The 72,089-nt window shown below is 44.6% G+C and overlaps 2 protein-coding genes and 1 long non-coding RNA gene across 3 annotated transcripts; 2 read left to right on the top strand and 1 right to left on the bottom strand.

Moving 5' to 3' along the window:
* The first annotated feature begins 33,509 nt into the window (after positions 1-33,509).
* On the top strand, positions 33,510-36,884 carry LOC119301012 (circumsporozoite protein-like). The gene is made up of 3 exons (XM_037577916.1): positions 33,510-34,388; positions 36,196-36,266; positions 36,373-36,884. Exons 1-3 carry the CDS (start codon positions 33,627-33,629, stop codon positions 36,455-36,457), a joined length of 918 nt encoding a protein of 305 aa, XP_037433813.1. The 5' UTR covers positions 33,510-33,626; the 3' UTR covers positions 36,458-36,884.
* Positions 36,885-37,430: 546 nt separating this feature from the next.
* Positions 37,431-40,615, bottom strand: LOC119301011 (asparagine synthetase [glutamine-hydrolyzing]-like). Its single transcript, XM_037577915.1, has 12 exons — positions 40,397-40,615; positions 40,224-40,319; positions 39,745-39,886; positions 39,413-39,603; positions 39,171-39,332; positions 39,010-39,090; positions 38,707-38,928; positions 38,504-38,638; positions 38,308-38,388; positions 38,135-38,221; positions 37,911-38,018; positions 37,431-37,814 (listed from the first exon to the last, which is right to left on the bottom strand). Exons 1-12 carry the CDS (start codon positions 40,613-40,615, stop codon positions 37,581-37,583), a joined length of 1,758 nt encoding a protein of 585 aa, XP_037433812.1. The 3' UTR covers positions 37,431-37,580.
* Positions 39,757-40,962, top strand: LOC119301013. The gene is made up of 2 exons (XR_005146842.1): positions 39,757-39,896; positions 40,215-40,962. It is a non-coding gene; the product is annotated as an uncharacterized LOC119301013 (long non-coding RNA).
* Positions 40,963-72,089: the final 31,127 nt, after the last annotated feature.

Below are 72,089 nucleotides of genomic sequence, written 5' to 3'. Positions count from 1 at the left end.
AAGTTACCGATGGACGAACACGAAAGAGGGGATGCCTTCCGGGGCATCCCCAAGCTTTGCCTTTTTGGTGTCCTTATATTACCTTGGGGTGCCATGGGCATCCCCAAGCTTAGGCTCTTGCCACTCCTTATTCCATAATCCATCAAATCTTTACCCAAAACTTGAAAACTTCACAACACAAAACTCAAAATAGAAAATCTCGTGAGCTCCATTAGCGAAAGAAAACAAAACACCACTTCAAGGTACTGTGTTGAACTCATTATTTATTTATATTTGTGTTAAACCTATTGTATTCCAACTTCTCTATGGTTTATAAACTCTTTTACTAGCCATATATTCATCAAAATAAGCAAACAACACACAAAAAACAGAATGTGTCAAAAACAGAACAGTCTGTAGTAATCTGTAAAAACTTCTGGAACCCCAAAAATTCTAAAATAAATTGCTAGACGTGAGGAATTAATCTATTAATCATCTGCAAAAATAATTAACTAAATATCACTCTCCAGATAAAAATGGCAGCAATTCTCGTGAGCGCTAAAGTTTCTGTTTTTTACAGCAAGATCAAAAAGACTTTCCCCAAGTCTTCCCAACGGTTCTACTTGGCACAAACACTAATTAAACACAAAAAACACAAATAAAACAGAGGCTAGATAAATTATGTATTACTAAACAGGATCAAAAAGCAAGTAATAAAAATAAAATTGGGTTGCCTCCCAACAAGCGCTATCGTTTAACGCCCCTAGCTAGGCATAAAAGCAAGGATAGATCTAGATATTGCCATCTTTGGTATGCAATCCATAAGTGGCTCTCATAATAGATTCATATGGTAATTTAATTTTATTTCTAGGGAAGTGTTACGTGCCTTTCCTTAATGGAAATTGGAATCTAATATTCCCTTCCTTCATATCAATAATTGCACCAATCGTTCTAAGGAAAGGTCTACCAAGAATAATAGGACATGAAGGATTGCAATCTTTGTCAAGAACAATGAAATCTATGGGCACATAGTTCCTATTTGCAGCAATAAGAACATAATTAATTCTTCCCATAGGTTTCTTAATAGTGGAATCCGCAAGGTGCAAGTTTAAAGAACAATCATCAAATTCACGGAATCCTAGCAAATCACATAAAGTTTTCGGAATCGTGGAAACACTAGCACCCAGATCACACAAAGCATAGCATTCATGATCTTTAATTTTAATTTTAATAGTAGGTTCCCACTCATCATAAAGTTTTCTAGGGATAGAAACTTCCAACTCAAGTTTTTCTTCATAAGATTGCATCAAAGCATCAACGATATGTTTAGTAAAAGCTTTATTTTGACTATAGGCATGAGGAGAATTTAGCACGGATTGCAACAAGGAAATACAATATATCAAAGATCAATTATCATAATTAAATTCCTTGAAATCCAAAATAGTGGGTTCATTGATATCTAAAGTTTTGACCTCTTCAATCCCACTTTTACAAATTTTTGCATCAAGATCTAAAAACTCCGAATTTTTGGAACTCCTTCTAGGTAAAGGTGGCTCATCTTCAGTCCCATCATTATCAAGATTCATATTGCAAAACAAATATTTAATAGGAGACACATCAATAACTTTTAGATCTTCATCTTTATTTTCATAGAAACTAGAAGAACACGCTTTCACAAAGCAATCTTTCTTAGCACGCATCCTAGCGGTTCTTTCTTTGCACTCATCAATGGAAATTCTCATGGCTTTGGGAGACTCATTGATATCATGCTTAGGTGGAATAGATCTAAGTTTCAAAGAATCAACATCAAGAGAAATTCTATCAACGTTCCTAGCCAATTCGTCAACCTTAAGCAATTTTTCTTCAAGCAAAGCATTGAAATTCTTTTGCGAATTCATAAACTCCTTAACACAAGTATCAAATTCAAAGGGCATCTTATTAAAATTTCCATAAGAATTGTTCTAGGAATTACCATAATTATTAGAGGAATTACTAGGAAACAACCTAGAATTAAAATTACCTCTATACGCGTTATTACCAAAATTGTTCCTACCAACAAAATTCACATCCATAGATTCATTATTATTCTCAATCAAGGTAGACAAAGGCACATCATTAGGATCAGAGGAAACACTCTTATTAGCAAACAATTTCATAAGTTCATCCATCTTTCCACTCAAAACATTAATTTCTTCTATCGCATGCACATTTTTATTAGTAGGTCTTTCGGTGTAGCATTAAGAATAATTAACCATAATATTATCTAGGAGTTTTGTAGCTTCTCCTAAAGTGATTTCTATGAAAGTGCCTCCCGCAGCCGAATCTAAAAGATTTCTAGAAGCAAAATTCAATCCGGCATAAAAATTTTGTATAATCATCCAAAGATTCAAACCATGTGTAGGGCAATTACGTATCATTAATTTCATCCTCTCCCAAGCTTGTGCAGCATGTTCATGATCAAGTTGCTTAAAATTCATAATATCGTTTCTAAGAGAGATAATTTTAGCGGGAGGAAAATACTTAGAGATAAAAGCATATTTGCACTTGTTCCATGAATCAATACTATTTTTAGGCAAAGACGAAAACCAAGCTTTAGCACGACCTCTAAGGGAAAAAGGAAATAGCTTCAATTTAACAATATCATTGTCCACATCTTTCTTCTTTTGCATATCACACAAATCAACAAAGCTATTTAGATGGGTAGCGGCATCTTCACTAGGAAGGCCGGTGAATTGATCTTTCATGACAAGATTCAACAAAGCACCATTAATTTCCCAAGATTCAGCATCGGTAAGAGGAGCAATCGGGGTGCTAAGAAAATCATTGTTGTTGGTATTGGCAAAGTCACACAATTTAGTATTGTCTTGAGCCATCGTGACAAGCAAGCAATCCAACACACGAGCAAACAAGAAGCAAGCGAAAAAGAGGCAAACGGAAAAATAGAGGGCGAATAAAACGGCAAGGGTGAAGTGGGGGAGAGGAAAATGAGAGGCAAATGGCAAATAATATAATGCGAGGGATAAGAATTTGTCATGGGTACTTGGTATGTCTTGACTTGTGCGTAGACTCCCCGGCAACGGCACCAGAAATGGCTCATTGTCGGGAGTCAAATCTTGACTTGACTTGGCGCGAATCTCCTCGGCAACGGCGCCAGAAATCCTTCTTGCTACCTCTTGAGCACGGCGTTGGTTTTCCCTTGAAGAGGAAAGGGTGATGCAGTAAAGTAGCGTAAGTATTTCCCTCAGATTTTGAGAACCAAGGTATCAATCCAGTAGGAGATCACGCTCGAGTCCCACGCACCTACACAAACAAATAAGAACCTCGCAACCAACGCAATAAAGGGGTTGTCAATACCTTCACGGTCACTTACGAGAGTGGGATATGATAGATATGATAAGATAATTTTTTTGGTATTTTTATGATAAAGAGAAATAAAGATGCAAAGTAAAATAAACGGCAATAGAAATAGCTAAGTGTTGGAAGATTAATATGATGGAAGATAGATCCGGGGGCCATAGGTTTCACTAGTGGCTTCTCTCAGGAGCATAAGTATTACGGTGGGTAAACGAATTATTGTCGAGCAATTGATAGAATTGAGCGTAGTTATGAGAATATATAGGTATGATCATGTATATAGGCATCATGTCCGTGACAAGTAGACCGAAACGATTCTGCATCTACTACTATTACTCCACACGTCGACTGCTATCCAGCATGCATCTAGAGTATTAAGTTCATAAGAATAGAGTAATGCTTTAAGTAAGATGACATGATGTAGAGGGATAAACTCATGCAATATGATATAAACCCCATCTTTTTATCCTCGATGGCAACAATACAATACGTGCCTTGCTGCCCCTGCTGTCACTGGGAAAGGACACCGCAAGATTGAACCCAAAGCTAAGCACTTCTCCCGTTGCAAGAAAGATCAATCTAGTAAGCCAAACCAAACTGATAATTCGAAGAGACTTGCAAAGATAACCAATCATACATAAAAGAATTCAGAGGAGATTCAAATATTGTTCATAGATAAACTTGATCATAAACCCACAATTCATCGGATCTCGACAAACACACCACAAAACAAGATTACATCGAATAGATCTCCAAGAAGATCAAGGAGAACTTTGTATTGGGAACCAAAGAGAGAGAAGAAGCCATCTAGCTAATAACTATGGACCCGAAGGTCTGAAGTAAACTACTCACACATCACCGGAGAGGCCATGGAGTTGATGTAGAGGCCCTCCATGATCAATGCCCCTCCGGCGGAGCTCCGGAAAAGGCCCCAAGATGGGATCTCTCGGGTACATAAGGTTGCGGTGGTGGAATTAGGTTTTCGTGGTGCTACTGGATGTTTGCGGGGTACGTGGACTTATATAGGAGGAAGAAGTAGGTCGGTGGAGCAACGAGGGGCCCACGAGGGTGGAGGGCGTGCCTAGGGGGCTAGGCGTGCTCCCTACCTCGTGGCCTCCTTGATTGTTTCTTGATGCCCACTCCAAGTCTCCTAGATCACGTTTGTTGAGAAAATCACGTTCCCGAAGGTTTCATTCCGTTTGGACTTCATTTGATATTCCTTTTCTACGAAACACTGAAATAGGCAAAAAAACAGCAATTTGGGCTGGGCCTCCGGTTAATAGGTTAGTCCCAAAAATAATATAAAAGTGTATAGTAAAGCCCATTAAACATCCAAAACAGAATATAATATAGCATGGAACAATCAAAAATTATAGATACGTTGGAGAGGTATCACTCGCCGCTGCCCTGTAGATCATCGTCGGCGGGCATGCGGCCCCGCGCGCGCGTTAACCAGTGGGTCGACCCACTATAGTGTGGGCCCGCCCATTTAAATTAGCCCTAACCACTAATTAGTCTAACCCTAGACACTGACTGACAGTTGGGCCCCATGTAGTTAATTAGCCAAATGAAAATGATTTAGTTAAATTAACAAACTGACAGGTGGGGCCCACTTTTACTATTCAGACAGATAAGGTCTGCTGACTTTACCCTACTGACTCAGCAGAGGGCCCACACGTCAGCCACTGCTGAGTGGGCAGTTGACTTAGTCAACTTGGCCCACTGGTCAGCCATTATGTGCACTCTGTGTACACAGAGCTGGGTACCCATAGCATTGTCTGTTGGGGAATGTAGTAATTTCAAAAAAAATCCTACGCACATGCAAGATCATGGTGATGCATAGCAACGAGAGGGGAGAGTGTTGTCCACGTACCTTCGTAGACCGAAAGCGGAAGCGTTAGCACAACGCGGTTGATGTAGTCGTACGTCTTCACGATCCGACCGATCAAGTACTGAACGCGCGGCACCTTCGAGTTCAGCACACGTTCAGCCCGATGACGTCCCTCTAACTCCGATCCAGCCGAGTGTTGAGGGAGAGTTTCTTCAGCACGACGGCATGGTGACGATGTTGATGTTCTACCGACGCAGGGCTTCGCCTAAGCACCGCTACAGTATTATCGAGGTGGACTATGGTGGAGGGGGGGCATCGCACACGGCTAAGAGACGATCAACTTGATCAACTTGTGTGTCTAGAGGTGCCCCCCAGCCCCTGTATATAAAGGAGCAAGGGGGTGCGGTCGGCCAAGGGGAGAGGCGCGCCGGAGGAGTTCTACTCCAACCGGGAGTAGGACTCCCCCCTTTTTCCTAGTTGGATTAGGACTTGGGAGGTGGGAAGAAGGAAAGAGGGGGGCCGGCCCCCTTTGCCCTAAACCAATTCGGTTTGGGCCTTGGGGGGGCATGCCCCACACTTCCCTTGCTTCCCTACTTTTCCACTAAGGCCCATGTAGGCCCATTAAGCCCCCGGGGGGTTCCGGTAACCTCCCGGTACTCCGATAAAATCTCGATTTCACCCGAAACACTTCCGATATCCAAACATAGGCTTCCAATATATCAATCTTCATGTCTCGACCACTTCGAGACTCCTCGTCATGTCTGTGATCACATCCGGGACTCCGAACAACCTTCGGTACATCAAAACATAAAACTCATAATATAATTATCATCGTGGCGTTAAGCGTGCGGATCCTACGGGTTCGAGAACTATGTAGACATGACCAAGACACGTCTCCAGTCAATAACCAATAGCGGAACCTGGATTCTCATATTGGCTCCTACATATTCTACAAAGATCTTTATCGGTCAGACCGCATAACAACATACGTTGTTCCCTTTGTCATCGGTATGTTACTTGCCCGAGATTCGATCGTCGGTATCTCAATACCTAGTTCAATCTCGTTACCGGCAAGTCTCTTTACTCGTTCCATAATACATCATCCCGCAACTAACTCATTAGTTGCAATGCTTGCAAGGCTTAAGTGATGTGCATTACCGAGAGGGCCCAGAGATACCTCTTCGACAATCGGAGTGACAAATCCTAATCTCGAAATACGCCAACCCAACAAGTACCTTCGGAGACACCTGTAGAGCACCTTTATAATCACCCAATTACGTTGTGATGTTTGGTAGCACACAAAGTGTTCCTCCGGTAAACGGGAGTTGCATAATCTCATAGTCATAGGAACATGTTTAAGTCATGAAGAAAGCAATAGCAACAAACTAAACGATCGTGTGCTAAGCTAACGGAATGGGTCAAGTCAATCACATCATTCTCCTAATGATGTGATCCCGTTAATCAAATGACAACCCATGTCAATGGCTAGGAAACTTAACCATCTTTCAACGAGCTAGTTAAGTAGAGGCATACTAGTGACACTCTGTTTGTCTATGTATTCACACATGTATTATGTTTCCGGTTAATACAATTCTAGCATGAATAATAAAAATTTATCATGATATAAGGAAATAAATAATAACTTTATTATTGCCTCTAGGGCATATTTCCTTCAGTCTCCCACTTGCACTAGAGTCAATAATCTAGTTCACATCGCCATGTGATTTAATACCAATAGTTCACATCACCATGTGATTAACACCCATAGTTCACATCGACATGTGACCAACACCCAAAGGGTTTACTAGAGTCAATAATCTAGTTCACATCGCTATGTGATTAACACCCAAAGAGTACTAAGGTATGATCATGTTTTGCTTGTGAGAGAAGTTTAGTCAACGGGTCTGCCACATTCAGATCTGTATGTATTTTGCAAATTTCTATGTCGACAATGCTCTGCACGGAGCTGCTCTAGCTAATTGCTCCCACTTTCAATGTATCCAGATTGAGATTTAGAGTCATCTGGATCAGTGTCAAAATTTGCATCGACGTAACCCTTTACGACGAACCTTTTTGTCACCTCCATAATCGAGAAACATATCCTTATTCCACTAAGGATAATTTTGACCGCTGTCTAGTGATCTACTCCTAGATCACTATTGTACTCCCTTACCAAAAACAGTGTAGGGTATGCAATAGATTTGGTACACAACATGGCATACTTTATAGAACCTATGGCCAAGGCATAGGGAATGACTTTCATTCTCTTTCTATCTTCTGCCGTGGTCGGGCTTTGAGTCTTACTCAATTTCACACCTTGTAACACAGGCAAGAACTCTTTCTTTGACTGTTCCATTTTGAACTACTTCAAAAACTTGTCAAGGTATGTACTCATTGAAAACTTATCAAGCGTCTTGATCTATCTCTATAGATCTTGATGCTCAATATGTAAGCAGCTTCACCGAGGTCTTTCATTGAAAAACTCTTATTCAAGTATCCCTTTATTCTATCCAGAAATTCTATATCATTTCCAATCAGTAATATGTCATCCACATATAATATCAGAAATTCTATAGAGCTCCCACTCACTTTCTTGTAAATACAAGCTTCTCCAAAAGTCTATATAAAACCAAATGCTTTGATCACACTATCAAAGCGTTTATTCCAACTCCGAGAGGATTGCACCAGTCCATAAATGGATCGCTGGAGCTTGGACACTTTGTTAGCTCCCTTTGGATCGACAAAACCTTCCGGTTGCATCATATACAACTCTTCTTCTAGAAATCCATTCAAGAATGCAGTTTTGACATCCATCTGCCATATTTCATAATCATAAAACATGGCAATTGCTAACATGATTCGGACAGACTTAAGCATCGCTACGGGTGAGAAGGTCTCATCATAGTCAATCCCTTGAACTTGTCGAAAACCTTTGGCAACAAGTTGAGCTTTATAGATAGTAACATTATCGTCAGCGTCAGTCTTCTTCTTGAAGATCCATTTATTCTCAATTGCTTGCCGATCAACGGGCAAGTCAACCAAAGTCCACACTTTGTTCTCATACATGGATCCCATCTCAGATTTCATGGCCTCAAGCCATTTAGTGGAATCTGGGCTCACCATCGCTTCTTCATAGTTCGTAGGTTCGTCATGGTCTAGTAACATAACTTCCAGAACAGGATTACCGTACCACTCTGGTGCGGATCTTACTCTAATTGACCTACGAGGTTCAGTAACAACTTGATCTAAAGTTTCATGATCATCATCATTAACTTCCTCACTAATTGGTGTAGGTGTCGTAGAAACCGTTTTCTATGATGAACTACTTTCCAAAAAGGGAGCAGGTACAGTTACCTCATCAAGTTCTACTTTCCTCCCACTCACTTCTTTCGAGAGAAACTCCTTCTCTAGAAAAACTCCGAATTTAGCAACAAAAGTCTTGCCTTCGGATCTATGATAGAAGGTGTACCCAACAGTCTCCTTTGGGTACCCTATGAAGACACATTTCTCCGATTTGGGTTCGAGCTTATCAGTTTGAAGCTTTTTCACATAAGCATCGCAGCCCCAAACTTTCAGAAACGACAACTTTGGTTTCTTACCAAACCACAGTTCATAAGGCGTCGTCTCAACGGATTTCGATGGTGCCCTATTTAACGTGAATGCGGCCGTCTCTAAAGCATAACCCCAAAACGATAGCGGTAAATCTGTAAGAGACATCATAGATCGCACCATATCTAGTAAAGTACGATTACGACGTTCGGACACACCATTACGCTGTGGTGTTCCGGGTGGCGTGAGTTGTGAAACTATTCCGCATTGTTTCAAATATAGACCAAACTCGTAACTCAAATATTCTCCTCCACGATCAGATCGTAGAAAATTTATTTTCTTGTTACGATGATTTTCAACTTCACTCTGAAATTCTTTGAACTTTTCAAATGTTTCAGACTTATGCTTCATTAAGTAGATATACCCATATCTGCTTAAATCATCTGTGAAGATGAGAAAATAACGATATCCGCCACGAGCCTCAACATTCATCAGACCACATACATCTGTATGTATGATTTCCAACAAATTTGTTGCTCTCTCCATAGTTCCGGAGAACGGCGTTTTAGTCATCTTGCCCATGAGGCACGGTTTGCAAGTACCAAGTGATTCATAATCATGTGGTTCCAAAAGTCCATCAATATGGAGTTTCTTCATGCGCTTTACACCGATATGACCTAAATGGCAGTGCCACAAATAAGTTGCACCATCATGATCAACCTTGCATCTTTTGGCTTCAACATTATGAATATGTGTGTCACTACTATCGAGATTCAGTAAGAATAGACCACTCTTCACGGGTGCATGACCATAAAAGATATTACTCATATAAATAGAACAACCATTATACTCTGATTTAAATGAATAACCGTCTCGCATCAAACAAGATCCAGATATAATGTTCATGCTCAACGCTGGGACCAAATAACAATTATTTAGGTCTAATACTAATCCCGAAGGTAGATGTAGAGGTAGCGTGCCGACTGCGATCACATCGACTTTGGAACCATTTCCCACGCGCATCGTCACCTCGTCCTTAGCCAATCTTCGCTTAATCCGTAGCCCCTATTTCGAGTTGCAAATAATAGCAACAGAACCAATATCAAATACCCAAGTGCTACTACGAGCATTAGTAAGGTACACATCAATAACATGTCTATCACATATACCTTTGTTCACCTTGCCATCCTTCTTATCTGCCAAATACTTGGGGCAGTTCCGCTTCCAGTGACTAGTCTGCTTGCAGTAGAAGCACTCAGTTTTAGGCTTAGGTTCACACTTAGGTTCAGACTTGGGTTTCTTCTCTTGAGCAGCAACTTGCTTGTTGTTGTTCTTGAAGTTCCCCTTCTTCTTCCCTTTGCCATTTTTCTTGAAACTAGTGGTCTTGTTGACCATCAACACTTGATGCTCCTTCTTGATTTCTACCTCCGCAGCCTTTAGCATTGCAAAGAGCTCGGGAATTGTTTTATTCATCCCTTGCATATTATAGTTCATCACGAAGCTCTTGTAGCTTGGTGGCAGTGATTGAAGAACTCTGTCAATGACACTATCAACCGGAAGATTAACTCCTAGTTGAGTCAAGTGATTATGGTACCCAGACATTCTGAGTATATGTTCACTGACAGAACTATTCTCCTCCATCTTGCAGCTATAGAAATTATTGGAGACTTCATATCTCTCAATCCAGGAATTTGCTTGAAATATTAACTTCAACTCCTGGAACATCTCATATGCTCCATGATGTTCAAAACGTCGTTGAAGTTACGGTTCTAAGCCATAAAGCATGGCACACTGAACTATCGAGTAGCCATCAGTTTTGCTCTGCCAGACGTTCTTAGCGTCGTCAGTTGCATCAGCAGCAGGCCTGGCACTCAGCGGTGCTTCCAGGACGTAATTCTTCTGTGCAGCAATGAGGATAATCCTCAAGTTACGGACCCAGTCCGTGTAATTGCTACCATCATCTTTCAACTTTGCTTTCTCAAGGAACGCATTAAAATTCAACGGAACAACAGCACGGGCCATCTATCTACAATCAACATAGACAAGCAAGATACTATCAGGTACTAAGTTCATGATAAATTTAAGTTCAATTAATCATATTACATAAGAACTCCCACTTAGATAGACATCCCTCTAATCCTCTAAGTGATCACGTGATCCAAATCAACTAAACCATGTCCGATCATCACGTGAGATGGAGTAGTTTCAATGGTGAACATCACTATGTTGATCATATCTACTATATGATTCACGCTCGACCTTTCGGTCTCCGTGTTCCGAGGCCATATCTGTTATATGCTAGGCTCGTCAAGTTTAACCTGAGTATTCCACATGTGCAACTGTTTCGCACCCGTTGTATTTGAACATAGAGCCTATCACACCCGATCATCACGTGGTGTCTCAGCACGAAGAACTTTTGCAACGGTGCATAGTCAGGGAGAACACTTATACTTTGATAATTTAGTGAGAGATCATCTTATAATGCTACCGTCAATCAAAGCAAGATAAGATGCATAAAAGATAAACATCACATGCAATCAATATAAGTGATATGATATGGCCATCATCATCTTGTGCTTGTGATCTCCATCTCCGAAGCACCGTCATGATCACCATCGTCACCAGCGCGACACCTTGATCTCCATCTCCATCGTAGCATCGTTGTCTTCTCGCCAATCTTATGCTTCCACGACTATCGCTACTGCTTAGTGATAAAGTAAAGCATTACAGGGCGATTGTATTGCATACAATAAAGCGACAACCATATGGCTCCTGCCAGTTGCCGATAACTCGGTTACAAAACATGATCATCTCATACAATATAGCATCATGTCTTGACCATATCACATCACAACATGCCCTGCAAAAACAAGTTAGACGTCCTCTACTTTGTTGTTGCAAGTTTTACCTGGCTTCTACGGGCTTAGAAAGAACCGTTCTTACGCATCAAAACCACAATGATAGTTTGTCAAGTTGGTGTTGTTTTAACCTTCGCAAGGACCGGGCGTAGCCACACTCGGTTCAACTAAAGTTGGAGAAACTGACAGCCACCAGCCACCTGTGTGCAAAGCACGTCGGTAGAACCAGTCTCGCGTAAGCGTACGCGTAATGTCGGTCCGGGCCGCTTCATCCAACAATACCGCCGAACCAAAGTATGATATGCTGGTAAGCAGTATGACTTATATCGCCCACAACTCACTTGTGTTCTACTCGTGCATATAACATCAACGCATAAAACCTAGCTCGGATGCCACTGTTGGGGAATGTAGTAATTTCAAAACAAATCCTACGCACACGCAAGATCATGGTGATGCATAGCAACGAGACGGGAGAGTGTTGTCCACGTACCCTCGTAGACCGAAAGCGGAAGCGTTAGCACAACGCGGTTGATGTAGTCATACGTCTTCACGATCCGACCGATAAAGTACTAAACGCACGGCACCTCCGAGTTCAGCACACGTTCAGCCCGATGACGTCCCTCTAACTCTAATATAGCCGAGTGTTGAGGGAGAGTTTCGTCAGCACGACGGCGTGGTGACGATGTTGATGTTCTACCGACGCAGGGCTTCGCCTAAGCACCGCTACAGTATTATCGAGGTGGACTATGGTGGAGGGGGGCATCGCACACGGCTAAGAGACGATCAACTTGATCAACTTGTGTGTCTAGAGGTGCCCCCCAGCCCCTGTATATAAAGGAGCAAGGGGGTGCGGCCGGCCAAGGGGAGAGGCGCGCTGGAGGAGTCCTACTCCAACCGGGAGTAGGACTCCCCCTTTTTCCTAGTTGGATTAGGACTTGGGAGGGGGGAAGAAGGAAAGAGGGGGGCCGGCCCCCTTTGCCCTAAACCAATTCGGTTTGGGCCTTGGGGGGGCGCGCCCCACACTTCCCTTGCTTCCCTACTTTTCCACTAAGGCCCATGTAGGCCCATTAAGCCCCTGGGGGGTTCCGGTAACCTCCCGGTACTCCGGTAAAATCCCGATTTCACCCGGAACACTTCCGATATCCAAACATAGGCTTCCAATATATCAATCTTCATGTCTCGACCACTTCGAGACTCCTCGTCATGTCTGTGATCACATCCGGGACTCCGAACAAACTTCGGTGCATCAAAACATAAAACTCATAATATAATTGTCATCGTAGCGTTAAGCGTGCGAACCCTACGGGTTCGAGAACTATGTAGACATGACCGAGACACGTCTCCGGTCAATAACCAATAGCGGAACCTGGATGCTCATATTGGCTCCTACATATTCTACGAAGATCTTTATCGGTCAGACCGCCTAACAACATATGTTGTTCCCTTTGTCATCGGTATGTTACTTGCCCGAGATTCGATCGTCGGTATCTCAATACCTAGTTCAATCTCATTACCGGCAAGTCTCTTTACTCGTTCCGTAATACATCATCCCACAACTAACTCATTAGTTGCAATGCTTGCAAGGCTTAAGTGATGTGCATTACTGAGAGGGCCCAGAGATACCTCTTCGACAATTGGAGTGACAAATCCTAATCTCGAAATACGCCAACCCAACAAGTACCTTCGGAGACACCTGTAGAGCACCTTTATAATCACCCAATTACGTTGTGACGTTTGGTAGCACACAAAGTGTTCCTCCGATAAACAGGAGTTGCATAATCTCATAGTCATAGGAACATGTATAAGTCATGAAGAAAGCAATAGCAACAAACTAAACGATCGTGTGCTAAGCTAACGGAATGGGTCAAGTCAATCACATCATTCTCCTAATGATGTTATCCCGTTAATCAAATGACAACCCATGTCAATGGCTAGGAAACTTAACCATCTTTGATCAACGAGCTAGTTAAGTAGAGGCATACTAGTGGCACTCTGTTTGTCTATGTATTCACACATGTATTATGTTTCCGGTTAATACAATTCTAGCATGAATAATAAACATTTATCATGATATAAGGAAATAAATAATAACTTTATTATTGCCTCTAGGGCATATTTCCTTCATTTTCCAATTTAATTTTGGAATTTAAATTAATTCTAGTAAATTCCAGGAAATTGATAAAACTTTAGAAAATCATATCTTTTAAACCGTAATTCGGATTAAAATAATTTGTACATGAAAGTTGCTCAGAACGACGAGACGAATCCGAATTCGTAGTCCGTTCGTTCACAACACGTCCCTAGCATAGTGAACCTACAACTTTTCCCCTCTGGTTCATCTGTCCAAAAACACGAAACACCAGGAATACTTTCCCGGATGTTTCCCCCCTTCGCCAGTAGCACCTAGTACTGCGTTAGGTCATCCCTAGCACTGCGTATTACCATGTTATGCTTTGTGATGCTTTGATTGATCTGTTATTTATTGTGTTCCCCCTCCGTTATTTCTTTACGATAGGCCCCGAGACCGCGATTGAACCAGTGATCGCCTACTTCACCTTCGAGGGTTTGTTTCTGTCTGCAGAACAACCAGGCAAGCCCCCCTTAATCAACCCGATATCGCCTATTCTTCACTCTACTGCTTGCATTAGAGTAGTGTATCATGTTACTACTTTCCGCTAATCCTATTCTGATGCATAGCTTGTCCTTGCTGCTACTGTTGTTACCTTTACCTGCAATCCTAAATGCTTAGTGATAACCCACAAGTATAGGGGACCGCAACAGTTTTCGATAAGTAAGAGTGTCGAACCCAACGAGGAGCTAAAGGTAGAACAAAAATTCCCTCAAGTTCTATCAACCACCGATACAACTCTACGCACGCTTGATGTTCGCTTTACCTAGAACAAGTATGAAACTAGAAGTACTTTGTAGGTGTTTTTGGATAGGTTTGCAAGATAATAAAGAGCAAGTAAATAAAAAGTAGGGGCTGTTTAGATAAAGACACAACTAAATTAGTTTTAGTGAAGAGCTTGTTTGTTACGAGAAAGTTATTTGTCCCTAGGCAATCGATAACTAGACCGGTAATCATTATTGCAATTTTATATGAGAGAGAGGCATTAGCTAACATACTTTCTCTACTTGGATCATATGCACTTATGATTGGAACTCTAGCAAGCATCCGCAACTACTAAAGATCATTAAGGTAAAACCCAACCATAGCATTAAAGCATCAAGTACTCTTTATCCCATACGCAACAACCCCCTTACTCGGGTTTGTGTTTCAGTCACTCACGCAACCCACTATAAGCGAATCATGAATGTATTGCAACACCCTACAGCGGGGATCCCTCACGCTTGCGCGACATGGGGAGCACCATAGGAAAGCACCAATAATAAAACATGCAACTCAAATGAATCTTGATCATCAAATAGCCCATAGGACAAGACGGATCTACTCAAACATCATAGGATAGCCATGCATCATTGGGAAATAATATATAGCGTTGAGCACCATGTTTAAGTAGAGATTACAGCGGGTAAGAGAGAGGTTACACCGCTGCATAGAGGGGGGAAGAGTTGGTGATGATGGCGGTGAAGTTGTTGGTGAAGATTGCGGTGATGATGATGGCCCCCGGTGGCACTCCGGTGCCACCGGAAGCGAGGGGGAGAGAGCCCCCCTCCTTCTTCTTCTTCCTTGACCTCCTCCCTAGATGGGAGAAGGGTTTCCCCTTTGGTCCATGGCCTCCATGGCATGGGAGGGGCGAGAGCCCCTTCGAGATTGGATCTGTCTCTCTGTCTCTCTCTGTTTCTGCGTTTCCAGATTCTGCCCTTTCACCGTTTCTTATATTCCCGGAGACCCGTAACTCCGATTGGGCTGAAATTTTAACACGATCTCTATCCAGATATTAGCTTTCTTGCGGCGAAAGAAGGGCACCAACCGCCTTACGAGGTGGCCACGAGGGTCAGGGGCGTGCCTGCCCCCTTGGGGCGCGCCCCCTGCCTCATGGGCCCCTCGAGCATCGTCTCGCGTTGATTTCACTTCCCAAAAATCACATATATTCCAAAAAAAATCTCCGTCCATTTTTATCCCGTTTGGACTCCGTTTGATATGGATATTCTGCGAAACAAAAAACATGCAACAAACAGGAATTAGCACTGGGCACTGGATCAATATGTTAGTCCCAAAAATAGTATAAAAAGTTGCCAAAAGTATATGAAAGTCATAGAATATTGGCATGGAACAATCAAGAATTATAGATACGATGGAGATATATCAGCATCCCCAATCTTAATTCCTGCTCGTCCTCGAGTAGGTAAATGATAAAAAAAGGATAACTTTTTATGTGGAATGCTACCTAGCATAATCTTGATCACATATCTAATCATGGCATGAATATTAAGATACGAGTGATTCAAAGCAATAGTCTATCATGTGACATAAAAACAATAATACTTCAAGCCTACTAATAAAGCAATCATGTCTTTTCAAAATAACATGGCCAAAGAAAGTTATCCCTACAAAATCATATGGTCTGGCTATGCTCCATCTTCACCACACAAAATATTCACATCATGCACAACCCTGATGACAAGCCAAGCAATTGTTTCATACTTTTGACGTTCTCAAACCTTTTCAACTTTCACGCAATACATGAGCGTGAGCCATGGACATAGCACTATAGGTGGAATAAATGGTGGTTGTGGAGAAGACAAAAAGGAGAAGATAGTCTCATATCAACTAGGCGTACCAACGGGCTATGGAGATGCCCATCAATAGATATCAATGTGAGTGAGTAGGGATTGCCATGCAACGGATGCACTAAGAGCTATTAGTGTATGAAAGCTCAGACTGAAAACTAAGTGGGTGTGCTTCCAACTTTCTTGCTCATGAAGACCTCGGGCATTTGAGGAAGCCCATCATCGGAATATACAAGCCAAGTTCTATAATGAAAATTCCCACTAGTATATGAAAGTGATAACTCAAGAGTCTCTCTATATGAAGAACATGGTGCTACTCTGAAGCACAAGTGTGGTAAAAGGATAGTAACATTGCCCCTTCTCTCTTTTTCTCTCATTTTTTTGTTTTTCTTTTGGGCCTTCTCTCTTTTTTTGGCCTTTCTCTTTATTTTTTTATTTTTTTATTATTATTTTTTCATCTGGAGTCTCATCCCGACTTGTGGGGGAATCATAGTCTCCATCATCCTTTCCTCACTGGGGCAATGCTCTAATAATGATGATCATCACACTTTTATTTACTTACAACTCAATATTACAACTCGATATCTAGAACAAAGATATGAATCTATATGAATGCCTCCAGCGGTGTACCGGGATGTGCAATGATCTAGCGTAGCAATGACATCAAAAAACGGACAAGCCATGAAAACATCATGCTAGCTATCTTACGATCATGCAAAGCAATATGACAATGATTGCTCAAGTCATGTATATGATGATGATGGAAGTTGCATGGCAATATATCTCGGAATGGCTATGGGAATGCCATGATAGGTAGGTATGATGGCTTTTTTGAGGAAGGTATATGGTGGGTTTAAGGTACCGGCGAAATTTGCGCGGTACTAGAGAGGCTAGCAATGGTGGAAGGGTGAGAGTGCGTATAATCCATGGACTCAACATTAGTCATAAAGAACTCACATACTTATTGCAAAAATCTATTAGTCATCAAAACAAAGTACTACGTGAATGCTCCTAGGGGATAGATTGGTAGGAAAATACCATCGCTCGTCCCCGACCGCCACTCATAAGGAAGATAATCAATAAATAAATCATGCTCTGACTTCGTTACATAACGGTTCACCATACGTGCATGCTACGGGAATCACAAACCTCAAGACACAAGTATTTCTACTAATCCACAACTACCCACTAGCATGACTCTAATATCACCATCTTTATATCACAAAACTATTGCAAGGAATCAAACATATCATATTCAGCGATCTACAAGTTTTATGTAGGATTTTATGACTAACCATGTGAATGACCAATTCATGTCATCTCTCTAAATAGATATAAGTGAAGCAAGAGAGTTTAATTCTTTCTACAAAATATATGCCCATGCTCTAACAAATATAAGTGAAGCAAAAGAGCATTCTACAAATGACGGTTTTCTATGTAAACAGAAACAGGCTATCCAAACTTCAAATGATATAAGTGAAGCACATGAAGCATTATATAAAGCCATACTCAAAAGATATAAGTGAAGTGCATAGAGCATTCTATAAATAAACCAAGTACTATCTCATACCAGCATGGTGCATAAAAGAAAAATGAAAACTAAATGCAAAAGATGCTCCAAGATTGCACATATCGCATGAACGAAACGAATCTGAAAACATACCGATACTCGTTGAAGAAAGAGGGGATGCCTTCCGGAGCATCCCCAAGCTTACACGCTTGAGTCTCCTTGAATGTTTACTTGGGGTGCCTCAGGCATCCCCAAGCTTGAGCTCTTGCCTCTCTTCCTTCTTCTCACATCGAGACCTTCTCGATCATCGAACACTTCATCCACACAAAACTTCAACAGAAAACTCGGTAAGATCCGTTAGTATAGTAAAGCAAATCACTACTCTAAGTACTATTGCAAACCAATTCATATTTTGTTTTTGCATTATAGCTACTGTAATGTAACTTTTCCATGGCTTAATCCACTGATATTAATCGATAGTTTCATCAAAACAAGCAAACTATGCATCAAAAACAGAATCTGTCTAAAAAAGAACAGTCTGTAATAATCTGAACATTCACCATACTTCTGATACTTGAAAATTTCTGCCAAAATTAGGAAAAATAAAAAAATTTATAGAAAGACAGTTCAAAAAGAATCAGAACCATTTGGCGTTCCAGCTAAAAATGTAAAATCACACACTACAGCCAAAGTTTCTATCCTGCACCGTACAAACCATCAAGCAAATGTAAACATCCTAAAGGCAAACCTTGGCACATTATTTTTATAATAAAATGGAATTGTACAAGGGGGTAATTATTTTTGTTGAAAAGTTTCTGTAATCAAGATTCACAAAGTTTCCGTGAGCATGAACAAAGTTCAAGGGGCTCTCCCACTTCAACAATGCTTGTCTTTCTCACTTTCACTTTCCTTTTTGAAAAAGTTTTGGGTTCCCCTCTTTATTTTTGTTGTTTTAAAACTATATGAAAGCACTCAACAGAAATAAATGACTCCCTAAAACTTCTGGGTTGTCTCCCTGGCAGCGCTTTCTTTAAAGCCATTAAGCTAGGCATATAGTGCTCAAGTAGTGAATCCACCCGGATCCCAAGGTATATCAAAGACAATTTTAATTAACAATGATTTGTAATTTAGTAGTGAGCACAAAGCAACATATATCATGTAATGACGAAGTCTAACTCTCTTCCTATGCATCGGCATGTCATAAAAGAACAATTCATGCACACATAGTAAAGGCCAATGCATAGTATAAACAGTTTATTGCAATTTTATTGTATTGGAAACATATAGAGGTGGAGATATAGTTCCTCTCTCATAATAATTGCAGGTAGGAGCAGCAAGCACATGCATATTATATTCATCAAAATCATCATGTGCATCGGTATAAGGCAACCCATCAATATAATCCTTAATAAGGGTAAACTTCTCCGATATAGTGTAGTTGGGAGAGTTCAAAAAGATAATAGGACTGTCATGTGTGGGTGCAATAGAAACAATTTCATGTTTAACATAAGGAACTATAGCAAGTTCATCTCCATAAGCATAATTCATATTGGCACCTTGGACACAATCATAGCAAGCATCATCAAAAAGGGGTATTTCAAAAGAATCAACGGGATCATAGCAATTATCATAGCATTCATCCTTCGGTAAGCATGAAGGGAAATTAAACAATGTATGAGTTGAAGAGTTACTCTCATTAGAAGGTGGGCACGGGTAATCAATCCGCTCTTCCTCCTTTTGTTCTTTGCTCTCCTCCTCATCTTTTTCATCCAATGAGCTCACGGTTTCATCAACTTCTTCTTCCATAGATTCCTGCAAAACATTAGTCTCTTCTTGGACAACAGAGACTTTCTCAATAAGTGCATTAATATCGGAATTGTATTCATAATTATCATAGCAATATTTAAGGATAGCTAAATTTTTAGGTCTATAAACCGAATCATCAAAATCTTCAAACTCTTTAAACATAGATTCAATTTCATATCCACCCATAAAAGCAACAAATTCTTCTATTTGTTCCACATCATAGTAATCATATATACCACTATCATAAGAAGCTAAGGTTTTATTATCATTAAATTCGCATTAAAAAGGGAAGGTGTGGAGCCTTCATCCTAGAGCAACAAGTATAATCATATCTCAAGCATAGTTGCCTACCATACCACTTCAATATATGAATTTGATCCCATAATAGTTTCCCTTTTTGTGTCAAGCGGTAATCCCTAAAGTATTCACGTTGATCCAACGTTACTCTCATTACATAATTGAATGGGGTTTTCTCAGGATTATTAAAGTAGTACATTATCTTTCACATAACCAGCATCGAGGGTTTTAGGAGGTTCCCCGTCTCCATGAGCAGAAAGTACACGTAATTTTTTTGGTATTTCGTGTTCCATATCCATAACTAAAGATAGAGAACAACTAAGAACAACAAATAAAAATTACTTGGTGATAAAGCAAACAAGCACACACGAGAATATTCACCCCACGCTATTGCTCCCCGGCAATGGCGCCAGAAAAAGGTCTTGATAACCCACAAGTATAGGGGATCGCAACAATTTTCGATAAGTAAGAGTGTCGAACCCAACGAGGAGCTAAAGGTAGAACAAAAATTCCCTCAAGTTCTATCAACCACCGATACAACTCTACGCACGCTTGACGTTCACTTTACCTAGAACAAGTATGAAACTAGAAGTACTTTGTAGTTGTTTTTGGATAGGTTTGCAAGATAATAAAGAGCAAGTAAATAAATGGTAGGGGATGTTTAGATAAAGATACAACTAAATTAGTTTTAGTAAAGAGCTTGTTTGTTACGAGAAAGTTATTTGTCCCTAGGCAATCGATAACTAGACCGGTAATCATTATTGCAATTTTATATGAGGGAGAGGCATAAGCTAACATACTTTCTCTACTTGGATCATATGCACTTATGATTGGAACTCTAGCAAGCATCCTCAACTACTAAAGATCATTAAGGTAAAACCCAACCATAGAATTAAAGCATCAAGTCCTCTTTATCCCAAACGCAACAACCCCCTTACTCGGGTTTGTGTTTCAGTCACTCACGCAACCCACTATAAGCGAATCATGAACGTATTGCAACACCCTACAGCGGGGATCCCTCACGCTTGCGCGACACGGAGAGCACCATAGGACAGCAACAATAATAAAACATGCAACTCAAACGAATCTTGATCATCAAATAGCCCATAGGACAAAACGGATCTACTCAAACATTATAGGATAGCCATACATCATTGGGAAATAATATATAGCGTTGAGCACCATGTTTAAGTAGAGATTACAGCGGGTAAGAGAGAGGTTACACCGCTGCATAGAGGAGGGAAGAGTTGGTGATGATGGCGGTGAAGTTGTTGGTGAAGATTGCGGTGATGATGATGGCCCCCGGTGGCACTCCGGTGCCACCGGAAGCGAGGGGGAGAGAGCACTCCTCCTTCTTCTTCTTCCTTGACCTCCTCCCTAGATGGGAGAAGGGTTTCCCCTCTGGTCCATGGCCTCCATGGCATGGGAGGGGCGAGAGCCCCTTCGAGATTGGATTTGTCTCTCTGTCTCTCTCTGTTTCTGCGTTTCCAGATTCCACCCTTTCACCGTTTCTTATATTCCCAGAGATCCGTAACTCCGATTGGGCTGAAATTTTAACATGATCTCTATCCGGATATTAGCTTTCTTGCGGCAAAAGAAGGGCACCAACCGCCTTACGGGGTGGCCACGAGGGTCAGGGGCGCGCCTGCCCCCTGGGGCACGCCCCTGCCTCGTGGGCCCCTCGAGCATCGTCTCGCGTTGATTTCACTTCCCAAAAATCACATATATTCCAAAAAAATCTCCGTCCGTTTTTATCCCGTTTGGACTCCGTCTGATATGGATATTCTGCGAAACAAAAAACATGCAACAAACAGGAACTGACACTGGGCACTGGATCAATATGTTAGTCCCAAAAATAGTATAAAAAGTTGCCAAAAGTATATGAAAGTCGTAGAATATTGGCATGAAACAATCAAAATTATAGATACGACGGAGACGTATCACTTAGTATAGGACGCTAGTATTCCATCAGTGGCCCTACATTCTTGTCCGTCTGCCATGCTATACTATCGGGCCGTGATCACTTGGGAGGTGATCACGGGTATATCCTTATATACATAATAAGTGATACATGTGGTGACTAAAGTCGGGTCGGCTCGTAGAGTACCCGCAAGTGATTCCAATGTGGGGGCTGAAGGGGCAGGTGGTTTCATCCAGTTAGTGGTGGGCCTGGGTTCCCGACAGCCCCCGACTGTTACTTTGTGGCTGAGCGACAGGGCAGGTTGAGACCACCTAGGATAGAGGTGGGCCTGGCCCTGGTCGGCGTCTGCGGTTTCTTTAAAATAACACGCTTAACGAGATCTTGGTATTTGATCTGAGTCTGGCCACTGGCCTATACGCACTAACCAACTACGCGGAAACAGTTATGGGCACTCGACGTCGTGGTATTAGCCGAAGCCTTCTTAACGTCAGTGACTGAGCGGTGCACGCCGGATTGGACTGGAACGCCTGCTCTTGTATTAGGGAGGCTAGGTCTGCTTACCGGTCGCGTTCGCAACGTGCAGGTGTGCAACCGGCGATGGGCCAAGACCCCTGCGCCATAGGATTTAGACCGGCGTGCTGACCTCTCTGTTGTGCCTAGGTGGGGCTGCGACGTGTTGATCTTAGAGGCCGGGCGTGACCCAGGAAAGTGTGTCCGGCCAAAGGGGGTCGAACGTGTTGGGAAATGTGGTGCACCCCTGCAGGGAAGTTTATCTATTCGAATAGCTGTGTCCCTCGGTAAAAGGACAACCCGGAGTTGTACCTTGACCTTATGACAACTAGAACCAGATACTTAATAAAACACACCCTTTCAAGTGCCAGATACAACTCGGTGATCGCTCTCTCACAGGCCGACGAGGGGAGGATCACCGGGTAGGATTATGCTATGTGATGATACTTGGTTAACTTACCATCTACTCTCTTCTACTGCTTCAAGATGGAGGCTGGCAGAAGCGTAGTCTTCGATAGGACTAGCTATCCCCCTCTTATTCTGGCATTCTGCAGTTCAGTCCACAGACAACCCATTTCATTGATACCAATGCATATGTAGTGTAGATCCTTGCTTGCGAGTACTTTGGATGAGTACTCATGGTTGCTTTCCTACTTCTTTTTCCCCTTTTCCCGGTTATTTGTGATCATATGATGGAGTCCAGGAGCCAGAAGATCCAGAGGATGTTTCTACATGGAGTTCGGCTTCGAGGAGTAGTTAGGAGGTCCCAGGCAGGAGGCCTTGCCTTTTCGATCGTTGCTACTTTTGTGCTAGCCATCTTATGGCAACTTGTTTAACTTATGTTTGTACTCATATATTGTTGCTTCCGCTTACTCATTTGTATTCGAGATGATGTATTCGAGCCCTCGAGGCCCATGACTTGTAATATAAAGCTTGTATTATTTTAATTTGTGTCTAGAGTTGTGTTGTGATATCTTCCCGTGAGTCCCCGATCTCGATCGTACACATTTGCGTGTATGAGTAGTGTACGGTCAAATCGGGGGTGTCACAAGTTGGTATCAGAGCCGACTGCATGTAGGAATCCCCCTTTCAACTCCTTAGCCGAAGTTGAGTCTAGTCATTACAAAACTTTTACTAACATGGTTGTGTGGCTTACGGGCCCACGTCACCATTTGGGTGGTATTAGGATCTTTTATTCCTCATCTATACTCTAGGACTCTGATCTCTCTTCTATTCGGGTTAAAAGATTTTGCTAACTCTAACCCTAGGTTCTCGTAATTACTTCCTTCCGGAGAGCCCCTTATACAGATGAGTCCCTTATTTGACTTGACTGATATTCATGGACATCTCATTTCCCCATATGCAAAATGGGTCGAATAGTGGGTCTAAGCCTCTGACAGCAGGACCTACATGTGCAAGACCAAATTGTAAGAAACCTAAATATTAGAATGATTCCTGCAACTACACAATAATGTGCTAGTAGCCAAAGGACCCTGCTTGAACAAACCTCGATGGTAAACCGCAGTGTCTCCCATTGTTCCCCTGCAACACACATAAGGAAGACCTTGATCAGGTTAACCGAGAGTTGTCATACTATCAGTAGAATATGTATTGAGTACAGCGAAATTCGATTGGTGTCACATGCATAACAATACAAAATTGTACCCACGGCAATCAAATTGCAGAACTGAACCAAACAGTTAAATGGACTGCAGACCAAATGAATCAAAATAGTTAACTGAGCATGACATTGCAGAATAGAAACATGTACTAGAAGATAAGACAGTTAACAAAACAAAGAATGCTTGAGAACAGTACTACGAAATGTAGCAATTGTTGGACCAAAGTGTTAACTGAACATTACATTTCAGAGGACCAAACTATTAACTGAACATCAGATTGCATATTAACATTACAGAGGACAAATCACTAGAATGCACTGGATGTGGCCTCGAGAAAACATCACGAACTGTATTTTAAAGTTGACAACCACGCGGCGGTGTCGACGGTGGCCTCGAAGACGAGGACCTCCTCCAAGATCTGGCGGTCGACACGCATGTCAGCCATAGCGACCTCGTTCGCGCGTGCGGCCGCATGCTACTCAGCTCCATGTTATACTGCGTGTAAAATGGCTGTGGGTGGTGCTTAATTGGAGGAGGGGTCAGTGATTTCGGTGGAAGGTGTCGCTCCGTTAGTCGGGGCATGTGGGACGGGAAAGGAGGAGGATGGTATGGGTGGGATGTGGATTACCTAACCATATCGACGAGGCCACGTAGTAAGAAGAAGGTTCGGCGGCGAGGAGACCGCGCAGCAAGAAGAAGGGTCGCCGGCGAGGAGGCGGTGCTGCAAGAAGAAGGGTCGCCGGTGAGGAGGCGGTGCTGCAAGAAGAAGGGTAGCCGGTGAGGAGGCAGCGTTGCAAGAAGAAGGGTCACCGGCGAGGAGGCGGCGCTGCAAGAAGAAGGGTAGCCGGCGAGGAGGCGATGCTGCAAGAAGAAGGGTCGCCGGCGAGGAGGCTGAGCTGCCAGTAAGCAGTAGTGAAGATTTGAATTTGGAAAGCAAGAAGGAACAGTGGAAATGTGGCTTTTGGTAGGAGGGAGGGGGCGGGGAGATAGATATTTCCGGGGTGGCAAGAAAATCGCTCGGTGTCGCGAGAAACTAGCGCGCAAGTGTGGTTCAAGCGGGGGTGGTGGACTGTAGACGACGAAGCTTCCTGCATAAGCCAGACAAGACGGTGCGCCAAGATATTTTATATCGCATCCCACACGATTCTTTCTAGTAAACTGTTTGTGGTATACTTGATTTTTTCATTATGTTTTGGAAGACAAAATGGTGTTGCGGAGGGAAAGGATGGTGTTCGAATTGCTAGAACACTTACTTACAGTGAACATGCAACTAATACATGAGTGTCGTGTTTAAATTTGGAATTATTCCGGGTTCATTTGGCATTTTTATGCATTAATTGAGTTTCTAGGCATTTAATATGCATAATTCAAATTTGAACTACAAGCACATGCTCCAATGCACCAAAGTTTGCTGAAAAATCACATGTGTATCTTTGGGTGAATTTAGAGGTCTCATGCAAGAAATGGGAATAAAATTCAAATATCTGGGTGTCGTGGCTCGGCCAGAATGATTGAGAAACTTGGTTTTTTAATTCTTGTATATCCAAAACACGACTGAAAATCATGAAACTTGGCATGGTGTCATGACATGGCACCAACATGCTGCAGTAAATTTTTTGGCCAAATTGGGACAAGCTTTGGTGTAAGCTTCTTGCAAACCGGAGTTTCCCTCAAGAAGGCTCCTGGTTCCGAGATGGAACGTGTCACCACTGTGTGCGAAACGACATGCGTACACTGCCTTCTCCCGCCATATTTTTTACAGAGGCAGATTAGACCAAATAAAAGTATCGTACTAAAATTTTGAATTATTCCATGTTCGTTTGGCCTTTTTTATATATTAATTGAGTTTCTGTGCATTTAATGTGTATAATTCAAATTTTAACTACAAGCACGTGCTCCAGTGCACCAAAGTTGTTTGAAAAATCACATGTGTGTCCTTGGGTGAATTTCTAGGTCCCATGCAAGAGATGGGAGTGAAATTCAAACATCTGGGCGTTGTGGCTCGGTGGGAAAGATTGAGAAACTTGGTTTTTTAATTCATGTAATTCAAAACACGCCTGGAAATCATGAAACTTGGTATGGTCTCATGACATGGCACCAACATGTTGTGGTAATTTTTTTGGCCAAATTGGGACAAGCTTTGGTGTAGGCTTCTTGCAAACCGGAGCTTTCCTCAAGAAAGCTCGTGGTCCCGAGAGGGAACGTGTCACCTCCGTATGTGAAACGACATACGTACACTGTCTTTTCCCGCCTGCTATATTAGACCAAATAGAAGTACAGTGCTAAATTGTGGAATTATTCCGAATTCATTTGGCCTTTTTTATACATTAATTGAGTTTCTTGACATTTAATGTGCATAATTCAAATTTGAACTACAAGCACAGGCTCTAGTGCACCAAAGTTGTTTAAAAAATCACATGTGTGTCCTTGGGTGAATTTCTAGGTCCCATGCAAGAGATGGGACTGAAATTCAAACATTTGGGCGTCGTGGCTCGGCCGGAAAGATTGAGAAACTTGATTTTTTAATTCTTGTAATTCCAAAACATGCCTGAAAATCGTGAAACTTGGCATGGTGTCATGACATGACACGGACATACTGCGGTAATTTTTTTGGCCGAAATGGGACAAGCTTTGATGTAAGCTTCTTGCAAACCGGAGTTTCCCTCAAGAAGGCTCGTGGTTCCGAGAGGGAACGTGTCACCTCCGTGTGCGAAATGACATACGTGCACTGCCTTCTCCCGCCTTAATTTTTTTACACAGCCAGATTAGACCAAATAGAAGTATCGTGCTAAAATTTGGAATTATTTCGGGCTCGTTTCGCCTTTTTAATACATTAATTGAGTTTTGGGGCATTTAATGTGCATAATTCAAATTTAAACTACAAGCATAGGCTCCAGTGCACCAAAGTTGTTTGAAAAATCACATGTATATCCTTGGATGAATTTCTAGGTCCCGTGCAAGATATTGGAGTGAAATTCAAACATCTGGACGTCGTGGCTTGGCCAGAAAGATTGAGAAACTTGATTTTTTAATTCCTGTAATTCCAAAACACGCCTGAAAATTATGAAACTTGGCATGGTGTCATGACATAACACGAGCATGCTGCGGTATTTTTTTGGCCGAATTAGGACAAGATTTGGTGTAAGCTTCTTGCAAATAGGAGCTTCCCTCAAGAAGGCTCATGGTTTCGAGAGGAAACGTGTCACCTCCGTGTGTGAAAGAACATACGTACACTGCCTTCTCTCGCTTTAATTTTTTTTACACAACCAGATTAGACCAATTAGAAGTACCGTGCTAAATTTTGGAATTATTCTAGGCTCGTTTCACCTTTTTATACATTAATTGAGTTTCTGAGCATTTAATGTGCATAATTCAAATTTGAACTACAAGCACAGGCTCCAGTGCACCAAAATTGTTTGAAAAATCACATGTGTGTCCTTGGGTGAATTTCTAGGTCCCATGCAAGAGATTGGAGTAAAATTCAAACATCTGGACATCATGGCTCGGCCGGAAATATTGAGAAACTTGGTATTTTAATTCCTGTAATTCCAAAACACGTCTGAAAATCATGAAACTTGACATGGTCTAACGACATGGCACCAATATGTTGTGGTAATTTTTCTGTCCGAATTGGGACAAGCTTTGGTGTAAGCTTCTTGCAAACCGGAGTTTTCCTCAAGAAGGTTCGTGGTTCCGAGAGGGAACGTGTCACCTTCGTGTGCTAAACGACATACGTACACTGCCTTCTCCTGCCTTAATTTTTTACACAGTTAGATTAGACCAAATAGAAGTATCATGCTAAACTTTGGAATTATTCCGGGCTCGTTTCGCCTTCTTTATACATTAATTGAGTTCCTGTGCATTTAATGTGCATAATTCAAATTTGAACTACAATCACATGCTCCAGTGCACCAAAGTTGTTTAAAAAATCACATGTGTGTCCTTAGGTGAATTTCTAGGTCCCATGCAAGAGATGAAAGTGAAACTCAAACATCTGGGCATCGTGGCTCGGCCGGAAAGATTGAGAAACTTGTTTTTTTAATTCCTGTAATTCCAAAACACGCCTGGAAATCATGAAACTTGACATGGTCTCATGACATGGCACCAACATGCTGTGGTAATTTTTCTGTCTGATTTGCGAAGGCGCACACATTAACAATCAACAAAGTCATTTTGAAAAAAAGTGTTGTCACGTTACAAATCAGAAACACAAGTATTATTAAAATCATGGGCGTTCGACTTACCAATTACGTGCGGCCACGCGGCCCCTTGTTTTATTGGCTAGGAGGTGCCGTGTGGGGTAGCTATTTGAGTACGTGAGGCGTGCGATCAAACCCCTGCGCGTGCTCATCTGGAGGAGAGCCCTTTTGACCGCTACCCGCCGAGCACCTCCCTCCCAACGTCTCCATTAATGGCGCCCGAGCACCTGTTCTACGACGTGGCTATATGTCTCACTGGACTGAGATTTAAGAGAGAAAAATAAAAATCTGAAAATAAAGTTTTGAAAGGATCTTGATGTAAGATCCGACGGACCTATATAGCATCGACTGCGACTTATAGCAAGCATGATGAATATAAGGACGATGACATTAAATAATAATTGTCTTAAATATTTATAAACATAATTAAAAAAGCCACATGCGACAACGCTCGATATACACAAGGGCAAAAGAAGAAGGAAGCCACAGCAAGAACTAGTCTCCGCGGCGGGCGGTGACGAGCTCTTTCTTGTCCTCAAGATGCTGGTTGAGAGCATCCACGGATTTCTTCACCAGCCTTCTGCGCTCGATGCGCAACATGGCATTCTCGTCCATAAGTTTCTCGACGATGACGCCGGTCCTCTTCAACAAGGCAGTGGTCTGCTCCTGCTGCTTCGCACTTCCGATGATATTCGCCCTCAGCAGGTCGCGCTCAGCCTAGAGCTTCAGATTGCTCTAATTTAGTTGCCGGATGATGTCGGTAGACTGTTCAAACGAGGCTTCTAGGTCATCCTGCAACCTCGCCCACCTGGAGATCTGATCCATTTGCCTGAGGATGAGGGTACGCATGCCCTGTAAGAGTCCTCGCCTGCCCGCGAGGCAATTTCCCAAGACGCCGCGGCATGGGAGGACATCTCTGCTGCATTCGCGGCACGGCGGGACATCTCTTATGCTTCCGCGGCACGGCCGGACCAGTCTACTGCATCGACGGCGCGACGGGTCCTCCGTGCTGCTTCGGCGGCGCGGCAGGACCTCTCCGCTGCTACGACTGTGCTGCGGGACATGTTGGCTGCTTTCGCGGCGAGGCGGAACATCTCTCATGCTCCCGCTTCCAGGCTCGCCTCTCCCTGGTGGCAATCTCTTGACCCAGAACTCACGCTGGCCATGGTGGACGCAAGGGAACGATGATGAATGACTTGTTTGTTTTTGAATTTTTGTGGATGAGGAGTTGAGGAGGAATGTGCAGTCATCTTGAAGTGGTAGTATTTATAACCGTGTAGTAATACGCTCCTAAGTGGGAAACCGTTTAGGTTTTGATTGGTGTGAACATGTTTGCAATTTGAAATGTGACGGGACACATGATCAAAATTTACTGACGGTTACAGGTGCAGGACTATTTCCGGAAGGCTTAACGTGGGCACGTACGTCTTCTCGGCCGCGTACATGGCGTTTGCACCATAGGGTGCACCGCAATAGGCAATGTCAGCACCATCACGCACGGTTCTTTTAATTAGAATGTGTGTGCCCGTCTAGTGCACACACGTTGATCTATCTAACTGTTTCAGTATGTTGTGGCTAATCGCAAACAGTTCATCCATGTGAAGTGTATGCCATCAATCGCATGCACTTTGATCTGGCTGACCCGTTTCTGTTCTGTTGCCTAATTGCAAACAATTAATCCTTCTGAAGCGTATGCCCTCAATCACACACACCTTTATCTGGCTGACCATTTTTTGTTGCCTAATTATAAACAATTCATCCGAGTGAACTGTATGATGTGTATCGCACACGCCTTCATCTGGCTGCCTATTTCTTTCGTTCCTACTCATCGCAAACAGTTAGCAGCATCCTGCAGTAGTGAAAGCTTCCAAGATTATGAGCCATATTATTTTTTTGGTGTTTCCCATGGACAAAATGTTAAACTATAACAAGAACAAAATACAAAACTAAAACAAAGACTCTAACAAAACTCTAACACAAAGTCTAGCACACAAATCCTCCTTGGCAACGGCGCCAAAAAAGGTTTGATGAGTCCCTTCAGTGGTCCGGTAAAGGAGCAGAAAGGATTCTCGCCTTTTCCCCGGAGGTGATCTTGAGTTATCGAACCCATAAGAGGAAGTGCACCTTTAAGACAAAGGTTTCTAAAAAGCTTTGCAAGAGAATTAAATTCCAATTTTTGGACCGAATTGAATCAAGTTGCACAACTAAACCCTTATAAATAAAAAACATGCGTGGGTTTGAGGTTTTATTCTTACAACCATATATTTGCGAACGAGATCATTATGATAGTCGTTTGTGTCCTGGAAGTCTGCATCAGGATGTGCTTGCAAAACCTCGAAGTGGGGATGTGTCCAAATTACGTCTTGCCCGATACGTGTCCTGCATCAAGAGTTAGTTGTCCAACCGAAGGCCCTATCCGTCGCGTGAGGTTGCCTCAGTAATTAAGATAAATCAGACATAAGCATTGGGCGTTTAATGAGTACACCTCTTGTATCCCAAAGATAGGATCCATGCTACCGTACTAAACCCTTATGTCGCTGGTATTCAGAATAGCGTTTCATCGTCTCTCGGCCCTTAGCCTCTCCATGACTCGATCTCTGTGATCCTGGTACCTATAGGGACAAAGATCGCGAACAAGATAAGAGACAACTACAAAGCAATTTTATTTCACACATACAAGACATCAAAGTACATTCATCGATCCCTCCAACAAATACATCGGGTTGATGGGCTATGCCTCAACCCATGACCTTACTGAACTACTCACACATGGCGAACAGATCGCAAGAATAAATCATTGATGATAATATGTCTTACAATAGTTGCCGAATGCGATACACGATTACGAAGTATGGCTAGTTTGGATGAGTGTTATGGTGATGGTGGTGACAATGGATATGGAGATGGGAAACGGCGGCGGCTAAGGTTGCTGTGGATGACGAAGATTGAGGTTTCAGTGATGTCTTGTTCCCTGTTTGGCGCTGTCCCCTTCATGATGGGTTGGATCAGGGGGCTCCGCTGGCAGCTCATATGAGAGCGTGCGCTCGTATGAGACGCCGTCTTGCACTCTAGTGGCTTCTTGCGCCTCCCACTTTGGCTCGACTTATCTCCTTTTTGCTCATCTCCATGTATGTGCTTGGTTTTGTCCATGTTTATCCCCATTTCCCGTGGAAACAAAAAAAGAGATAGGATTATGGAATCCTTGCATTCATTAGTCATTAGTAGCAATATCGGAGCCGATATCTCATTTTTTATGAAATAAACCGGTGCAATCTCAGGTGTGATGAGCGTAAAAATAACACTCATCACCGGCCCGATAGCCCACGTGCCCGACCCATGGTGGGCTTGGCCCAACATGTTTATAATCAGACCGTGCCGACATGTGGCCTGCCTAGGGATGTGCCTGGGCCGCAAGGTTGGGCACGATTGCACGACATGACCTGTTTTTTCTCCAGTATTTATATATATACTAGAGGGATACCCCGCGCGTTGCTGCGAGAATTTGTATAAAATAAATAATGCACTGAAAAATAATCTAGCTAATGTCTTTACGGTTTGTCCTGTAGCATGGTAATTTTCTTATCAACATTTTAAAAATAAATAAATGTGTATCTCTCCGAGTAAGTCTAAACTGAAGCAAAATAAAACAAAATATCATGCATGCGATATTTTCTTTCATGGAGCATCGGAGTGTGAGTTGCATGCATCAAATTTCTTTTGGGTTATTAAAGCAAACCTTGCACGTTCTGCATGCATGCTTCGGTTACTGCATGCGCTGGGTGGAGGAGCTCTCAACCTATAGATCCAATGGCTATTGTAGATAGATCTTGTATATCCAATGGCTAAATTAATTTGAGTGATGTGACGCAAAGAGAAGGCAGAGAATTCTTTACAGTGGGGCTAGCTATTTAGATATAGCAGATAGCAGATTAGCCCCCCCCCCCTCCCAAAAAAAAAGCCTAAATAGGCCCAAAACAACCCAAAAAATAGGCGGGTCGGTGGGCAGCCACGTTTCCTTGTTGTGCCATGCCCAGGCTAGGAAGTGGGGCACGACGGTCGGCCTGGCACGACTGGGTGGGCCTGCCGGACATCGGGCCAGGTCTGCATTTGAATGTATTCACGAACATATAGAATATAGGGTTCACATTCAAAGGTAAGTGTTAGGCTACCCCGTGAAGTGTTCAGGTTTCCATGGAAATCAAAACCTTCTTATGGTGCCTTGAAAGGCATTCTCTCCCTACGAAAGATATGTGTCACCACAGAAAAATGAGCCCAGAAAGCAGTGTCGGTTTTGCAGTGTCATTGATTCTTGCAAACACTCCATAGTTGAGTGTACAACGGCAAGGTGTGTATGAGCTTTAATGGATGAAGATCTAGTGGAGCAGATTGTCGAGATCAGATAGTCAAGTGCAAAACATTTGCTTTTCAAGATGTTTGAATCATTATCACATGCAAATTTAATAACGTTATTGGTAACCTTGTGGCGATTTAGACGGAAAAAAGAAAGGCCATTCATGAATAAAATATTCAGAGCCCTATGCCAATATACATGTTTGTTCAACGTTTTATTTCTGAGCTTGCCAACATGAAACCCCTAGAAGTTGCGGTCATGCCCCGGGCTGCCCACGCCCCCATCTATAACTGTTGGAAGCACTGGTGGAGCTATATGTACTCGTGCATGGGCCATAATCCCCCAACCTTAGCAAAATGTCCGAAGAATTTTTTATTGAAGGTGCTTAGTTAGAAGAAGTATAGTCTTTGGCACCCTCAGAGATAGATATATTTGCCTTTTGCCCCTCCAGCATTTCCAGTCTAGCTCCGCCACTGGTTGGAAGCCACCCCAGTCGATCATGTTAAAATTTATGTTGATGGTGATCTAGCCCATGGTGGCGATGGAGGTGTAGCGGCGACAATATGCAGATGCGCCAACGGGATTTATCTTGGATCATCGACAATTGTCTACCCTGGCATGAAGTATCCGATATCACTGGGGGCTCTTGCATGCAGGAAGGCACTCACACTCACGAAGAATTTGATAATGACTAAGATGGTTATTGGAAGCAAAACATGGACAATGTCAAAGATGGTTCCAGTGTCTCTTACTTGCCCATCATTAAGGAGTTTATTCTTAGGTCTAGCTATTTTGATAGTTGTTCGGTTGGGTTCGAAGGTCGAGCTTCAAATTTTGAAGCTCTAGTTTTGTCGAATATGCCGCTTTGCTTGATTAGGGTCATCATTTGTGGCTTGGTAATCCCTATGACCCAACTTGTATTCCTATGGGTGTTTATATCGCGCAATAAAAGTGTTGGCAACCCCTAAAAAATATTGCATATACTCCTTTTTACCAATGCGCTCACTAACCATATCTTCCGTAAGCGAAAGCCAGTCCAGTATGAAACGGACATCCGCTCCTTAGTCCTGGTATATCTCAGAACCTTCTTCCTGCTTCCCCCACATCCCGGCGGCGGCCACGGCTGATCGGAGAAGGGGGAAGAATGCCGTGCTGCCACTGGGTGCTCTCCGTGGCCGAGAGCAGCAGCAACAACAAAACACCGTCATGGCTCCACCGCCTCCACACCAAGGGCGGCCTCTCCTTCCCCTCCCACCTCCAAATCGATGACCTCCTCTACGGCCGAATCCAGCCGCCCCCTCCCTCTCCTCCTCCGCCTGTCCCCCCTCCGCCGCCGCCGTCCGACCGCGACGCCGCCGCCACCAACCCCCAAGACCCGCCCCCTAACCCCAACTCCACCCCCAAGCCACCCCGCAACCCCGCCCCCCCAAACCCTAGCGATACCAACAACAACCATTCGCCGCCGCCGCCGTCGCCGCCGCCCTCGCCGCAGCCGCTCTCCGGCGTCATCTCCGAAATTTTCGCCGTCCCCTCGGCCCCGCGATCCAATCGCTCCCTCAAGCCCTTCCGCAAGCAGTACCGACCCCGCCCTCGCCCCAACGTCAAGTCCGCCAACAAGGACGACAAAGACAAGGCCAAGGCCAGGAAGCGCCGCCGGGCCGATAGGGATGCCGGTGCTGAGCACGGGGAGAGGCGCTCCAGGACGGAGGTCACCGTCATCGACACCAGCACCGACGGGTGGAAGGCCGCCAAGGTGCTCGTCCGCAGGGGCGCCAACTGGAAGATCAGCGACAGGAAGCACTCCGAGATCTCAGAAACTGAGGATCTCAGCAAGGGCAAGAGGAGGGCCGGCCTTGTTGCCAAGGTACTGAGAGATAAAAAGAAGGGGAAAGGCGCTGCCTTGCCGGTGAGTACTCTTCATGTTTTGTGTACTGTTTAATTTGCTTGTCCCTGCATTGGACAAGATCATATATTTATCTGTTCGGAGGGTTGGTGTCTACCATCCAGTAAGTCTGCATTCACACTAAATTGCAGGATGCTTCTAACGATTGCCAAACTATATACATGCTCAGATCATGGATTCTATTCATGTTCAAGTTTGCGCATGATAGGATCGTAATGTCGATATTGATGCTGATACTTGACAGAAATTGTGCCCTGTATAGTTAGAGATGGCAGATTCAGTTGTTACTACTCCCTCCGTTCCAAAATAGATGACTCAACTTTATACTAACTTTGTAGTAGATCTTATTAGGTGTTCTAAAGTTCTAATGCCGTTGTTTAAGGCTCCATACTCATTTGCTTGTGTCTCTATGTGCGACCTGTGCATGCTTAGCTGTATATATCTGAGCCTGCACACATATGTAGAGACATGCGGAATTCAGCAGTTCCTGGGATAATTTGATATATTGACGTGCTTCGGTAACTCCATATGTGTTTATAAATCATACAAGTCCGTTGGTTTGGTAGTTATCCTACTTCAAGGGCAGTGCTTGTGTCGTTAGACATTTTTGGGAAGTCACCCTGTGTATTTCGGTGGGCAAAGATAGAAGCCACATGGGTTAATGGATTATGACTGTAGTTACTAGTTGGGGTGGGTTGGATGTCGCGCGTATTTGGTGTTTCCGGCCCTGGATTGTGAAACATTTCTTTTGTTGAGTGTTTTCTCTTATGCTGGATTATGTTATCATGTCAAACAGAGTCTAGTGTAGTTTCTTCTGTTACGCCAAGCAGGAGATGCATATATTATGTGTTGGTTTCACGGCGAGAATGTTCCTTTAAAGAAGCACATCTGTTCACTTGCTTAATCTTAATTTTTGATAACTGTTCTTTGAAGTTGAATCAGATAGTTTACCTTTTTTCTTAGATTTTTGTATGTTGTGGCCGAGGAAAAAAAGAATGGCTTAATCTCTGACTCACTGTTGATAAAAGGGGATATCAGTCACAACTTTGGTCTCCCAATAAAAAAGCACTAAGATGTCAGGATGCAGGCGGACGCGGACGCGGCGTCCGCAACTCTAATCGCTTGATTAGCAGTGGCCTGGCCTGCGTCCTTCAGTTTTGACAGCCTGCTATGCCTGGGGGGCACATGCGGACATCCGCATAGTCAGACTAGCTGATAAGAACAGTACAGCTTGTATCTAGCACCTGCGGTTAGAGTTGTCGACTAGCTGAAGCTCAACCCAAGTAAACATACAGGCTCATGTAGACATACAGGCCCAAAGCGATAATATCATTTTTGTGTGCTAATGCTGGGCGCCGGCGGCTGTGGTGAACAGCAGCATGCCTGATGCTTCAATTCGCTACTGTGGCTGCTCGTGTCGTGTTTAGCGGCTTGTCCGCAAAGCCATTTAGGTGCTTTTGGCGGCGCGGACGAAACGGGCTCGCGGACGTCCGCTTCCGCCTGCATCCTGAGTAAAGATGTGCTGCATGGTTCTTTAGGAAAAGAAACAAATTTTAGTTTAGTTATTACTTTCGTTGTACTTAGCAGCTGTCATCAGATTTGCCATTTGGTATTGTGGCTGCCTCATGGGAAAACCAAAATCTGTTGAGCACGAGATAAGCTTTGTGGTTAATCTACGTGTTAAGATAGTACGATAGTGAATGAAAGTGTATTAGTAGCCCTATGATGTACTACTATTGTTACATTGAAAATGCAATGGATTGAGGATGCATTTTTTTCTAAGGCTTTGCTTGATGCATGTGTACTCCAGGGAAACATTCATCCTAGTAGTGGAATTCTGATTAAGGTACCGGATGATGCTGCCATTGAAGCACCAAAAAGGTAACCTGATCATTTCTCTGGTGTTCGGATGCTTTTTTGTTGTAAGCACAAACCATTGAGTTGCCTTTAGATGCTAAAGAAAATTTCTTTTACGTGAACAATGCAGACCAAGAAGCTGCGAACCAGTACCAATAGCCCAAAGTGCACCTATTCTTCAGTTACCAAGTTCAAGTACCTGTAGCCAGCCTTGAAGGTGGCTTTAAAACAGAAATGAAGGCATGAAGCCAGGAATCGCATAGCAACATATTTTCATTACTTTGGGATTAACAAATTTAGCAAACTCATTAAGTTTGTGTTATCCTCTTCATCTGTTGATGTCTTCATTGGTCCCTACTAGATATAATGATTCGCATCATTCATGGTATCTTAAGTTGGAACCTGCAATAATTTCATGTTCGAAGATGAACTTTTGCAACTTCGTCTACATACCGGTGCTAGCTAATGTGGCATTAGGTATGGGTTTGATCTATTTTAATGGATGGAGTAGATGATGTTTATACCGTTAGCTCAGTTATTGACTTATTGTACAAGTTCAGTTGCTACTATCGGCAAACTGTTGCCTGTAAGTTATAAAGAATTGACTGGGGGCAAAATGTTGTTACTTCTGGTGCGAGTTTATTTTGTCCAAGCCTCCCATCTTGATGGGATATCTTGCAATAGTGATGTTTACTTTTGGAGAAAGAAGATGTCATTTTTTTTCTATATAATCATTGACATACACATAAAGGCGCATTCAGAATGCATGAAATTCACCTGGAGAAGGTCAATTCTCCTCACAGAACCTGCGAAACCTTTCAGCATTCCAAATATGGCCTTAATTGCCATGCTGTATTAAAAGTAAGTTTTGTTGGAGAAGGATTAGACATGTTGGTTGTAAACAAGTGATCTAATATAAGAGGTCAAATGAATTTATTACTCACTGTTCAATTCAACATCTTTTTTTAGTGGTAGTTTTGTTCTAAATGTAGGTAGGCTACTCCTCTGTTCAGTTCATACCGCTTTGTATTCAGAAAAAGATCTTGTTTTATCATGCTAACTATGACCTCTTTGGACTATTGTAGCTAATATTGCAACTTTGTAATCCTTTCAAGTTGGTTAGATGTAGCCGTTTATGTCAAATAATAACCATCATGCAATAATGTTTTGATGGAAGTTGCCAGAAAAGGATTAGAAATCATCCGGTCTCCGATTTCATAAGAACAATAGATACATTAATGCACAATCTTCACTCAAACCTTAGGTCTGCACCACTCTAATGGCAAGAGCAGGTACATCTTATTTCTTATCAGAAACGGCAAGCAGGACAGGACACCATCAACTCTCAATTGCGACACCAGGCGCTGCAACCTCGATCATCCTCGGCTTCTTGCTGGTTCCTGTCAAGATGGTTGCTGGGAGATGCTCCTGTTCATAGGCCGAGAGATGGACTCCAAGTGCTGCTCTCCCTGAGGGATCCAGGTTCCCCGACCACTGAGCATCCCACTCTACCGCCTTTGCCGTGCTGCATGCAACGCTTGGCCCGCCTGGCACCATCAGGATCGCCGAGTTCTGGCACAAGAGCAACGGATATGCTTGCATCAACATAGTTATTCCTATGGAAAAGTGAGTTTTCTGTTTCATGTTCTTGCTGTTTTATTTGCTCACCTGGGGGAAGAACCTCTCAAATATCATCCTGTAACAGTAGGCCTCTTTTGTAGTCGGGGTGTTGTGCGGGTAGATGAACTTTGCATTTGACATCATCTTTACGGTCACCTGCATCAATAATTTTACATCTCGTGTAATTATACCATTTTACAAATAACTGAATTTCACTACAATTTTACGCATAACAGTGACGTGTTGAACATGAGAGGCAGCAATGTTTTTACATTTGATTCTGCGTGAGCCTTTAGGCCATCAATCCAGCTATAGCCAACACCATCACTGAACTGCTCTTTCTGCCTGTACAGAATGTGCTGCAATTGCCACACAATAGAAACTGTTAACTCCACTGCTCTATTAACATATTGATGTAGCAGAAACTTGAATTAAAAACTGTTACCTTTGGCAGGAATGGTTGCTCCTCGTCATCAAATGCTTTCCTCAGCACCCACTTCTCAATTCTTCCAAGATCAGGTCGGATCTGTAACATCAGATATAGTAATTGTCTAAAAGTAGAAACTAGGAAGACATTTTACAACAATATGTTATGCTCTTTCTCAAATTTCTAGATTCGTAAGGTTTGAGCTTGAGCATACCATCTTCCACTCAGGATCTATGCTCATTGCCTCATTGATAAACTCCTTGTCCAGGAATGGCACACGTGCTTCGAGTCCCCATGCAGATGTTGCCTTGTTGGCCCTCAAGCAATCGTACTGATGCAGAGCTTTGATCTACAGTGTAATCATTATGTCAGGGTGTCTGAATCTGCCATTTTTCTGAAAATTTCTTTCTTATTCACCTTTTGACATGTCTCACGGTGGAGCTCCTCTTTGTTGGGTGCCTTGTGGAAGTAGAGGTACCCTCCGAAAATCTCATCGGAACCCTCACCAGAGATGACCATCTTGACGCCAAGTGACTTGATCTTGCGTGACATCAGGAACATTGGCGTGCTTGCCCTGATTGTCGTCACATCATATGTTTCGGTGTGATAAATCACATCCTCAATTGCATCAATGCCGTCCTGCAATGCTTTGTGCTGTTAGTACAACAACTAGTCTGGTATGGTCAACAGATGAAGCATGCGGCTGCTCATGCTTGCTACCTGAACAGTGAAGGTGAACTCATGGTGCATGGTCCCCAGGTAATTGGCTACCTCCTTTGCGGCCTTCAGATCAGGTGACCCCTGCGTAATAATATTGTGGTGCAATTTGTTGGAAATCTGCTAAAGGTTACAGTCATTGTTGATCTTTTTCAGTTCCATACCTCAAGTCCGACACAAAAAGAATGAAGCTTAGTCCCCCAGCGCTTTGCAGCCTTTGTCCCTGCCAGGTGACGAACTGTAACGGCTGCAACCAATGATGAGTCTAGGCCACCAGAGAGTAGAACACCGAATGGAACGTCCGTCATAAGCCTCTTGATGACAGCCTGAAAGAAGACTACACAGTTAGACCATGGTGGATCTTAAAATTGTTATTTTTGAGTTTCAGGCAATGGTCTTGTCTGACCTTTTCAAAAGCCTTCCTGAGAGCAAGTGGAACATATGGCACTGAAGGAATGACCTCGGAGAACCAAGGTGGGTTGTACCATCTCTTGAAGCCTCCCTGCTTGCTGGAGTAGAGATGGCCAGGAGGAAAGATCTCAAAGTGCTCACAATCATCATTCAGGCCCTTCATCTCTGATGATATCCACACCGACCCTGGCAATTTGCAGAACATGAGCAGGTAATGTTAGACAGATTTTACTTGTTCTTGACTAGGTAGTATTACTATTGCGTGACAAGATTGTCTGAGGGCAGGCATCGTGTCACATTGTTGAATAAAATTTAACATTGACTTACCATCAATTCCCCAGCCAATATACAGGGGTGTGACGCCAATGGCATCACGGGCAGCAATGAAGCTGTTGTCGCGTGTGTCGAGCAAGACGAAGGAGAAGACACCATCCAGCATGTCGATGAAGTTCTCCCCGTGCTCCTCGTACTATACAATGGTAAAATTAAGTTATGCATCCACTTGTCAATCATGTATATTTCCAGTATTGTTAATTGTCTTCTTTTTCTCGTTTATCGGTGACATGGAGTCATTTCTCTGTTTACGGTGGTCCCTCGTGAAAGGACTACATATGTAGCAAATGTCATTCTGGTGTTATTCGTGTCTTTCCCACACCAGAGGTGGTTTTTTGACATGTGATAGATATGTTAGTGTCTCGCAACTTGGCGCACCATATATCTTATAAATGATATCATGACTAGTAATTGTTGTTGAGGAGGACGAAGAGGAGAGTTGACATTTGAATGTTGTCATGTAGGTGACTGACCAGGTGCGCGATGACCTCGCAGTCGCTGCCTGTCCTGAACGTGTGGGAGGAGAGCTGCGCCCGGAGCTGTTCATGGTTGTAGATCTCTCCATTCACCTGCAAGGAGTACTTGTTTTAGCAGAAAGAACCAAGCTACAATAGCGGCAGAGATATACACACAAAAGCAAACGTACAGTGACGACGATGGACTTGTCCTCGTTGTAGAGGGGCTGGTCGCCAGAGGCAGGGTCGATGATGGCGAGGCGCTGGTGGGAGAGGTAGCAGTCGCCGACCTGGTGCATGCCGCTCCAGTCGGGGCCGCGGTGCTTGAGCCTGCGCGAGAGCTCGAGCACGCGCACTCTCTTCCCCTGGGTGTCATCGGCGCAGCCCAGCACCGCCAGTATGCCGCACATTTTTGCTGGATCGACGGCAACAGTGTGTAGCTAGAAGATCTCTCTCTGTGCTTCTGAAAGAGGATGGGTGTGCCGGATGAGTTGCACAAGAGCATCTATTTATAGGCTGCCAAGAAGCTGAGCCGAGCTGAGAGTGAGGAGCGTAGAGTAGCGGGGCGCCGCGGTAGACCAGTAGCATGTTGCATGGTGTATCATCACATGTATGTATTCTATTCCATCTTTTCCTTTTCCTTTGGGCTGTTGCGATGACTCATCTGATCCTGACCGCCTTGCCATCTCCATGCATTATTGATTAGTTTATATATTGCTAAGTGTTCCTTGCTGGTTTTGCATCGTGCAACGCATTATTGTTTTTCTTCATCTTTCTTACTCTGCATTTTGTTATTATTCTGGTGGTATATACAAAATGAGGAAATTTCTTATGGGAGAACATTTTACTCCCTTCTTCCATCTATATAGGGCCTAATGCGTTTTTCGAGGCTAATTTTGACCAAACGTTCGAGTAATAATGTATGACATGCAACTTACACAAAGCATACCTTCAAATTCGTACGTCAAAGGAGCTTCCAATATTATAATTTTTATAGTATACATCTTATGTGCTATTAATCTTGTCAATAGTCAAAGTCTGTCTTGAAAAACACATTAGGCCCTATATAGATGGAAGGAGGAAGTACTTGTTATCTGTATGTAAGGGGTGCATCTCGTTGGGTGATCCGGATCTCCTTGAATGAATATGCTATGCTGCCCATGGCTTACGTAGTAGGGAGGACATGTTCGTCCTCCGCCCGGCATTATTGGTACGAGTGTCGACATGAGCGGTTCATGTGCGTGACTGTGGCTAGCAATAGCTGCTCTTGGCTCTATTGCTACGTGCCCAGTCCTTGCAAAAACTTGTATCCACTCTGCATTCTGGAGCTGCATGTGCCACCGCTACTCATTCAGGCTCTTTGCTAGGCATGAAACAAGCTTGCTTCTTGTTCATTTTGGTTTTGTGAACTGAAAAAGGAAAGCTAGAGAGAACGGAAAAGGCTTCGACATATATATCTACTAGGAAAATCCATATTTGTGTTTCGCTAGCTTATCAGTGGAAAAGGCTTCGAGTTGCACCTCCGAAAGGTTACCATCCTCTGTACGGAATTACTTGACGTTCAAATCGAACGATATCTATCAATTCCGGGCGGTGGGAGTATATGGTAATCATCAAGGAAAACAATATCTAATAAAAATGGAAAGATGACTAAGCACAAAATGACCCAAAAAATATTGCACTGAAAACCATACTTACCGTCTTTTTCTTCAATTGTACATCAACCGCATGAGCTTGGAAAATTCACCTGCAAATGTACTTGCCATACCAGGCTTTGAAGACTGCATTAGTCACTTGCCTCTGGAAACAAGATAAGCGTTGAAGGAACAACGGTTGGGACATTACCCGACGCAACACAGACTTGTGATCCTTCACCACCAATTGAGAGTGTTAGAGAAATCATACCATGCCCAAAAACAAATGAAAAAAAGAGGTCGAAGTTGCCGCACCAAGAGCTACTCAACTATTTTCCTTGATTGGCACAAAGTGCCAAGATCTAAAGAGTGGCAACAGATCTGGACAAGACATACCCTTGCAGTGACAACAGATCTGGCAAGACCTATCCTCGCAGGACCTTCGTCGGTGTCGAATTGGAGGTCTTAGAGGTATGGAGAGCCGGAGAGATGTCATTCCAATCCAACACGCCATCGCCGCCACCACCCTGCCGATGCTTCTAAGGAAAAAAACAAGGAGAATAAGGACCTATTAAAACTAAGAACAATGAAAGCGATTGGTCTTCACTCAGCTAGCCCTCAACAAGGTCGCCGGGTGAAAGAGAGAGGAGGGGTCCGAGACGAAGATCACCGGACGGGAGAGAGGATAGAGGCCAAGGGAGTGGCGTGAAGATCTTCGATGATGGCTAGGGTGGGGAAAGGGGGATGCTAAACCAAATCTTGTTCTCTTTGGTAAGCTATAATAACTAGAGTAATAAATACGATTATTCTTTCACTATCTGGTATGCAATCGCATTAACTTACTAAAATATGTTATGCACCCATTGTAGTGCAGAGCACAACTAATTGTTGGTAAATAAATCATTAGTTGTGGAGAATAGAGCGCTTTGGAGTTTTGTTCTAAGCTTCGGTAATTGGATCATCTTCCCCACGAATTTAGGTGAATGATACCTGGTGAACGTCAGATTTTTTTGGACCTCCCAACGAATGCCTTCAAAACTGTCTGTTTGAATGAACGACATTTTTTTTCATGTAAATCATGATAGTATTTCTACTCTTTGTTTTGCATAACATGACAAGTTTCGTCTTCGATCATGACAAATCCCACAAAGTTGTCATGGCATTTTTAGTTAGTTTGGCATGACAAATTTGACGTTCGTTGAGAAAAATACTCCCAAGATACATTTGTCAGATAATGCGGTCCAATAAAACTTGGGCCATCTCATGAGAGTTTTTGACGGCGGGCCGGAATGGATGGTCGAGCAAAAGAAGGAAGAGTGACAGGTCGCGTTAGACGTGAAAATGGATAAGACTGGTCCTTTTCCAAAACTTGAACATAAAATGACATCAATCTGAAAATATTTCACGAAGTCCCTTTTACATGACGTCCGGGTCTAGAGCGCCATGCTAGATAGCATGACGCCTCGGGTTAGGACGCCATGCTATTTGGCATGGCACCCTCGGCCAGAGCGTCATGCTAGGTGTCGCTATCATGGCGCCCTAGCCCGGAGCGTCATGCTCTCTACCATGATGCCCAAGCCCCATGCGTCATATAAAAAAGGGCTATTTTATGAAATATTTTAGATTGGGTTCATTTTTATGTTGAGGTTTTAGAGAAAAGTTAGCTTTTTTTCACGTCGTTAGACTTGGCTCGTTGGGTGGACGAAAAAGAAAAGGCAGAGACGAACTCACCGATCCAAGTTGAGCTAATCAAATCGATGGATCGGTCGCCCATCACGACGATGAACGAAGAATTAATAAACAAAGGCAATAATAGCAAGACAAGAGGGGAGGACGTCGCCGTCGTTACAGACAGATACACATCAGCAAGTCTAATCTCATCTGGTGCGCGCGCGTTCCCGTTTCCTCGCGTCTCCCATCCACTTGCGCCCACGTGCTGACACGTACATACTTTACGTGTGGTGTGCCTCCATAGGGCAGGGAGACACGGATGGCTGGATGGATGGGGTTATGGATAAGGATAGGCAGACCCCTCACACGCACCCGCAGACGATGCATGCATGTGCGATTGTTCTCTTTTTTTCCCCCGCTTTGGCGAGGAGTATGCGCAGTTGTGATGCACGGGTCGATTTTTCCCGCAGAAAAGGAGGAAATTTGTGCACGGGGTCGACGTGGAGCAATTGTACATGCGCGCGCCGGGGGAACCGGATCGGATCGGATCGATGGATGGGATATGTATATGCTAGCTGCACATGCGCATTGCCACGCCGTACTCCCTGCCTTAGGTTTTTCTTTTTTTTGAGTGGGCCGTCTTAGCTTGAAGTGGTTCGGTTCTTGCACTCCGTTTCATATTAGTTGCCGCTGATTTAGGGTAAACTTTGTATTACTAATTGATATCCATACATTTTATCGCATGGTAAATCAAGAAGTCGGTTATAATTGATATCTCTCGTTGTATAACTACACAATCATTACATACTGTGTGTATACGATTATTGCACCAATATCATCTTTTTATGGACAGGCAAGGTATATGGCTACCCTTATTGTTGTCCTGGTCAGAGTGAGGTGTCATGTCGTTATCATGCCTTGTCGGTCACTGGATGCATCTATGCACATATACATGTATGAATGTTGGAAACAGTCTTGTATTATTATGTATGCATGTTGGAAACACTCTTGTATTATTATCTATTGACGTATAAATGTATTGTCTAGTCTATTTCATCACATCGGGCTTTTGATTGCATTGACTAAAGCATGCACTTCTACATGGTATCGAAACCAAGAGGTCTATGAACTACATACAGAGCAAAATAAGTGAATCTACACTTTAGAATACGTCTATATACATTAGTCCATTTCAAATTTCTAAAAAGACTTATATTTAGGAACGAAAGAAGTAGCTAAGTGATGTCATTACAAGGTATTGCTTATTTTTATCCAGGCACTCTCGACTTTTCACCACATGCGTGCATGAGCTATTGGCTATTGCGTTGAATTTGTTTCAAAAGTTACCAATTCTTCAAAAACTTGCGTAAGTCAAAGAGGCTGATCTGAGTGGAAAGTTTCCACGGTATGGGCTTTCTTTGATGGAAAACACTTCAGTCCTGCCGGCTGATTCGCTCGGAGGATTGGCCTTGCGCGCTGCCGTTCGATCAAATGTGATCGTAAGATGTCGCAAGCTGGTCCCACCGCTTACGGAAACATCACGGCACGCTCTCAAAATTTTGATGTGGCGTTGCAAGCTTCCTCTATGTTGCATGAAAGTTTTTCTGTAACATCCATCATTGTTGCACGACTTTCTTCCGTAACATCACATAAATTGTGCAACATTACCACTATCGTAAAGTTTTCTGCAACAATACCTTGGTTGCAAAAAAATTCTGCAACAAGATTTGCTGCGAAGATTTCCGCAATAAGACCTTTGTTGCAAGATTTCTACAAGAGAAACCCTGTTGCCAAGGTGGAAGACGCCACTCTGCCTTACAATGGGGTGAAATCCGACGGCTCGCGAGGCAGCGGTTCTTTTAAAAAGATCCGTTGGCCGACGCGTAGCACACCCCTTCTTTGATACAAAGACATTTCAGTGAATTTCTTCAGGATTCCAATCTCTATTTTTTAGAGCCATGTTTGATTGGTAGGATTATAATCATTAGAATATTTACCCGTGAGTTATTTAATTTGCATCCAGTTTCAAATGAAATTTTCTATTTAGCCTAACTTTTTAAAAATATACCTTTGTTTATATGGCAACTGTGAGATAGTGTGCAACAACTCTCCAAGAAAATTCACCTTTTTTTCCTTATTGCGGAAGCAAATAGTTTCTGGGCGTCTAGAGAAAATGACATATAACATAAGTAATTTCCAAATCCTGTTCGGTCCATTCATGCATTTTGAGAATCCTCCCCATAAAAAAGACCCTGCATAGTATATACCAAAAAAAGGAACGAATGATGGCCTAAAATTGAACTGATGAGATGATATTCACTGAACCTGGACATTTATGCTCTGACTGATTAACACCCCTGCATGCATTCTCAGGCTCCATTCAATCGATCAGCGGGGCTGCCGGGTGCCTGGTGTCCGGCCGATCGGGTGGATATACGCAGGCATCTTGACTACATGCTTTAAAGGGGACATGCCTATATGTACCTAGACGTGATTTTGTGTGTTTTACTTGCAAACACTTGCAAGGGGCGCGTGGTGCTGTCAACGACGGTGTACCCGATCGATGATGGATTGATGAAGCTCCAATCATATAGGTTCGTTGAATCTAGACTCGACTTACTCCCTCCGTTTGTTTTTCAGGAGCACACAAGATTGAAAATTCGTAGGGGCACGTAGGTGTGGGGAAGCACCTACCCATATGTATAGAGCCGTTGATCTGTGTTGTGATTCAAATAGTTATTTCGGTGAAAATTGGCTAAAAGTTGGATGCAAATTCAAAACCCTCTCAATACAAGACAATATCTCACCCTGTTTATAAATATAAGATGGTTTATACATTTTGTTATAAACTACATACAGACTGAAAAAAGTAAACACATACACCAAAACATGTCTATATACATCCGATTCAGAAATAAGTTAGAACATCTTATATTTGTGAAAGGAGGGAGCCCAGGCAACATCTTATATTTTTTTATGTGGCCAGGAGCCCAGGCTCTCCAGAAGGGGCGCCCCAAACTTGTTGTTGTCGATCCCTGGAATTGAATTTTGTAGGCAGAGCCAGTAGAAAAGAAGTCGTTGGCTTGTTGCTTCCACTAAATCAAATCAAGCCTTTGGTTATCCAGTAGGATTTCCCTCCCTCAAAGCCAACGCCTCAGTGTAGGAACTCATGCAGTATATCATTGGTGTTTCTGTGCGCGAGGTCGTTGATCCAAGTGTCACCGTTCGGTGCAGCCTTGGCAGAATGATTTTCTCTTAGTGAGTGCTTGTAGAGCATAGGGAATGCCATTTTCAGAGTTTCAGAACCTATCTAAGAACTGTTTCGGAAACTTGCCCTCTCTCCATTGTCAATTGTTACTGATGTGACGGTTTTAAAAAGGGCATAGTCTCCCTCATCGCACGACATCATAGATCCTACCCACGACTTGTTGGGTTTTGCCATGCATACAATATCCAGCATAGGCGAATGGCGTGGCATGGCTGAAGCCTGCAGATCATGAATGCCAAGGCCGACACTGTCCATTGGAGAGCAAACAGTCCAATTGACTTTACACTTGAGCTCTTCCTCTTCTACCCATAGGAACTTTCTATGTCTCTTGTCAACTTCTTTGAAGAATTTCTTTGGCACCTTCATAACAGTCAGTGCGAACATGGCAACGCGCCCCGAACACATCGCACTAGAACTCTTTTGCTAGCAATTGTCATTAGCTTGCCTTTCCATCCTACGAGCCTTGCTTTGATGCGATCAATAATGAAGTAGAGATGAACGAGACACAGCCTATCGACCACGATCGGGTGTCCCAGATATTTCGAAGGGAACCTAGAAATCTGACCACCAAAACTCTGCAGCACTTCCTGAAGATCGATGCCATCATACCTGATACGTGTTGCAGTTGATTTCAAGGATGAAAGTTTTAATGAGCAGCCACAAATAAAGCTTGATATTTATCCCACATGATGACATGTTGCCTCATTTCAATTTTTCTTTCTTTTTCTTTTTTCTAAACTTGCCGGCCCGTGTAAAAAATGTTTTTTTTTTTGCTATAGAAGGGTTGCCCACCCCTCTTTTTCTCACACTCAAACCCCCTCTCATTTTCCATACTCAAACATGGATGCTACCAATGCACATGTTAGTCCCAAAAGCTCGTGCCAAGACTACTACGATGAAGAAATAGTTTCTTTTTTGTTTTTTGTTTTTCATTTTCACTTTCTTTTTCTATTGCTTTTTCATGAACATCTTTCAAATTTGTGAACATTATTTTTTAAATAATGAATATTTTTGGAAAGTCGAGAACATTTTTTTAAAAACTGTGAACATTTTTTCGAATTCATGAAATTTTGTACAAATTTGTGATTTTTCTGAAGATTTTAAACTCATAAACTTTTTTGGAATGGGCAAACATTTTTTGAAATTTGGGAACATGTTTTGAAAACTCCGAACATCTTTTTTTGGAATGCATGAACATTTTTCGAATTCATGAGCATTTTTTGAATTAGCAAACATTTTTTGAACAAATGATTTTTTTTAATTTGGGAACAATTTTTGAAATTCAAGAACAGTTTTTCGTTTTCCTGAAATTTTCATAAACATTATTTGAATTCTATAATTTTATTTGAAATTGATGAACTTCTTTTGAGTATGCGAACATTTTTTTAAATCTGCAAACATTTGATGATTTCTTGATTTTTTTTGTCACAATTATCATTTTTCTCTAATTTTGGAACTTATTTTAAATACTAATTATTTAAAGTAGAAAGAAAACAAAAAAAGAAAAGGAAAAAGAAAAGGAAAAAAACAGGGCACCAGCACATGGGCCGCCCCAAAAGGGCGCACTATGGAGCGGGGGGTACGCGGTGCGTCTTCTCCTAGCGCACTGCGCATGGTATAGGCAAACCCTATTTTGGCACTGCAGGTGCCCGATCTAGTTAATTTGGCAATCGCCCCATTCCAGTTTATTTTTTCTCTACTAAACCGAAAAAAGGGTGAGTGCACGATGATTCAAACACAAAACCTCTTTTTTTTTACATGAGAACAGCAGTAACCACTAAGGCACTCACCACTTGGTGACTTGTAACTTCTTTCTTTCCTGTTATTCTTCCTCAGTTTGCATTCTTATTCGCTTCTTCCTTTTCCCTTTTTTGATTCCTTTTTATCATCAAATTTGATGATTTTTTTTTCATTTTTCGATGAACTTTTTTGAAAATTGATGATTTTTTTTCAAATTAGATGATTTTTTCTCAAAATCGGAGCTTTTAAATAAATGGTGAACTTTTTTCAAAATCGTTGTTTTTTTAACTTTTTGAAGTTTTTTCAAAATCCATGAACATTTTGAATTCATGAGTTTTTTATTTTTTTTGGATTTCCCCCCAAAAGTCAACCATTGATTGGTCAACAGTGAGCGAGCACCCGCGTTGGGCCGGTCCAAGTCGCAGCTGCGTGAGCTCCACTCCCGCGACTGGGCGCGTGAAGCGTCGTATAGGAGGACCCCACGATATAGGAGGTCCCCCCAATTCCTAAGGACGGAAGCACCCGATATTTTTCCGGTGCGCATCTTCCTAGTGTAGGCTCAGTTTCGAGAAAATTACGTTTGGTCCTCCAAATCTCTAGCGATCTGATCCCCGCAACTTGAGAAACGCTTCAATACAGTCTCTATACACAAGAATATATTACATTCTACGGTACATCTATGGTCCCTTGGACGGTCGGTCACTCTGGAGCCGGCACGTACCCTAGCGCGGGCTAGGCTATTTTTTCAGTCATACCCTTGCCGTTTTTGGAAAATAACCTGCTCTCGGGGTACGTGGCGGCTCGAGAGCGATCGACCATCCAGGGACAGTAGAGGTAATGTAGAACGTAATTGTATTCTCATATACAGAGACCGTATTAGAGAATTTCTCAAGTTGCGGGACTAAATCATTATGCGTTAGAGACTTTGAGTACAAAACGTTTAATTTTCTGCTCAATTTCACATCCAAACAGATATTTTTGAACAAGCAGTGACAACTCAGGCTCCAGCTTCCATCATCCATTGCGCCGATGCAAAACGCTACGCCTCACTGCCACCGCCACCGTCGCTGTTGCCGAAGGTAACCAATTTCTGAGCAGGGCACATAAACCCAATCGGCCCTCTTAGGTTTTGTTGTTTGTTGTTTTTGAAGGAAAACCCCCCTCGCCCTTTGGTTTGGTCGTCGTCGGCGAAGGCAACAAACTCCTGCACACCCACCCCACTCCCTCAATCGGCCCTCTTAGGTTTTGTTGTTGTTTTCCAAGAAAAATTGCCTTGCCCCTTGCCCCCAATCAGACATCTTAGGTCTTATTTACCTATCGCTAACACGGTTCTGGTTCCTTCTAGCTCTAGATATCCCGAGAATCAAGTTCAAAAACCACCAAGCCAGCCGCACCGGTGGTCATTCCGACCCCGGTGACCACTTCCCGCCGGTGATCGCTCCGATCCCGTCGGCCACTTCACAGTATGGCCCTTTTCGATCTCAACTTCTCCCTTGGGAAAGCTTTCGAAGAGTACATCAAGAAGTAGTGCAAGGCAGTCGTCAATGCCCAAGATGTGCCTAGATCTCCAAAGTTCTTCCTCATGGTGGAATTCAAGCGTTCGTTAATCAAGCTAAATCCAGAATCGGTGGGCCTCATCATTCAAGCTTGTTTTGGCGGCCCTGCCAAGCTTTTTAAGGTATCTCATCTGCGCAATTGGTCATACAAGTTCTGCGTTTCTGCTCCGGAAGTGGGTTTCGAAATTGTTAGAGGTGGCAACTTGTCGTCAGATCTTTTTTCCATGAATTTTCTCCTATGGGGAGAGGGGGATGATGAGCTTAAGGATCTATACCGACGTTATCATGATGCGGCTAGCAAAAATTGGACAATTGTGTCCAACGCCAAATCTCGTCGATCATATGCTCAAGCTGTTCATCAGCCTCAATTCTTTTCTTCGCAAACTTCGCAGAATTCCCTTGATCGAGCCATGCAGCAGTCAAGAGGCCCATTTAATTCAGTTTTAACTTCGCCCAATAATACTGCGTTGGGTGGGGCGGGATCTGCGCGTTTTAAATCTTTGGACCCTGCGGCCCATAGCGCTTCCGGCCTTTTTTGTGTTCGCTGCCTCATGTAGGGCCACTTGAGGCCCAAATGCCAGAACAAAATCCGTTGTAAGGCCTGCAACAGATGGGGGCATATTGCAGTCAACTGTAGATTCCGGGCCGAGATTGTCGTTCTGCATTCCTCATCTGACATGGCAAATCCCCCCAGTTTGGTAAATAATCGGGAATCTAGTAACAATGGTCGGAGGGACCCGCTTGTCAGTGGTTCTATCGTTCCGTCTTCCCGTAATTTTGGCCCTGCAGAAAATTTATTGCCCTCTGCTCGGGACTCTGCCAATGCTAATTTCCCACCTCTTTCTCGCTGCCCTCTCTAGTCTCATCAATCAAATCCTCCTAGCTTAGTTTCTTCATTGCTTCATCCCTCCAACCCTGCTCCGGCGAGGTCGTCAACCATGGCAAACTTTCCCTTCGACCCTACACCATTCCTTCTCCCTGACACTCAAACTATCGAGGTGGAAGGGAGGCCAGCGCGCGCTCGGGTCATCCATGGAGATATGCAGCTGTCCAATGAAAATCTCACCATCGCCACTCTGGTGCCAATGCCCCAAGGTGAAGTCGCCTTTGTCAATGTCCGAGAGGTTCTCAATGATTTCTTGGTCTCGCAAAGGGTTGTGTTCTCCTCTATTTCCAAATGCCCTTTTGGTCAAGCTTTTGTCAGATGCAACAGTAAAGTAGACAGAGATTCCTTAGTCAATAGGAGCCCGCATCCTTTTGATGATATTCACATCGTTTTCAAGAAGCATGATCAAGGCATGAACTGGAGGAAGTTCAATCTGGCCAGAGACTGTTGGTTGTTGTTAGTTGGTTTCTCAGCAGATCTTCGTTGCATGTCTGAACTCAACAACGCTGTCTCTAGTTTTGGAAAGTTGCTTTCTTGGGATCAAGTGAAAACCACGGATGCAGCTGTTGCAGTGAAAGTTAGAATCGATGCTCTTTCTGATGTTCCAGTCAGTTTGGCAGTTACTGGGGACAGGCACTTCGAAGGAGAATCATGGACTTCCTAGTCATCATTTTTTAGGAGGAGTTGTTGGGAGCCCCCCCCCTGATGAAGACCCCGTTCCTATGGATGGCAACCCGCACCCAAGACCACCAGAGCAGCATCATCATCCCAATCAGCACAATATTTTCTTTGGGACCATTCCGCAACATGAAAATAATGAACAACCTGACAATGTTCAGCATGGTCAAAATGAAGAGGCAGAAAATGCAGATGATCTTGGCTGGGACCATTGGGCAATGCCCCCGATCAATGATAATATGCTGATCCAGGATCATCACGTTGTTGCGCCACAAGCTATTGAGATGGATCACAGTGGCCTCACGCTCTCTCTTGGTATTGACTCCAACAGTGTCGATACTGCAAATTCAGTTCAGGGTGCTGCTAACCTTCAGTTGTTTGGAAATTTGATTGCTCCACATGACCCGCCAGTGTTGCTACCTGAGATGCAGCTTCCAGATCTTAACTTGCCCCTCGAGGAAGGTCTGCAGCAGCCTAAGCCCCCATGCTCTGCAATTTGTTGACCTGCCAGCTGTAGTTGAGCAGCAAGAGCTACCATATGTTGCAGTTTTTGTGCAACAAGATTTCATGCCTGATACTGCAACTATTGATCAACTGCCTCTGGATCAACCGCCCCAAGAGTTGCCACAAGTGCAGAACCCAGTTGTTCAATTGCCTGATAACACCATGCCTGAAGATCAAGTGTTGAGGGCTCCATTGGTTACTCAAGATGCATCATTCTTCAGTAAGAGGCTGTTGGTGCTGCTGCTGAGCTTCAGGGAGTAGCTCTGGATATTCCTCAGGGAGCTGATATTCCTGCTGCAGTCAGCCATGCTGAAAATAACAAAGCTTCAGACCTGCCTAGTCCAGATTCAGGTAGCTCTAACCCTCCTCCTGGATTTCCTCTTCCTATCTATAAAGACACTATTCATGTTGGAGCTTGTCAATTATTGCCTGATGCTGCAGACCCAGTTATGCAGAAGATGTTTCTGTCTCAAGCTCATGAGGATCTACATAGGGCCTGCACTAGTACAGAGGAAGTAGAGCTCTGGAAGAAGCACTTTGCTCCAGTTGGGCAGCCCAGAGAGGTGATTCAGGTACCTAATGACTGGGCAAATTTTATTGCACTTGCTCTGCTTTCATCAGACAAATTTGAGTGGGCCAAACAGTTCCTTTCTTCTCAATTATGGAAGTTTATTTCTAAACAATCTGATAGCTCAAATTTAAAACCTTTTGTGGTGCCTGAAAAATGTGATTCTGTCCTGCAGCCCTCTTGCCAGACTCAGAATGACAAGGAGGTGCATCTTCCAAGTGTTGCTGCCACTCCACCTTCCAAGGCTTCATCAGAAATACAGAGGGAAATACAGAGAGGCTTTCAGAGGATGGATTACAGATAATCTAACTTAATTTCTCATGGACTTTCCTAGAGCTGGTATTGGTTAGATGGTGGGACGTTGTATTTTATTTTCTTTGTTGTACATAATTTTGCTTATTTTTGAATGAAATTTACCGTAGAACGATTGTTCTGCGGTTTTTGGTTCAAAAAAAAGTTCAAAAAATAAAAAGATATCCCGAGAATCCTCCCTCGGCCAAGTAAAAAAAAGTTGATTTCGGTGCTGCTCAGTGCATGTGAGGCCTGAATCAGCAGGATCTGCACCCGATTTGGGAAAATCAACAAATCAAATCGAAGGATGAATTCGGGATAGTTTTGATAAATACTCCTAGATCTTACAGTTGGATACCCCTAATTACATGTAAGTAGCTACTAGGTCTAAGCTAAGTTGGAAATGGAGTTGGTGGACGAATATTGCCATCTGAGCACGCGCACATTTAGCCTGATTTTTTGGAAGTTAAAAACAGAATTTTTACGGCTTGAAAAATTCAAAAAAATTGTGTACGTGCATGTATAGAAGTACAGTATAACGGGCCAAAATTTCACCAATATTTGCATGTGAGAGATAAAAGAAAGACAAAATACATGCAAATTTTGGGCCGGAATTTTGTCTTTTTATGCAGTGTATAATATAATGTATTATTGAACGGACTTTCAAGTACTTAGACCACATGCATGCATATTCATTACAAAAATCATTTTTTTCAAATCTTTTCAGCTCCATTTTTGGATTCAAAAAAATGTGTTCCAATGCACCCATGCACTGGAAGCCCGTTTTAGTTGATGGATCCCTTTACAGCTAAGGGTGTTTGGCTTATAACACGGGCCGCCCGAGAATTACAGCATGAGTTTGGTTTAACCAAGGTGAATGTTTAAAGTAACGGTGCTCAGGGAGAAATGTCGGTGAAGTACCCACGAGGTGATCCAAGCCGTCCATCTTCACTTAAGTCGCGAGCTTCGATCTGGTTCATTATTTGTTTACCGAAAAAGGCTTTCGCCCCGCTTTATATATAAAGCAATGATCAACCACAACCCAAGTACAAACGCAACCCACGACAACACATACACGCCCAAGGCGGGATACATAGGCGCTGAGCGCAACAACGACACCCTTCATACTACAAGAGCAATCGGGGTCCTTCACCGTGAACATGCCACCGCGAAGAGATGAAGCCGCATATGACGAACCGTGTGCTCCAAGGCGGTGCCTTCATGAAGGTTACGACGCTAGCGCGCCGCCACCCCCGACCCAAGAATCGGAGTTTCCCCTATAGCAACACGATGACCGATGAGAGCCACGACGACGCCTTCAAGAAGGGAACATGCTACGCCGCCGCCGGTCCGTTCGAAGATAGAACAGGTTTTCACCCCGGCCAACACTCACCGCCACCGAACGCCACACCCCAGCCACCATGCCGCCCACACGGCCATGGTCACCGGGCAGCACCAAGCCACGGGCTCTGCCATGAGCGCCGCGCTACCACCACCAGGGCCGCCGCCCCGGCATCCAAGACCTTGACACCATCTCACCCGAGCCCCGTCGCTACCCCAACCAAAGAGACGGGTGGAAAGGCCTCGCCTTTCACACTCCTGGGCAGCCCCCACCGCCGAAACCCGAAAGCCCGGCCAAAATTGGCCTCCGGTGACCCGTCCTGTTGCATCGGATGCAAGACGAGCTCAATTCTGCAGCCAGGCGCGAGACGAGCTTGGTCCTGTTGTCGGGCGCGAGACGAGCGCGGTCCTGCTGCCGCGCACGAGACAAGCTCGGTCCTGCTGCCAGGCGCGAGACGAGGTCGATCCCGCAACACCGGGCGCGAGACGAGCACTGGACCGCAGCTGGGAGAAGGCCAGCCCTTCAACGAGGGTAGTGTCCGGACGACGAGAAGAGGGGTCAAAGCCGAAACAGGCCGCTCATCGATGAACGGACGCCGGAGATGTCCAACCGCCACCGTGAGCCAACCCGAACCACCACTATGAGCCACCACCACGCCGTGGCAGCCCAAATCCACGCCGGGATCCCGAGGGAAGCCCCGAACTGCCCTGCAGCAGAGGGGCGCGCCACTGAGGCCGCTGCCCGCCCCCGTGCTGCCACACTCCACACCCCAAGCCTCTGCCGCCGCCAGCCAACAGCAGCAGGAGGCCCCTCAGCCTCGCCGGAGCACCACCCAGCCAAGGCAGTGTGCCCTCCAGTCCAAGCTGCCGCAGCCGGAGCCGGATGACAAGGGGATCTGGGCCGTCGGTGACACCACCCACAGCAGAGCCACCCCGCCAACTCCACCTCGCACGCTGCCCAACCACCGCGCAGCCGCCGCTGCTCCACCGGCAAGCCGCGCCGCCTGCGCGAACGACGCGTCCCTGCCAAGCCGTCGCGCCCGCGCCGCGAGCAACAGGGGAGGGAGGCTAGAGGACCCCGCCGCCGCCGACGCCGACCGGGCTTCGCCTGGCGGCGGTGAGGGGGAGAGGAGGTGAGGAAGAGGAGCGGTCCGACAGCGGCTAGGGTTCGCCCTGCCGCCCGCGGGAATGCCTCGGGCGAGAGCTCTTCATTCTTTGTTTGAATCTCTTCCCTTCCTTTTCTGTGTCATTCTCTTCAGTACAATGGGTAAAAGGCGTGGACGAATCCCAACCCCTAGAAAAATCCCTTCAATTAAATTGTATGGTTTTCATATGTCCTTTAGGTGTTTCTTCAGTTGGCTCACATGAAATACTGGATGAGTGTCAGATCCTACTTATAGTTGTAACTTGTAAGAAAGAGAGCCAATTCGTTCAATCACTTTGTAAGGATCATACAATTTAGATATCAGTTTTAATGATCCTCTGAGACCAAAAGCATTTTGTCAATACGGATGTATTTTCAAGTAGACCATATCTCCAATCTCAAAACTTCTTTCTGTCCTTTTAATGTCAGTGAAGTATTTAATACTACTTGGGCATGCTCCAAGTCAGCTTTGAGCTGTTGCATCATCTTTTATCTCTCAGAAATTGTCATTGTAGCTTCAGTTGACAATGGACTTGTAAGAGAGAATTCACAAATTTGTGGTGGTTTGTAAGCATACAGTGCTTCAAAGGGAGTGACCTTTAAGGATGAATCATAAGAAGTGTTGTATCATAGCTTTGCAAGTGGGAGCCACTTCATCCATTGTTTAGGATTTTGAAATACCATCCAATTGCTTATCTCTCCCATATGTGTCCTGAAAGCAGTTTTAGAAATGTCATCAGATCTAAGATCCAGTTTAGTAAATATACACTTTTCGTGTGATTTATCTAACAGATCTTCAAAACTGGCATTCGAAACTTGTTCTTAGTAGTAATGGAATTAAGTTCCCTGTAATCCACACAAAGTCTTGGGTCGTGTCTTGGGTGTTGCGCGGCTGGTGATGCAGTCTTTGAAGCTTTGTGCTCTGCCCTCTCGCCTTGAGGTTTGGCACGAAGGGTCTTGTGCAGGTCTGCATTATTGCGGCTATTGAGATCGATCGACTATCTACCGCCATTGCTCTAGGTTCGTGAGATTTGGTTGATGTGAGAGATATGTGCCTCTTTTGATTTGCAAAATATAAGGCTTTTGTTCTATGAATATGTGTAAAACTTAAAGTTTTTTCATGATCTATAATTTTCGTGTTTATTTTCAATTTTACATGAATTTTATTTTTGCAAAAATACATAAATTACAATGGTCAAATGCTCTTTGTATAGGTCTGTATACAGCACAATTGCTACAGGAAAAAAACGTTTAACAGACACCCACCCGACTGGGCTTAGAAAAACAAGGTCCAATAGCCACCAGCCCGAATGGGCCAGTCCTACACCAAAAAAAGAAGAAAGTATAGTTTTTCCCCTTAAATCCACATTGATGGATCCATAACCCCTGAACTCCAATACCATATAATTTACCCCCTTAAATTGTCAAAACCGGATAAATCAAGCCCCGCAGTGGTTTTGGGTCACATTGAAACCGGTTTTGAGTGCTGACCAGAGTTAACACAACTAAGTCAGAGGATTTTTTTAAAAAAATTACCGTGCGGCAGCCGTGGCAAATCGCCGAGCGAGGTGCCGACGGCGACTATGAGAGGACAACCTCACTGAAGAAAGCCTCAGGAGTCAAGGAGGCTAGAAGAGGCATCGGGCTTTCGCCGGAGGTGGAGATCGAGCGATGGCGGCGGCCAGCGGAGAAGACAAAGACCATGCCGTCGATTTGTGGCGGCTTAGCACGATTCCTTCTAGAGGGACGAAGAGGGAGACGAGGCAGATCTACAGGACATGTCAGCTGGGCTCGGGGTGGTCTCTTGCCACGAGGACAACAAACGGCAATGTCGGCGACCTTCTCTGGAGCACGAACGAGAGAGAGAGAGAGAGAGAGAGAGAGAGAGAGAGAGAGAGTTGCGAGAAGGAGTGGATAGTGCATTATCAGACAAGGCTGCTGGCGCAAGGGATAAGGCTGAGGCGGTCCAAGCCGACAACAATGTTCAACACGGCAGACGGTGGCGATTCCTTCCGGCCAGAACGCTTGGGCCAACTCTACCGCGCGACCCTATCCTGTCCGCCCCCGTCCGTTTGGGGTAAAAGGGACAAACGAGACGGCCCAGCGCGCGGGCGCAAACGGACAAATGTCCGGATTCCGTCCGCTTTCGACCCATCCTCGGCCCAAACTTGCGCTCGGTTTGGAGTGAAACAGACGCGCACGAACGGCCTCGACGCACGCCCTTGTCCCCCCGTGGCCCGCCTGTCGGGGACACTAGCAGTCCCTCCGCTCCCAACGCTTCACCCTCTCTCCCCGCCCCGCCCCGCCGCCGGCGCCGCCGCTATTCTCCGGTCGCCTCCTCACCGCGCAGCCCCCCCACCGTCCGTACCAAACCACGTCTCGACATGGCCGCCACCACGCCCGCGCTTCCACCGTAGTTTTGGTCGTCGATCGGAGGAGGTTTGGCCCTCGCCGTCCTTGCCGGTGGCAGAGGGGACACGACTGCCAGCGACGTACCACGGCGGCCGAGGCAGATTCCCATGAGAGCTCCAGAGCGGCCTGTAGCCGGTCGGCAACCACCCTGCTGCGTCGAGGTGATCATCGCGGCCTCTTCGCCACCACGAGCGCAAGGTGTTCGACCTTTTGCCAACAAAGGTATGGACAGTGGAGACGAGTTTTTCTACCATCACTTCCTTTGTTCATCGGACGATTCATCGTCGGATGATGACGATCTTGTGGTGGCTGCACTGGTCGTTCATGACCATATTCAACGGCAGCTTCCTCGGTAGAGGGGGTCAGTCCCTGGCCGTGCTCCCAACCTGAACCGCAACAGGGAGAGAGGCCACGCCCTGCTCTATGCAGATTACTTTGCCAACACCCCGCTCTTCAGGCCGGATAAATTTCGTCGCCGTTTTCGTATGGCCAGGCATGTGTTCAATCGTATCCGAGAGGGAGTGGTTGCTCATGACCCATACTTCAAGTGCAAGACGGATGCTCTTGGCAAGCTTGGATTCTCCTCCTACCAGAAATGCACCGCGGCCATCCGCATGCTTACATATGGAATTCCAGGCGATCTGGTGGATGAGTATGTGCGTATGAGTGAGACAACATGTCTGATGTCGATGTACAAGTCGAGGTCTTTGGCCTAGAGTACTTGAGGCAGCCAACTGCCGTTGATACAGAGAGATTGTTGGCAACCAACGCAGCTAGAGGCTTTCCAGGTATGCTTGGCAGCATAGATTGTATGCACTGGAAGTGGAAGAACTGTCCATTTGCTTGGCAGGGCCAGTACAAGGGGCATGTTAACGGGTGCACTGTCATATTAGAATCGGTGGCATCACAAGATCTTTGGATATGGCATTCTTTCTTCGGCATGGCAGGTTCTCACAATGATATCAACGTGCTGCAGCGTTCTCCAGTCTTCGCGAGGCTTGCAGAAGGCCACTCCCCACCTGTCAACTTTGAGATCAACGGCCACCATTACAACAAGGGATACTATCTAGCAGATGGTATATATCCTCAGTGGTCAACTTTTGTGAAGACAATCTCGAAACCCCAAGGTGAGAAGAGAAAGAGATTTGCCCAAATGCAAGAGAGTGTCAGAAAGGATGTGGAATGTGCTTTTGGTGTGCTTCAATCCCGGTGGGGTATCGTTCGAAACCCTGCACTGTCATGGGATGAAAGGAAGCTTTGGGAGGTGATGACTGCTTGTGTGATCATGCACAACATGATCGTCGAGGACGAGCGTGATGAGAGTATCTTCGACCAAGGATTTGATAATCAAGGTGAAAATATTGAGCCCCTGCACCAAGACCCGGCCACATTTGAACAGTTTGCCCAATTCCACCGTGAGATGCGTGATTGGCACACTCATATGAATCTTCAAAATGACTTGGTTGAGCACGTGTGGGATCACGTTGGCAACCAATAGATGTATTTGTCCATTTTATGTTCAGTCAAGACAATTTCGATTTGGTTGTAAAACTATTTTATTAAAGACAATTTGAATTGGGTTGTAAAACTATTTTAATTTTCAGACAAATATTTGGGTTCGAAACTAGTTTTAATGCAAATTTGGGCAATTCTTGGCCCTGACGGACAACATGGGGCAAAAGGATGCGGCCGCGCGCTGGGCGCACGGCCAGCGCATCCCAGGACAGGCCCGGACACGACCCCAAACCCCTACCCAAAGGGACAAAAACAGGACAAAACGGACGTCCGTTTGGGGTCGCGCGGTGGAGTTGGCCTTATACACGCGCGTGCACAGGAGCTAGCAGAAGCACCTGATCGATTTTCATTGCAAGTTTGCTCGTGCACCTAGCAAACGAAGTTGTCCAGATACACACACAACTACATAGGCGTCGGGTAGATCGATCGTTCCGGCAAGAACGAACCAGCTGCAGCACCCGCACGACACGACTGGGTGTAAGACAATAGGTTTGGGGGAACCGGCACAACCCTCTAGGGGTGGCCTATCACATATATATAATGAAGGGGTACAACGTTACATCATACGTACACATATACGGGAACTATACAATCTAATACCCTCCTTCAATCTTAGCCACTTCCTAAAGAATCTAGAAGGGTAAAATTGCGCTGACAAGTCTCGAACTGTGGTAGAGGCAATGGCTTGGTGAAGATGTCTGCAAGTTGATCCTTGGAAGAGATGAACTTGATCTGTAGTTGCTTCTGAGATACACGTTCCCGTACAAAATGATAGTCAACTTCAATGTGTTTCGTTCGGGCATGAAATACCGGATTAGCAGATAGGTATGTAGCACCGATGTTGTCACACCAAAAAATAGGAGACTGTGATTGAGATATACCCAATTCCTGAAGCAAAGACTGTATCCAGATAATTTCTGCAGTTGCATTAGCCACAACCTTATACTCAGCTTCAGTACTGCTACGCGAAACAATAGCTTGTTTCCGAGCACTCCAGGCGATCAAGGTAGAACCAAAGAACACAACATAGCCCCCCGTGGATCGCCTGTCATCCGGACTGCCAGCCCAGTCCGCATCAAAATAAGCCGAGATGACCCCAGAGGGATTCGGTCGAATGTGCAAACCATAGGACAACGTGAAGCGAATATAGCGCAAAATGTGCTTAACCGCAGACCAATGAGTGTCCCGAGGTGCCTAAAAATACTGACATACACTGTTGACAGCAAAGGAAATATCTGGACGTGTGATCGTCAAGTACTGAAGCCCACCAACAATACTCCTATACTGTTTCACATCAGCAGAAGTCAGAAGCTCACCATCTACAGCAGTGATCTTGTTAGTTGTAGACATAGGTGTAGTAGTCGGTTTGCACTTAAGCATCCCAGCCCACTGCAACAAATCCAAAGCGTACTTCTTATGCATCATAACAAGACCATCAGAACCGGAAGTAACCTCCACGCCAAGGAAGTAGTGAAGCTTCCCAAGGTCTTTGACCGCAAAGTCAACACCAAGAGACCGAACAAGAGCAGCAGCAGCCAACGAAGAGGAACTGACAAGTATAATATCATCCACATAGACCAGCAGATACATAGTAACTTCGGGCCTTTGTAGAAAAAATAATGAAGAGTCAGCAGCCGATGATGAAAAACCATGAGCACGAAGAGCTGTCGCAAGACGAGCATGCCAAGCACGAGGAGCCTGCTTCAGACCATAGAGTGCTTTAGTGAGACGACACAAATAATCAGGACGGTCAGGATCAGAGAAACTAGGGGGCTGCCGCATATAGACCTCCTCCTCCAGTACACCATGGAGGAAAGCATTCTGCACATCAAGCTGACGAAGAGACCAACCCCGAGTAACTGCAAGAGAGAGAAGAAGCCTGATAGTAGTAGGTTTAACCACTCGACTGAAGGTGTCTTCATAGTCAAGACCATAACGCTGCCAAAAACCGCGGGCAACCAGTCGCGCCTTGTAGCGCTCAATAGACCCATCAGAATGCTTCTTCACTTTGAAAACCCATTTAGAGTCGATGACATTAACACGGGGTGGTGGCGGAACAATAGTCCATGTCTTGTTACGAAGAAGAGCATGGTACTCCTGCTCCATGGCCTCTATTCAATGAGGTATACTCAAAGCAGCTTGATACGTACGAGGCTCAGAGGTCGGATCCGCACGAGCAGCAGCCAGACATGCAGCCAACCAAGAAACAATACCATCATGGCGCTGTTTGGGCTGAAAAACACCACTGTGGCTCCGCGTATGTGGTCGTTGAGGAGCCGCGGGAGCCACAGGAGCCGGAGAGGGCTCAGTCGATACTGGACTAAGCGACGACGGCGACGAGGTGATGGTGACGGTGATGGAGACGCCCCGGCCAGCGACGGAGATGCCTCAGCCAGCACAGGTGAGAGGGCGCCGGAGCCGGGTGAGCTCAGCCTAGGTGAGACCAGCGTGGCAGGCCGAGGGGGCGATGAGACCGGCGTGACAAGCCGAAGTGGCGAGGCTGGCCCAGAGGCCATAGGCGCTGAGACGAGTGACGGAGGCACCAGGGGCGCTGAGACGGTCGGCATGTTGGGGATCGTAGCAGAAATTTAAAATTTTCTACGCATCACCAAGATCAATCTATGGAGTAATTTAGCAACGAGGGGAAGGAGAGTGCATCTACATACCGTTGTAGATCGCTAAGCGGAAGCGTTGCAAGAACGCGGATGAAGGAGTCGTACTCGCAGCGATTCAGATCGCGGTTGATTCTAATCTAGCGCCGAACGGACAGCGCCTCCGCGTTCAACACACGTACAGCCCGGGGACGTCTCCTCCTTCTTGATCCAGCAAGGGGAGAGGAGAAGTTGAGGGAGAACTCCAGCATCACGACGGCGTGGTGGTGGAGCTTGTGGTATTCCTGCAGGGCTTCGCCAAGCTCTACGGAGGAGGAGGAAGAGTTGGAGGAGGGAGGGGTGCGCCAGGGAAGAGGTCACGGCTGCCCTCCCACCCCTCCACTATATATAGGGGCAAGGGGAGAGGGGGAGGCGCCCTAGGGTTTCCCCTAGGGGGCGGCGGCTAGGCAGATTGGATCTCCCTAGGGAAGATCCTAGGGAAACTTGCCCCCCAAGCCAAGCAGGTGGAGGCTTGCCTCCCAAGCCAGGTGGAGGCGCCCCAACCCCCCAAGTAACGTGGGAAAGGGTGTGGAGGGCGCACCACCCCTTAGTGGGCTTGTTTGCCCCTTCCCCTTTGGCCCATGAGGCCCTCCCACACTTGCCGGGGCTCCCGAAACACCTTTCGGTCATGCTGGCCATAGCCTGATACCCCCGGAACACTTCCGGACTCCAATACCCTTCGTCCAATATACTGATCTTCACCTCCGGACCATTCCGGAGCTTCTCGTCATGTCTGGGATCTCATCCGGGACTCCGAACAACCTTCGGTAACCACATACTATTTCCCATAACAACTCTAGCATCACCGAACCTTAAGTGTGTAGACCCTACGGGTTCGGGAACCATGCAGACATGACCGAGACAACTCTCCGGCCAATAACCAACAGCGGGATCTGGATACCCATGTTGGCTCCCACATGTTCCACGATGATCTCATCGGATGAACCACGATGTCGAGGATTCAATCAATCCCGTATACAATTCCCTTTGTCCAGCGGTATTGTACTTGCCCGAGATTCGATCGTCGGTATCCCGATACCTTGTTCAATCTCGTTACCGGCAAGTCTCTTTACTCATTCTGTAACACATCATCCCATGATCAACTCCTTGGTCACATTGTGCACATTATGATGATGTCCTACCGAGTGGGCCCAGAGATACCTCTCCGTTTACACGGAGTGACAAATCCCAGTCTCGATTCGTGCCAACCCAACAGACACTTTCAGAGATACCTGTAGTGTACCTTTATAGCCCCCCAGTTACGTTGTGACGTTTGGCACACCCAAAGCACTCCTACGGTATCCGGGAGTTGCACAATCTCATTGTCTAAGGAAATGATACTTGACATTAGAAAAGCTTTAGCAAACGAACTACACGATCTTGTGCTAGGCTTAGGATTGGGTCTTGTCCATCACATCATTCTCCTAATGATGTGATCCCGTTATCAACGACATCCAATGTCCATGGTCAGGAAACTGTAACCATCTATTGATCAACGAGCTAGTCAACTAGAGGCTTACTAGGGACATGGTGTTGTCTATGTATCCACACATGTATCTGAGTTTCCTATCAATACAATTCTAGCATGGATAATAAACGATTATCAGGAACAAGGAAATATAATAATAACCAATTTATTATTGCCTCTAGGGCATATTTCCAACAGTCTCCCACTTGCACTAGAGTCAATAATCTAGTTCACATCGCCATGTGATTAACACTCACAGGTCACATCGCCATGTGACCAACATCCAAGATCTACTAGACTCAATGATCTAGTTCACATCACTATGTGATAAACACTCAAACAGTTCTGGGTTTGATCATGTTATGCTTGTGAGATAGGTTGTAGTCAACAGGTCTTGCCATATTCAGATCCCTATGTATTTCGCAAAACTTTATATCGTAGATGCTGCTACCACGTTCCACTTGGAGCTATTCCAAATTATTGCTCCATTGTACGTATCCGGTATCTCTACTCAGAGCTATCCGGATAGGTGTTAAGCTTGCATCGACGTAACTCTTTATGTCGAACTCTTTATCACCTCCATAACCGAGAAACATTTCCTTATTCCTCTAAGGATAATTTTGACTGCTATCTAGTGATCCAGTCCTAGATCACCTCTGTACCTTCTTGCCAGACATGTGGCAAGGCACACATCAGGTGCGGTACTCAGCATGGCATACCGTATAGAGCCTATGACAAGAGCATAGGGGACGACCTTTGTCCTTCCTCTTTCTTCTGCCGTGGTCAATCTTTGAGTCTTACTCAACTTCACACCATACAACTCAGGTAAGAACCCCTTCTTTGACTGATCTATTTTGAACTCTTTCAAAACATGTCAAGGTGTGCGTTCTTTGAAAGTATCATCAGGCGTCTTGATCTATCTCTATAGATCTTGATGCCCAATTTGTAAGCAGCTTTATCCAGGTCTTCCTTTGGAAAACACTCTTCAAACAACCGTTTATGCTTTCCAGAAATTCTACATTATTTCAGATCTTACAATATGTCATCCACATATACTTATCAGAAATGTTGTAGTGCTCCCACTCACTTTCTTGTAAATACAAGTTTCTAGCAAACATTGTATAAACCTAAAAGCTTTGATCACTCCATCAAAGCATGTATTCTGACTCCGAGATGCTTGCTCTAGTCCATAGAAGGATTGCTGGAGCAAGCATACCTTTTAGCATCCTTAGGATCGACAAAACCTTTTATTGTATCACATACAAACTTTTCTTACGGAAACTGGTAAGAAAACTTGTTTTGGCATCCATCTGTCAGATTTCATAATCAAAAAATACATCTAATGCTAACATGATTCCGACGGACTTAAGCATCGCTACGGGTGAGAAATTCTCATCGTAGTCAACTCCTTGAACTTGTGAAAAGACTCTTTCCCACAAGTCGCACTTCATAGACGGTAACATTACCGTCCATGTCCGTCTTCTTCTTAAAGATCCATTTATTCTCAATGGCTTGCCGATCATCGGCCAAGTCCACCAAAGTCCATACTTTGTTCTGATACATGGATCCTATCTCGGATTTCATGGCTTCTAACCATTTGTCGGAATACGGGCCCACCATCGCTTCTCCATAGCTCGTAGGTTCATTGTTGTCTATCAACATGATATCTAAGATAGGATTACCGTACCACTCAGGAGTAGTACATATCCTTGTCGACCTACAAGGTTCGATAGCAACTTGATCCGAAGCTTCATGATCACTATCATTAACTTCCTCTTCAACAGACGTAGGCGCCACAGAAAACATCTTTCTGTGTTGCATCACTCTCTGGTTGAAGTAAAGGTTCGACAACCTCATCAAGTTCTATCTCCCTCCCACTCAATTCTTTCGAGAGAAACTCCTTCTCGAGAAAGGACCCGTTCTTAGCGACAAACAATTTGCCCTCGGATCTGAGATAGAAGGTATACCCAACTGTCACCTTTGTGTATCCTATGAAGATGTGTTTGTCCGCTTTGGGTTCGAGCTTCTCTGGCTGAAGCCTTAAGCATCGCAGCCCCAAACATTAAGAAACGACAACTTTGGTTTCTTGCCAAACCAATGTTCATACGACGTCGTCTCAACGGACTTAGATGGTGTCCTATCTAAAGTGAATGCAGCTGTCTCTAACGCATAACCTCAAAATGAAAAGGGTAGATCGGTAAGAGACATCATAGATCGCACCATATCTCATAGGGTTCGATTACGACGTCCGGAACACCATTACCATGTGGTGTTCCAGGTGGCTTCAACTGTGAAAAAATTCCACAATGTCTTGAGTGATTTCCAAACTCATAAATCAGAAAATCCCCTTTTGATCAGATCGTAGGAACATGATCTTATTGTTATGATGATTCTTAACTTCACTCTGAAATCGCTTGAACTTTTCAAATGTTTCAGACTTGTGCTTCATTAAGTAGATGTACCTATATCTACCCAAATCGTCAGTGAAGATGAGAAAATAGCGATATCCACCGCACGCTTCAATTCTCATTGGATCACACGCATCAGCATGCATGATTTCCAACAAGTCACTTGTCCGTTTCATTGTACCTGAAAACGAGGTCTTAGTCATCCTGCCCATGAGGCATGGCTCGCATGTGTCAAGTGATTCAAAATCAAGTGACTCCAAACATCCATCGACATGGAGTTTCTTCATTCATCTTACGCCAATATTACCTAAGCAGCAGTGCCACGAGAAAGTGGTACTATTATTATTAACTCTACATCTTTTGGCGTGAACATGTGTATTACCACGACCGAGATTCAATGAACCATTCACATAGGGTGCATGACCATGAAAGGTATCATTCATGTAAACAGAATAACCATTATTCTCTAACTTAAATGAATGACCGTATTGCAATGAACATGATCTAATCATATTCATGCTCAACGTAGACACCTGATAACATTTATCTAGGTTCAATACTAATCCCGAAGGCAGATGGAGCGTGCGATGGTGATCTCATCAACTTTGGAAACACTTCCAACACACATCGTCACCTCGCCCTTAGCCAGTCTCCGTTTAGTCCATAGCTTTTGCTTCAAGTCACCAATAATAGCAACTGAACCGGTATCCAATACCCAGGTGCTACCAGGAGTACTAGTGAGGTACACATTAATAACACGTATATACTTTGTTGAAGTTGCCAGCATTCTTATCTACCATGCATTTGGGGTAATTCCGCTACCAGTGACCGTTCCCTTTACAATAGAAGCACTTAGTCTCGGGTTTAGGTTCAACCTTGGGTTCCTTCACTGGAGCGGCAACTGGTTTGCCATCCATGAAGGTTCCCTTCTAGCCCTTGCCCTTCTTGAAACCAGTGGTCTTGTTAAACCATCAACACTTGATGCTCCTTCTTGATTTCTACCTTTTTCGGTCTTAAGCACCGCGAATAGCTCCGGGATCAACTCCATCCCTGGCATGTCATAGTTCATCACGAAGATCTAGTAGCTTAGTGATAGTGTCTAGAGAACTCTATCAATCAATATCTTATCTGGAAGTTTAACTCCCACTTGATTTAAGTGATTGTAGCACCCAGACATTCTGAGCACATGCTCACTAGCTGAGCTATTCTCCTCCATCTTGTTGGCAAAAGAACTTGTCAGAGGTCTCACACCTCTCAGCACGGGCATGAGCCTGAAATCCCAATTTCAGCTCTTGGAACATCTCATATGTTCTATGGCGTTCAAAATGTCATTGGAATCCCGATTCTAAGCCGTGAAGTATGGTGCACTAAACTATCAAGTAGTCATCAGGATGTGTCTGTCGGGTGTTCACAACATCCACAGACGACGTTGTAGGGGTTTGCACATCGAGCGGTGCATCAAGGACGTAAGCCTTCTATGTAGCAGTGAGGACACTCTTCGGACTACGGACCTAGTCCGCATCATTGCTTACAATATCTTTCAACTTGGTCTTTCTCTAGGAACGTATTGAAACAGGGAGCTACAACGTGAGCTATTCATCTACAACATATTTGCAAAGACAATTTAGACTATGTTCATGATAATTAAGTTCATCTAATCAAATTATTTAATGAACTCCCACTCATATAGACATCCCTCTAGTCATCTAAGTGAAACATGATCCGAGTCAACTAGGCCGTGTCCGATCATCACGTGAGACGGACTAGTCAACATCGGTGAACATCTTCATGTTGATCATATCTTCTATACGACTCATGCTCGACCTTTCGGTCTCCCGTGTTCCGAGGCCATGTCTGTACATGCTAGGCTCGTCAAGTCAACCTAAGTGTATTGCGTGTGTAAATCTAGCTTACACCCGTTGTATTTGAAAGTTAGAATCTATCACACCTGATCATCACATGGTGCTTCGAAACAACGAACCTTCGCAATGGTGCACAGTTAGGGGGAACACTTTTCTTGAAATTTTAGTGAGGGATCATCTTATTTAAGCTAACGTCATTCTAAGCAAATAAGATGTAAAACATGATAAACATCACATGCAATCAAATAGTGACATGATATGGCCAATATCATTTTGCTCCTTTTGATCTTCATCTTCGGGGCTCCATGATCATCGTTGTCACCGGCATGACACCATGATCTCCATCATCATGATCTCCATCATCGTGTCTTCTTGAAGTTGTCTCGTCATCTATTACTTCTACTACTATGGCTAACGCTTTAGCAATAAAGTAAAGTAATTACATGACGTTTATGTGACACGCAGGTCATAAATAAATAAAGACAACTCCTATGGCTCCTGCCGGTTGTCATACTCATCGACATGCAAGTTATGATTCCTATTAGAAGAACATGATCAATCTCATACATCACATATATCATTCATCACATCCTTTTGGCCATATCACATCACAAGGCATATGCTGCAAAAACAAGTTAGACGTCCTCTAATTGTTGTTGCAAGTTTTTACGTGGCTGCTATAGGTTTCTAGCAAGAACGTTTCTTACCTATGCCAAAACCACAACGTGATATGCCAATTTCTATTTACCCTTCATAAGGACCCTTTTCATCGAATCCGATCCGACTAAAGTGGGAGAGACAGACACCCGCTAGCCACCTTATGCAACTAGTGCATGTCAGTCGGTGGAACCAGTCTCACGTAAGAGTACGTGTAAGGTCGGTCCAGGCCGCTTCATCCCACGATGCCGCCGAATCAAGATAAGACTAGTAACAACAAGTAAATTGACAAAATCGACGCCCACAACTGCTTTGTGTTCTACTCGTGCATAGAAACTACGCATAGACCTAGCTCATGATGCCACTGTTGGGGATCGTAGCAGAAATTTAAAATTTTCTATGCATCACCAAGGAGTGATCTAGCAACAAGGGGAAGGAGAGTGCATCTACATACCCTTGTAGATCGCTAACCGGAAGCGTTGCAAGAACGCTGATGAAGGAGTCGTACTCGCAGCGATTCAGATCGCGGTTGATTCCGATCTAGCGCCGAACGGACGGCGCCTCCGCGTTCAACACACATACAGCCCGGGGACGTCTCCTCCTTCTTGATCCAGCAAGGGGAGAAGAGAAGTTGAGGGAGAACTCCAGCATCACGACGGCGTGGTGGTGGAGCTTGTGGTATTCCTGCAGGGCTTCGCCAAGCTCTACGGAGGAGGAGGAAGAGTTGGAGGAGGGAGGGCTGCGCCAGGGAAGAGGTCACGGCTGCCCTCCCACCCCTCCACTATATATAGGGGCAAGGGGAGAGGGGAGGCGCCCTAGGGTTTCCCCTAGGGGGCGGCGGCTAGGCAGATTGGATCTCCCTAGGGAAAATCCTAGGGAGACTTGCCCCCCAAGCCAAGCAGGTGGATGCTTGCCTCCCAAGCCAGGTGGAGGCGCCCCAACCCCCCAAGTAACATGGGAAAGGGTGTGGGGGGCTCACCACCCCTTAGTGGGCTGGTTTGCCCCTTCCCCTTTGGCCCATGAGGCCCTCCCACACTTGTCGGGGCTCCCGAAACACCTTTCGGTCATGCTGGCCATAGCCTGATACCCCCGGAACACTTCCGGACTCCAATACCCTTCGTCCAATACACCGATCTTCACATCCGGACCATTCCGGAGCTCCTCGTCATGTCCGGGATCTCATCCGAGACTCCGAACAACCTTCGGTAACCACATACTATTTCCCGTAACAACTCTAGCGTCACCGAACCTTAAGTGTGTAGACCCTACGGGTTCGGGAACCATGCAGACATGACCGAGACAACTCTCCGGCCAATAACCAACAGCGGGATCTGGATACCCATGTTGGCTCCCACATGTTCCACGATGATCTCATCGGATGAACCACGATGTCGAGGATTCAATCAATCCCGTATACAATTCCCTTTGTCCAGCGGTATTGTACTTGCCCGAGATTCGATCGTCGGTATCCCGATACCTTGTTCAATCTCGTTACCGGCAAGTCTCTTTACTCGTTCCGTAACACATCATCCCATGATCAACTCCTTGGTCACATTGTGCACATTATGATGATGTCCTACCGAGTGGGCCCAGAGATACCTCTCCGTTTACACGGAGTGACAAATCCCAATCTCGATTCGTGCCAACCCAACAGACACTTTCAGAGATACCTATAGTGTACCTTTATAGCCCCCCAGTTATGTTGTGACGTTTGGCACACCCAAAGCACTCCTACGGTATCCGAGAGTTGCACAATCTCATGGTCTAAGGAAATGATACTTGACATTAGAAAAGCTTTAGCAAATGAACTACACAATCTTGTGCTAGGCTTAGGATTGGGTCTTGTCCATCACATCATTCTCCTAATGATGTGATCCCGTTATCAACGACATCCAATGTCCATGGTCAGGAAACTGTAACCATCTATTGATCAACGAGCTAGTCAACTAGAGGCTTACTAGGGTCATGGTGTTGTCTATGTATCCACACATGTATCTGAGTTTCCTATCAATACAATTCTAGCATGGATAATAAACGATTATCATGAACAAGGAAATATAATAATAACCAATTTATTATTGCCTCTAGGGCATATTTCCAACACGGCAAGGGCGCCGAGGCGGACGGCCCAGGAGCCAGAGGCGCCGACGCAAGCGGCCCAGAGACTAGAGGTGCCGGCCCAGAGGCATGGGGCATCGAGACGCACGGCGTCGCTGGGTGATCGGTCGAACGTGCATGTGCACGAGGACTGAGGCCATGCAGGGGCGCACCCTGATCGTCGTGAGCCGCTGGTGAGACCGAAGAGGGAGGCGATGGTGCCTCCAAAATTTCCAAATGAGCCCCACGTCCAGTGCCTGCACCATGATTAGGCAACAATATAGGAGAATATGCAACATCATCAAATTGGTCAGAGGCAACAGAGGATGAATGCATAGATGGTGGTTCAGCAGTGTACACAGGAAGTTTGGCAAAGGAAAAAACATGTTCATCAAACACGACGTCCCGGGATATATAGACACGATTTGTGGGAACATGAAGACATTTGTAACCTTTATGAAGAGAGCTATAACCAAGGAAGACACACTTCTTGAAACGAAACTCAAACTTGCGCTTGTTATATGGACGAAGATGCGGCCAGCAAGCGTGTGACGCCCCCGATTCAGTCGTACACTAATCATGCACGCAAATGTGTATGATCAAGATCAGGGACTCACGGGAAGATATCACAACACAACTCTACAAATAAAATAAGTCATACAAGCATCATAATACAAGCCAGGGGCCTCGAGGGCTCGAATACAAGAGCTCGATCATAGACGAGTCAGCGGAAGCAACAAAATCTGAGTACAGACATAAGTTAAACAAGTTTGCCTTAAGAAGGCTAGCACAAACTGGGATACAGATCGAAAGAGGCGCAGGCCTCCTGCCTGGGATCCTCCTAACTACTCCTGGTCGTCGTCAGCGGGCTGCACGTAGTAGTAGGCACCTCCGGTGTAGTAGGGGTCGTCGTCGATGGTGGCGTCTGGCTCCTGGACTCCAGCATCTGGTTGCGACAACCAGAAAGAAAGGAAAGGGGGAAAAAGGGGGGGAGAAAGCAACCGTGAGTACTCATCCAAAGTACTCGCAAGCAAGGAACTACACTACATATGCATGGGTATATGTGTAAGGAGGCCATATCAGTGGACTGAACTACAGAATGCCAGAATAAGAGGGGGATAGCTAATCCTGTCGAAGACTACGCTTCTGGCAGCCTCCGTCTTGCAGCAAGTAGAAGAGAGTAGTTTGAAGTCCTCCAAGTAGAATCTCCAAGTAGCATCTCCAGTAGCATCGCAGTAGCATCTCTAGTAGCATCGCATAGCATAATCCTACCCGGCGATCCTCCCCTCGTCGCCCTGTGGAAAAGCGATCACCGGGTTGTCTGTGGAACTTGGAAGGGTGTGTTTTATTAAGTATCCGGTTCTAGTTGTCATAAGGTCAAGGTACAACTCTAAGTCGTCCTGTTACCGAAGATCACGGCTATTTGAATAGATTAACTTCCCTGCAGGGGTGCACCAACTTACCCAACACGCTTGATCCCATTTGGCCGGACACACTTTCCTGGGTCATGCCCGGCCGCGGAAGATCAACACG

The sequence above is a fragment of the Triticum dicoccoides genome, chromosome 5A (assembly GCF_002162155.2).
Source record: "Triticum dicoccoides isolate Atlit2015 ecotype Zavitan chromosome 5A, WEW_v2.0, whole genome shotgun sequence".
Taxonomy (NCBI): Eukaryota; Viridiplantae; Streptophyta; class Magnoliopsida; order Poales; family Poaceae; genus Triticum; species Triticum dicoccoides.
The sequence above is the reverse complement of the archived record's forward strand: the minus strand, read 5'-3'. Positions and strand labels throughout refer to the sequence as shown.

Coding starts and splice junctions, on each gene's coding strand:
- LOC119301012 (XM_037577916.1), top strand. CDS start 33,627: ATGCCGTGCTGCCACTGGGTGCTCTCCGTGGCCGAGAGCAGCAGCAAC. Junction 34,389..36,195: donor GGAAAGGCGCTGCCTTGCCG/GTGAGTACTCTT, acceptor TGTGTACTCCAG/GGAAACATTCATCCTAGTAG. Junction 36,267..36,372: donor GCCATTGAAGCACCAAAAAG/GTAACCTGATCA, acceptor TGAACAATGCAG/ACCAAGAAGCTGCGAACCAG.
- LOC119301011 (XM_037577915.1), bottom strand. CDS start 40,615: ATGTGCGGCATACTGGCGGTGCTGGGCTGCGCCGATGACACCCAGGGG. Junction 39,091..39,170: donor CTTTTTGTGTCGGACTTGAG/GTATGGAACTGA, acceptor ATTATTACGCAG/GGGTCACCTGATCTGAAGGC. Junction 38,019..38,134: donor AGGCTCACGCAGAATCAAAT/GTAAAAACATTG, acceptor TTATTGATGCAG/GTGACCGTAAAGATGATGTC.